We start from the raw sequence: 54964 nt of genomic DNA, 5'->3' as shown, positions 1-54964 counted from the left end.
TGTTTTTCCTATTAAAAAAAAAAAAAAAAAAAACTAAAAAACAACAGAGTCATGTTGTAGTCAGTTTAACAGAGATGTGAGTCTGATTTAAAACTGTCATCTTAATGACTGACCTTTCCATTTTCATCCAATATAATATATTCCATTATAATATAATATAGACAACAGGATTTTGGAATAAAAAAAAATAATTAAAATTAGCAATCTTGCAGTAACTTGGCAATCTGTCAAAGCAGAGATGTTAATAATGTCTGTAAGGAAAATTCTCCCCGTTGCTGCTTTTTACACAGCTTCATCCATATTATCTTTCTTCTTATATTTATGATTCATAAATTAGCATTTTCTGTAGCTAGAGAATTCTACCCAGTTCTTTTCCTTGAAAATTAAAAGCTTCCAAATTGGTCAAAACAGTCTAAAGTTAAACTTAAAGTTTTGAAGCAAATTCGATGTAGGGCTCGGCAATTTAACGTTTTCTCGGACGCTAAAAGTATCTGAAATGTGTTTTAAGTGATGTTCAGCGCGCCAACTCAAAAGGAAACATGAAGAAAATATGCAGAGTCTTATATGAGTATTTAGACGTGTTAGCGTCACATTTCCGTTTGTCTTAATCAGTGGGTCATTTACGTTGCAATGAAACAAAGACCAAAAAAAACTAAATTCAGCAAAGCTGTTTGTCTCAAAATTCAGCTTCAAAATATAGTATCTGTTAGCTTTGACTGCGTTGGGCTAATTTCTTTTGAACTGGCATGGATCGTCAACGTTAGTGCACTTAGAAGGAGGAACAGTATGACAATTTTTTTGCGCACATCAAAGAGTTCCTCCTAGACAACGGCCTTTCCTTTCTGTTGACAGAATTTATTTGCATTTCTTCTGCTGTAGTAACTCAGCAAGGGGTTGTCTGTGCTTTGACCCCGCAGCTCCCAAACCACATTGATTGTTAAACCATAATTGCTTGCATACCATACGACAGCATATTTTCTTGACTTTGCCTTCAATTCTTCCAGCTCCGTTTTTTTGTCTCCTCAATGTATTCCTCGCTAATCTCACCCAATCTTCACAGCCCGGTTTCATGCTGGAGAACCGTTCGGTGTGCGTGGACTCAAAGGTGGCGCTACGTCTTTTGCTGTTACGCAGGTTAGATACCTCTGACCCCCTGCTACCTCTATGTCTTTGTTTCACGGCTGACAGAGGGAGTGCCAGAGCTCCTCCGGCTCGGGTGATTTATGACCAGCAGCTGCTCTTGTAGCCCATGACCCACACAGCTGGGTGTCAGATGTGGTCTCCCCTGTAAGCAGAAACTTATCTGGCAACCCAACATCAGTTTAAAGCTGGACAGAGAGAGGGAGAGAGAGAGGAGGAGGAGGAGCAGGAAAGGATAAAGACCAACCAAGGAAAAGAGTCATAAGACTCATAAGATAAATTGTTTGAAAGATTGAAAGGATTGAAATTTGGTGAAATAATAACCGTAAAGGCTGTACTTGTTGACAGCATTAAAGCTAGAAGCCTGACAGAAAAAAAAAAAGAAAAGAATTTGAATGCAGCAGCTGGACTCTGCATTGATTTCTGCTCGTGCGGAGAAAGCAAAATGTTTGTATTATTTCATAAGCCAATTAGCTGCAAGGAGACTCATCTCCCTGTGTGCCTATTGACCCGCAGTCTGTGGCTGCAGCTTTATTGTCTAGGGGGGTGCTCTATAAAAGATCAATAAGAGGCGAGTGATTGGATTACGGGGGTAATCAATGGATTGTACTAATATATAACTAGAGTGATTACAGAGTACTGGCTAATAGGAGGCATCTGAAAGCTGTAAAAACATCACACTCCCACCGGTGGTGAGAAGACCGGAGCGAGTCCTAAACGTGTGTGTGTGTGTGTGTGTGCAGCTGAAAGTATGTGTCTGTGTGCAGGTGCATGTCACCAGTGTACGTTTGACCACATGTTTGTAGGGCAGTTAGGGGGTGGCGCTAGGGTAGATGATGGGTTGATTTCCCTGATAATTCAGCCATTGAATAATAGCACTAACAGATGGCGTGTGATAGCCGCTCCGAAGAGGTGATCATCGGATTCCTGCTGCAATACAGTGACGTGTCTTCTGGGTTCAGTGGAGCAACACATGGGGAGGCAATTAGACCCACTTTCAAATGAGTAGCAAGTGATGCTTTCATGGCAAACGGTTTGTATAAGGAAAATGATGTTTAGCAGTAAACATTAACTCCTTATACGATTAGAACTTTGCAATCTTCATATTTATATCCTTGCCTCCTCAAAGAGATAAAATAAAGATAACACAATGCTGGCATTAAATGTTGTTTTTCCCTTTTATACCACAGCAGATTGCTAAACGCTCCTGGTGTTGACTTACTTAGATATTTAAGATTTATCATAAAGTAGTGTTTGTCCGAGAAGGTCTATGGAGGACTTTAAGTATTCTCCCCATTGTGTCAAAAAACTACAAAAGTATAACTTGATTATTAGCATTTTGTTTTGAGAAAGCAAAATGTTTTCTCTATGCATAAAATTCAAGAAATTGAAAGGCAATTTCTACCAAATTCCTTCAGTATCTTTCTACACAGCTTCAAGTATCAAGTATCAGAGTAAAAACCAGGCTTGCGCACCGATTTGGAAGACCGTGTGTGATAATTTGCCAACAGGTCCCATTCCCTTGGGGAACAAGCAACAGATCATTACTTTTGTGAAGCAGGAAATTTTGTTTTAATCTCAGGATCGATAATTGTGAGATTATTCATGCTGGGGATGTCCTAATTAAGGCATTTTAAGAAAACCATAAACCGGATTGATACAATTGTGTTGACTTGATTTAGCAGGAACTCGGGCTGCTGCGTCCTGAATAGCTTGCAGATATAAAATTGACGAGCTGTCTGGTTTGCTAAAAGGAGCCTTACAGTAGTCTAGAGACACATGGCTTGCACAGCCAATTTTTAACGATCAGTGTTTGTCAAATGGATGGCCCTTGTACATGAGTCATGTTAAATAACTTAGATTTGCATCAAAGATAAAAAATAAAATCTCAAAAGGGCCATATGTAGATTAAACACAAACATCACTACTCCTTATAAATGTCAAATATATATAAAAGTCTAGGGGCTTTTGTAGAAAATCTAAATACAAATCTTAGCCAAATTGCTAATTGCTGCTCTCTCTTCAACAGCACCACTGCTGTTTGCGATGGTACAGATCCAGCTATGGATTCTTCATCATTATCAAAAAGCATATTCTTATTCCAACACCGGACAAACATCTTCCACCTGGAAACGTCTCATTGGTTGGGGAAACTAAATCAGTTTTCAGAGAGTTTCTGGTCCGTCTGGAGTGTTTCTTTGGTCGTAAAATGAATTACCTATGGGATTAATAAAGTTTTTACCTTACCTTACCTTACGATGGTTACTTACTACCAAGATACGTCCTACAGGACACAGCATTATGAGACTAAGCTTCTTGAGCAACATAAAAACTCTCTGCTAGGCGTAACTGGAGAAAACATAACCATATTATTTTTCTGCAAACCAAAAGATTCAGTGTACAAACACACAGTGTTTTGAATGTATATATTCGACAGCGTGTGCTCACTCTCTAAATTCTTCAGTTTTATATTATGTGCTCTTCAGCTTTGATAATGTGTTCAAATATTTGATTCAGATTTGTTTGTTAGGTTGAGGTTGCAGATGGTTCTCATGCATGCAATCCAACAAAAACTATTTTATTATGCATAGAAATAAAATGTAATAAAAAAAAGAAAACCATGCAAAAAAAAAAAATACCTGCCTTAGCATCCAAAATGTGCCCAGTTGGCAGGAACTAAGTCATGTAAACACTGCGTGGATCTGTTTGTAAAATTTTTATATTTTTTATGTTTATGTTTATTTATGTTCCATAATTGCTGCACCTTTAAGAGATTTTCGGAAATCCAAAGAGACAATATCTTTCCTTTGGGGTTAGCAAAGGTGAGGAGGTAAAATATGAAGAGTGAAACCAATACAGAGTTCAGAGTGGTGCAGAGCTGAATCAGAACCATGACAGATCCAGACCAGAACATCAACTTTTTTGGTATTGGTAAAGTGCAAAACGCACAAACAAATAGCAGAGAAATTGAACCTTCTGTATTACATTTTTAAACATTACTTTATCCTAATAACTTGCTGTTGTCATTGTAATATTCTTCTAAATACATTTGTTTCCATTTCTTTTAAACAATCTAATAATAAGTGTGCACTTGTGACTGATCTGCATAGCAGCAAATTTCCTTTTTTTTTTTTTTTTTTTTCTTTTTTTTATTATACCCCATATGCTACTACATTTCAGAGTTCATAATGGGCAGATGCAAGAGACAAGAAGACCACCAGCTGGTAAAGTTGTCCATTGTCTGCAGGGCTGAGAGCAGAAACGTGACCGGCAGACTAATCTTGTTAGACACTTCGCACCCGAAAGCCAGAAAGTAATGATGTAATGATAATGACAAACCTTTTAACAAGTAATTATCTGTGTTTATCAACACGTGCCAGGCCATTTAATATAATTGAGAGAGTAATAACCACCAATCTTGTCAGCGCCTTTAATAATTTCTTTGATTTGCCAAGCATTTAAAAGCTCAAACCACCATGATATCACTTTCTTCACAGAATGGCTCCAGCACACTGACAGAGACTAAGGTCTTTGTCTTGATTCTCTGTCCCACATCTTTCTTTTCTTTTCTTTTTCTTTTTTTTTTGCACCTCTGTTCAGAATAGCAGAATTAGTGAGATGTGGTTAAACACCTTAAATCCTATTTGAAGGTGTCTGTTTGATTTCTTCTTAGCTGCTTTGTCGCGTGTCTTTTTTGCTCAAATACGAGGCAGAGATCAGTTCCTGCAGACTGAGGAGCTTTGGGGAAGTTTGCTCAAGAGTTTAGTTGGCTTTTAAGTGACAAATGGCGGGTATAAGCCGTGGGTGTGTTGCTTATAGCCTGATTGAGGAGAATTAAGAAAAACTACATAATAATTCCACCCTTAGTGGATTTGTGTTTGCTGTTATTATGGTATTTGCGTTTTACTAAATTTGATAGTAAATAATTTCAATTGGAGTATAATTTTTTGTGAAGCACATATTCCATGCTCATGATATCTGCAGCCAGGTCTTCAGCCATTAGCCTTGACGCCTGTTCCCTCCTTCTTTCCGTTTTCTGGTTGTTTAAGTGTCCGTTTAAAAAGCTGCTCTGTCCCAGAGGACTCGTCTTTTACCTGTCATCCCTATCCAAAGCACTAATCACCGCACAAAGCTCAGAGGGAGCTCACCATGCACTTGTTAGCCCTCGTCCCAATCTTCCATCGCATCCCCTTTGACACCCACACAGCCTCCTAATTCCCCCTATTATGTTCTTATGTTTCTATAGCCTCCTAATGAGACAAGAAAGAGGAGTATCAGGTTGTGTCCATTGATGCGGCAGGGCCCGGCGTGTGTTGAATGTGTGTGAATGCGCGCACTGGTTCTGTGAGCCATCTGCCTGTCGCAGGAAACATGCCATGTAATAACGGAATCATGACCGTGGAGATCAGGGCCCCGGCAGGGAGCCTTGTATTCATGGAGCTTTTAAAGGCAGCCATCCCGTACTGATCAGACACGCCCAGTTGGGTCTCTCCCTTTTTCAATTCTTTTCTTTCTTTTTTTTTATTTTTTTTTATTCGCATCCCCAAAAGACTCGTGCACCCCTTAATTCCATGTTCCCAGCCACATAGGCTGCAAGACTTCTTGCTGCTAGGGGGTTGATGCGGTCGCCAGGGTCAGAGGTGCTTGTTGGAGGTGAGGTTCAGACAGCGAGCCCATCTGATAGGACCATCTGGACGAGTGACCTGACATAATTAGTTATTAATTCTCCTCAGAAAGGGGGGGAAAGAGGGGAGGCGGTTACACGCGGTTAATGCTCTTACTCGCGCTAATGCTGTCAGCTCCAGGATTATGGACATAAGCGGGATTCTTGTGCGATAGAGAACTGAGAGGAAATGGGAAGCAGATCAGGAGACTTCCACAAAGCCCAGTATACTTTTAACTTAAAGTTGACCGTGTTTTACAATTCGCTTCAGATTAATTGTTTTTACTTTGCAGAATGGTTTACTTGAAGTTAACAGAGATGCTCCATATCTCACTATGCCAGCCTAGACTGCCTAAAAAGGCAGCCCAGGATACCAAGTATGCGTTACACACTGCCTAAAAAAATGCTTGTTTTCGCATGCTTCAGTTTAGGAAAATTAAGTCAAAAAAAAAATAACCTTCCCTACTCAATCTCTACTTAATAAGCTTAAAAAAGCCTCTTAGCTTCTTGTCTTTAATAATGATTACATATCTCTGATTTATTGACCTTTGTTGAATGTTAACTTATTATTATACCTTGATATACATTTTTTAAATATATCCTCTCCTACTTTTCTTCTCATTTATTATATAATGAGTTTCACTCATTTTTTGCACAGAAACACTGAAATCAAACACTTATACCCATGTAGTTTTGCAATGCACTCCAAACAAATAATTTACCAAATAATAAATGGGATTTTTTTTTTTTTTTATTGATCCAAAGGCTACCAGAATCATAGTTTAAAACTTAAAGATCGCAAAACCGTCTTCAAAGGAAAGCGTGGAGAATCTGAAAGATTAGATCTGAGTGTTACTTATTTGGATTAAAGTTCAATTGTATGTTTCCGTGTTGCTTTATTTTGCTTTAAGACATTGCTGTTTTTTTGTCCCTTGCTCTGCTTAATTAACTTGCAATGTTTGAACAATTTCTACATAATTGTAAAATATGTAGCAATGCACTAGATAACTAGCTTTATCTTGGCAACAAAGCAAAGTTGTGCTCTGAGGTTTTACAGGATTGAATAATAAATAAATTAAAATATATATATTTAACAAGAATCAGCACACAGGTCCTATAAAGATAATATCAAATGTGTTCAAGAGAGAAAAAAAAGAAGAATGGGATGGCAAAAATATGTAAGCAGTTCCTCCAGTGTCCATAGGAAGTATGAGAAAAATTTGGGATGTGGTTCATTGATAATTATCCTGGGAGTGTTCAAAAGTTGATTTGGAATTCCCCTATCCCCCCCCCCCCCAACACACACACACACACACACACGCACACACACACACACACACACACACAAGAGAAAAGAAAAAAAAACATCTGGTGCTCAACTCCTTTTGGTGCAAAGTGTCTAATGCTGCCATGCAGGACTACACTAGTACAGTGTCAGCGAGCGGCCCCTCCTGCCGCTCTGCTGCTGCAAGGGAATCTCCTCATTGGCATGCAAGGCTGCGACTTGGTGCCGTGGAGCACCGGCACCTTCTCTCAGGAGACTCTCTCCCCGCTCTCTCCTCTCTCCTTCTTTCTCCTTGTCTTTCTCCTGCACTTCTCCCTCTCGTGCCTCGCACAGCTGTCACAATATCTGCTCAATGCGAACACTGGAGAAGTCGCAAGATTAGAAGAGCCTCGCTGATGTGACGCTCCTAGAGCAGGAGATTTCGAGTCAGAACGGGCTGAAAGGCCTCTTGTGAGACGCATTAAAGCAATCTTGAGATTTGTAAATGGGTTTGTATTGTGTATGTCGCGCAGCTGTGAGTGCACCTGGGGATCCTACTGAAATTCATTGTAAAAAAAAAAAAAAAAAAAGGTATGTGTAAATCACATAAAACGCTGTGACAGCATCAGAATGTATTCTGCTGTGTTTTTTTGTTTTTTTTTGGCAGACAGGCCGTGGGGTTTGTGGCACGGTGAGATGGACCCGGATCCAAGCACACAAAACAAACAAACAAACAAATAAGCAAACAAACAGACAACCAAAGTACTGGCATGTGTTGAGCATTTTGCGAAGGAGTTGGAACAAACAGTGACACGAGAGAGCGGAGAGAACTGGAGAGAGAGACGACACAGATCCTGTGTGGCTCTGTGGATTTGTAAAGAGTGAAAGCACAGGCAAGAGCGCTGATACCAGCCAGACTCAAGCTGTGGGCAAATCAAGCGTGAAATCGGGAACAAAGGGATTCACGGGATTGAAGGGCATTAGACTCATAGTGTCTGAGCCTCGGAGGTGTGTGTGTGGGTGTGTGTGTGCGTGTGTATGTGTGTGTGCGTGTGTGTGTGTGTGTGTGTGTGTGTGTGTGTGTGTGTGTGTGTGTGTGTGTGTGTGTGTGTGTGTGTGTGCGCTAAAGAGGCTCAGGATGTTGTGTTTGTAGTCTTTCTAATATCCTTATTGCAAAAGGATTAGGCACTTTTAAATTAAGGTGGCTTTGTTTCACCATTAGCAGGCAATCCACCCTTTTATTGCAATTTTAGTTTGAATTAAAATTCCAGTAGAAGGATTCTTCACCTGTTTCCTGAACATATATTGATTTATTCATTCATTTATTTGTTTGTTTGTAAAGCAAACAATGCAGATACTTTCAAATTCTCGCCCTCGGTTTACATGACAATTTAAATGCTGAAAATGAATACGGTTTCGTGCAAAAGTAAGTAAAGTTGAAGATAGCTGCTAAAAAGCTTGTTTTGTTCCATTTGTCTCATTTGTTGTCAGAAATGTAGATTAATATGTATCTGTTTCTTTAAATTGAGAAAAAAACATATGTTTAAATGTCATATATTATTATACAATATTAAATAATACATTTAATATTATGACTAAATGTCATATAATACTATATGACATTATATAGTGTCTTAAAGTATTATATGAAACTATATAATATTATATAGTGTCATATAATACACTATATTACAGTGTATTATAATATAGACTATATTGTCTAGTGTATTGAAATATTTACTATGTTTATTTACTGTAAATATTACAAGTTGTAAATATTACTACTTGGAATACTTACTACGGCAAGTAGTAAATATTGTGAGCAATATTTACTAATTGACTACTAGTAGTAAATACTTCTAATTTAATAGTATTTATCTAGTTTCGTATGAATAGTCATCATCTTATTGACACAATTTTCAGATTCCTTTCATAACGTCCTTTTAATTTAACACTGCCAACAGCAAAGTGTGTTGCCGTTGGCCTCCTTGCTTAATTGTGAAGCAGGAAAATCCACTTTTGTCTACCTACATGACAATTTCACATTAAAACTAACATTACATAGCTGGTTGCCACTTCAGCCTTTACCAGTAGCTCATCACGCAAAAACTAAAATGGTCAAAGGCCATTTGACCATTTTAGTCAAATACCTTTGGTTGTACTGGCCACTTGAAATGCTCTTTCACTTTAGCCACATTCACCCGGTGGCACTCAGAAACAAACGCCAGTTCGCTGAACAATGTGTAAGAAGGAGTTAAGTGCCTTGCCCAAGGGTCCATGAAGCAAGAATCAAAGCAGCTACATTCCAGTACAGTATCTTCTCAAAGCTATTCGTTTCTAAAACGGTTACCTGTAGTTTTCTAGATAATTTATTCCTTACATAAAGTGATAAATGTCTTGCCTTCAATACTGTTGAAAGTGCATTCTTGTGATTTTAAAACTTGTTTTGAATGCATAATCCACACTCAGTAGGGAGGTTAATAAATTATAGCCCTATTACCACCTTGCTGTTGCCACCAGATTTAGAGCTTGTGGTTGACTCTCAGAAGAATTTGGTCTTCCTGTTAGTGAAGGTCTCGCATTTATTCAAAGTTGCACCACTTTGTTGAAGAAACGTAAATTAAAACTGCTCTTTTAGGTTTGAAATAGGTGGCGTTTCTCTTTTGAAGCAATAGTGAGATTGATAGCTCCACTTTTTATGTCTGTGGTGGATTATGTGTACATGCATGCTTCTTTACCAGTGGCTGCACATGTTGGACTGCCTAGAATCAGCTGCGGAGCGTCTTAAATCTTAAGGAGCTGGTCTGTGAACATTTTTTTTAAATGGCTTTAAATGACCACACTTGCAGATGGTTTAAAAACGGGTGCTCACTTTTATTTGCACTTTTACATTTGAATCAAATTATGTCCAAACTCATTTCTGCAATGCTGGCTTCCCTCCTGCAATCTAATTGTGGCTAAATAAAGGTCAAATAAAAAAATGTCTGAAAATGACACAAAGAGAGATATAGAAAGAAAACTATAGAGACAGAACAGATTTTTTGAACATTTTGGAGAAAACTGTGAAACTGTTTTCCCACACTGAAATGTTTGACAAGTCTGTAATTATCCTCGTGAATTTGGGGCTGTTTGAATGCATTGGAATCCAAATGTATATATTTAAAGGTCTAAATTTGGATTTAAATCCGTGATAATTGTATATATAGAAACTCTTCTTCATTCTACTACCTATCCAAACTTATTACAGTTATTTGTAAGTTTTATTTTATTTTTTTCACAGATAAAAGTCTTTGGGACAGACATTAATTCTAAAAACTATGCAGCAAATTAAGCTTGAAGTGTTTTTTTGTTGGAGCAAGACATCTAACATTATATTTTTGCCATACTTCAAAATATCAGATATGCACTGAAGGGAAACGTTTCAACAATAAATATTATGTACAAATGAGTTTTCTTAAAAATGTCTTAATTTATATATATATATATATATATATATATATATATATATATATATATATATATATATATACATATATATATGTATATATATGTATATATATACATATATATATATACATATATATATGTATATATATATACATATATATATGTATATATATATACATATATATACATATATATATGTGTATATATATGTATATATATACATATATATATATATATATATATATATATATATATATATATATATATATATATATATATATATATATATATATATATATATATATATATATATATATATATATATATATATATATATATATATATATATATATATTGATACTTTCACAAGATAAGCTATTACACTACTGTAAAATTTGTTTCTTCTCTAAGTACTTTCCAGGCAGCATTCCTAATTAAGACAGAAAATAAACCTTATTTCCTCTCCTCTTTGCAACTTGACCTCAGTTTCCTGACTCAGCCAATCAGATCGACCAGATGACCTCAATATCCTAGTCCAGCCGATCAGAACATCTAAATGTCCTGTGGTCGGTTTGCTGTGGAGGTGTCGCTGGACGTTCTGCTCGAATGACTTTTCCCAGGTCTCTGCTGTCATGCCCTCTCTCAACTGCTGGTGCCTTTCGACATAAACCGTTTGTTTTGGTGCGGCGATTGCGAGGGTTAACACCTTACAATGTTTTTTCTTTTTTAAAGCTAAATTTGAACAACCCACTATTTCCACACTGATTTACGGGGCAGAGGATTTAAACAATTAACGTGTCTGTTCACACTGAAAAAAGGTCATAAAGTACGCAGACGAGCAGAAAACATGTTGAAACATTTTCCTGTCCGCTGCTCCGAAGCCGCTTCATGAGCATGACTCCTCACTAAGTGCCAGACTGAGTTATGGAGGCTCTGGTGGAGAAACACTTTAATTGTTGTATGAATATGCAATTGTGCCTCGTTCCTGGACCTGAAATCAATCACGTGGACATTCAGCAGCCCTTCTGAGCCTTGCCACCTGCCTTCTCAAATTCTGTGGTTATTTATGGAGGTAGGAACCATTTTTCCTTTTCTGGGGGTTTGAAACCTTGGAGGTGTATTCTGAAATTAGCATAATGTCCACAGATATTCATATTAATCACATCTTTATCATGTCTGCGCTAATGGACGGAGATAAAACTGGTTTACTCGTTCATTTTATGTGCAATGCCAACATGTGCTTTTAATGGTGTCATAAAATACAATGTTATATTTATTGGTTTAATTATATGTTAAATTAAACACTGAACCCTTCATCCCCACTATGATATATTACGGTGACAGCATCATGCCGTGGTGATTGTTTTCTTCAACAGTGACAGGAAAACTCTTCAGAGCCAACGGGAACATGAAAAATACAAAGTTATTTTGTGAGAAAATGTTTTACAGAAGCCAGTAAATGGACTGGATCAGGGATTGACCTTCAGCAGAACTCTGACCAAACCTAGTTAACACCTAGACTTTCATAAACCCACTTCACAATTTGAGCTAAATCTAAAATAACAGCTCTTAAGCTAGCTCGCAAGAAAGAAAAAAAAATGTTTTACTCTGGATGTGCATAGCTTGAGATTCACTCAAATTAGCTGTATGAGTTCAAAAGTGGTTTTATAAAGTGTTGATTCAAGTGAGGTGAATGCATGTCCATGTTACATCTTTGAGATTTTTACTTGATGAATAAAATGAAAATCTTATATTTGTAATATTTGCCTATCTTGATGATTTTTATTACAAAAATCGGATGGAAAACCGTGAATCTTTTTTTTTTTTTTTTTTTTTAACTGCAGCAGACTCTCTTTCTCATTCACTAATTAACAGCTCCTTTCTTTAGAGTAAGAAGGTTAAGAAGATCTGGAGTGAGGAGCCATGAAGTAGTTGGGGAGGTGAATGGTGGGGAGTAAAGTCTGGGCAAAGAGCCCAGTGTTTGGCCTAATTTGTAACTGGTTCTACACGTGAAAGCCTTCAGGGCACATCAGGCAAAAGCTTCGGTATTTGGGGTTGGGGGGAGAAAAACGGCTCTGATTTTTTGAGAATCTTAACAGTAGAGACACTTTCACATACGCAATCATTCACACACACGCTCTTCATGAACCTTGATGATGTCAGCAGCTGAGATTTGGAGCAGTTTTGCCTCCCGGAACGACAGCAGAAGGGGGAAATCTGGCAGACCATCACAAAGTTATGTCAATGGTGACTGATGGGAGGTCTGAATCCGGGCCAAAACTGTGTCCAGGTCCCGAGAACCTCTGACAGTCAGCCAGACAAGCTCTCCAGCAACATGTGAGTATGTTGCATACATTAAAAATAAACCATAGGAAAGTTGTCCTACAGTTAATGTGAAAGATCCGCCAGAAAAAAAAAAAATGTGTTGCTGCAACTGTTTGGAAAACTTAAAGTGGTGGTTTGTAATTGTCACAAATCACTAATGTTTTTCATTTCTAATAAACAAACTTACATTCTTGTTTTCTTTTTAAATACACGGCCTAATACAACAATTTTATTAAGTCCAAAATGCATTCTGGGGGCCAGCTGCGGCCCCCGGACCAATTTTGCTTGGCCTTGGACCCCAATTCATTAACTGTATATATCTGGCCTGCCAGCACAGGTTGTTGATGCAGATGAAGATTTTCTTTTTTATCTGTTGTTTGTTTTTTATTTTTTCAAAGATATTGAAATTTTTCTATAGATCAAAACTGTTATGTATAACACAAAATTTTCACCTTTTATCAAATATTCTGTTTTCTTTTTATTCTTCTTATTATTAATTTTATGCTAACCCCAAAGGGATTTTTATCAGGATTTTATTTGCCAGACCACCTCAATTGACTGCATAATCATTAATTTGAAGGAAACTGATGCATGTTTCCAAAATGTTTTGACAAATGATTCTGAAAAATGAGATGTTTATATGTATTCGGCCTCTTTCACTGCTAAAGCCCTAAATAAATCACAATACACTCCACCTGTGTGCAGTTTAATATCAGTATTAAACTGCACACAGTTTAATACTGATTTAGGAAGTCTTTTAGTTGGTAATGTGAACTTTAATTAAAAAAAATGAGGCCGAATAGTTTGTAGTAACTTGGGAGGTGCTGCAGAAATTCAAAACCTAGAAAAATCTGACGATGAATAGGGCCTTCATAGAAGACCTAGAATAGAAAAAAAAAAATAGTAGAAAATAAGCCATGACTGCTATTCATGATGGAAAATTAACACTGCACATCACGCTGAATGCACAATTCCCACATTGAAATGCAGTGCCGCCGTTGGGCTGGGATGCTTTTTATCAGCAAGGATGGCAAAGAGTTGATGGAATGATGGATGGAGCAAAATGAAGGGAAAACATCAACTAAAAGAGAGATGTGAAAGACTTGAGCCTGAGGTGGAGGTTCACTGTCCAGCAGGACGACAAGCCTAAACATTTGGTCTATCAAGTCAAACCTCTGTAAAATTTGCAGACCGAACTATGCATACTTTTGTGATTTGTGACAAGAATTCCTGCTCATCTTTTTTTTTTTTTATTAAAAAATAACAAAAATAAAAAACAAACAATAAAATATTTTTTTTCTCATTCTTTCTTTACTATGGTGTTTTACAAAAAGGTTAAAAATTAAATTAAATTGAACCAAACAAAAAAAATACACAACTAATTTAACTTAAATACTATACATACATCAATACTTCTATCAAATATCAGAGGTCTTGAGCAGTAGCATTGTGTGTATGTGAATGAAACAAAAGCAGCTGAGATAACTGATGTTTTGTTTTCAGCAGTTTTCAGATCTAGGTCACATTTTAGGCCAATTAATAAATACATTTTAAACCTTTTCTTTAATAAAAATGAATATATTATGTGATTATATTTTAAAATAAAAAAAATGAAATGAGAAACTAAACCTTTCATTAAGGTCTGTACTGATTATTTTATCCCTCGAGACGGCCATGCTTTGAGAAAACCAGCTGCTGAAGAATAGTCTTGTAATCTAACGCATACTTCGCAATTCGGTAAAATTAAGTCAACAAAAATTTTTAAAAAATACCTTCATTTGTTTCACATGTTTTAGATGTGACCAACTTCTCACTCTGTGCCACGCTCGCCTGCAGAGTTTACTCATTTGCACGTCAAAGGAAAATGTTTCCTTTTGTTTTCCATGTTGTTTATTCTTTTCATTCGTTATGGTAATGATGGTCTGATCCAATCACAGAAACTGTTTTATTTGCACCAGAAAATATTTCTATTTCGACTGAAAATAATGGAACATGCAGAAAAACAGTCCACCGACTAATAAATACAAGGAAACATTGACATCTTACAACAGTGAAATGCAGATCTTTCCGTTGTTGCACTTTAATGCGTTTGAGGAGATTTTCAGGTAAAGGGGCAAATGGAACAGCACATTTTCCTACAGTCTGTGGAAATCACGTCCTGGACAGATTAACTCAGATGTCCAACGATGCGTGAGGGGAGTGAGACAGAAACATTTGCTTGATGATTAACCAGCCTTCTGGTGGGAGAGTGCGCAGTTCACCACCGTTAAAATAACAGCAACTTCCTGTTGTGGAGCAAACTTTTTCCCAGTGCCACGCAGTGTATAAATATTATTTCCTTTGAGCTTTGGAATAACATCCTCTGACAACAAAGAAAAGAAAATGGCGCAACGCAAGGGCCTGACATTTACAAGCAGTGATCAATGGACCACCAAGAGGACATCAGTCCAACAACAAGGTGTCTTGCATCCTTCTGTCAACATTTTGTCTCTTGCACCAGGCATCTGGTCGCTGATGCTCACACATACGTGGCCATCGGCTGCAACGTCCTCATTTAGACGACATAATCAACCTGCACCAGAAACTGTCAGCTGCCGTTGGTAATGATAACTGAGGTGGCCTTGTGTCCTTGCATCTGCTCCGCCTGCATCCTCACATGAGACGCCACGTCATACTGGACTCCTCCACATGCCAGGCTAGAATAACTCCGCAAGTTCTCTGGGTCGTACAGGTGCTCCAGGGAGTACCCGGTCAAAGCATAAGCCGCCTGCCTTTCCATCTGCTGCCTCTCCTGGGCCGGATAGAGCAGCGGACTACTGTGGGCTTGTGCAGGGTGTGGTGACAAATCTGTCGGCATGTAGTCTTTGGTTAGAGGGAGGCCAGGCCTGGGGACGCCGTCCGAGCCGGGGCTGCTGAGGCGAGACACCGACACGGGGCTGGTTGTGTTTTCGTCATTGTCGTGGGAGCCGAGCGCTTTGACGCTGTCCCGGTGATGCAGGCGCTCTGACGGGAGGTCGATGCTGGGAGCCCCAGGACCACGACACACCACGCTAGGCATGGTGAGCTGAGAATGATGGGGTATGGAGGCGGCGAAGCACGGACTGTGAGTTTTGGTGAGACCTGAAACGTCCAGCAGCACCTTCTGCTGCTGCAAGCGATTCTCTTCCTCTTTAATCATCTGCTGTGTGGCTCGGATCAGGGTCTCCATCTTGCTTGGTTCTCGAGGACTTGATTGGAACTGGTCACCGTGATAACGCTCACCCGAGTCGCTGGTGGACCCGCCTCCATCAGGCGAACTCACAACACTGTCTTCATCCCAGTGGCCCCGTCCTGCAACGGAGAAATAAAGTCAGTCTTAGTAAAGATAAACAAATAGCTAATGTGTAAAATCCTGCTTTCAGTGCATTAAGGAGTCATGATCTGATGTCTTGGTAGAGGCACAGTGGGGGGGTTGTTACGCTGTTTAAGGATGTGAAATGTGAAATAACTTGGATGTCGATTGCAGGCAATTTTTTGAACAGATGGTAGCAATCGCCACACTGGCAAGAGACAGCGTAAACAACTTAGCATGTCCCATAATAGCATTTGGAAGCTACCAGGAGAAACAAGGCCAGAGCTATTTTCAGAGACAGATGGTTGTGGTCTCAACCCTAACACCTCACCATGAATGGCGCCATGGTAGGATGTGATTTCATAGCCCTCACTGTTGTCCACAGAGAATTTTGGAAGCGACAGCACAGAACGCGTGGTGTCCCACCACATCTCTCGACCCGACTGAGGGGTTCCCAGGAAATAACGGCCTCCTTGGCATCGGACACGGTCGCAGGTGGTGGTGTGAGGGTGAGCTTGGGTGTGGGCGAGATCATCTTCAGATAAACCCAGACCGTAGCACAGGGATCCGGAGTCTGGATACAGTCTGTAGGCGCACGATGCCTCGGCAGCCTCACTTGGATCCAGCAACTGAGGCGAGGCCGAGTCTGTCAGGGGGCTCCCCCCCCACTGGCTGTCTTGGTCAGATTCTGAGCGCTCTGGATTAAAAGCTGCAAATTGCTGGAAAGACACAACATCACAGTTTGAATGGCGTCCCTAACAAGTTTTTGGCAAGCAAGAACAAAAAACTTTCTTTGATTTTTAGCTCCATAAGGCAAGTTTTTACCTGTGGATAGGGCGATACTCTAGATTTTGCCTTCGACTGGGTCAGACGGGACTTGGACGTTTTTCTGTCCTCGCTGTGACTGTCAGCATAAGGGAAGGCCGGTTTAGTAGGGCTCATTTGGTCCAAGGAAAGCTGCATTCCTTTATACTCGGTGTCCCTTTAAACAAAGATTACAAACATGTTAGATATTAACAGAAAACTACAGTTTCGAAAGAATTACACACTATGATTTATTTTGTGGTCTCCCAGTGTTGAAAACATAACTAAGAAGCAAGTTGTAAAACTTGCAACCTTCCAGCCTTGGATAAGAAAATTGTTCCATGTTTTATATTGTTTCATTCATTTGCCTTTTTAAAACACCTCTAATTATCACAATACTCACATATAACATAATGCACTGATTAGCATCCAAAATGTGTATGAAAAGTTAGAGAATTTAAACATGTATTTGGAAAGTTTGAATCTTTCTTGTGTTAAAGCATCTTTACTCAAGACAAGTCCTAGTACTTTGTTGCTTAAAATGGGTTATTCAGCAGAAACATTCAGCAGATAAATGATTACTAAAGATACAAAGAAAGAAGGACAGCTTTTTTTGATTAATGAGATGAAAAATATATTAAGGAAATTTACATTTTATATATATAAAAAAAGTGTGCTACTGAATTGCTTTTGCTTTTTACAGTAAATTGAGATTTTGAACTCTGACTTAACTTTTGGTTCCAGGCTATATTTAGCTAATTACTACTTTTCCATGTTGATAACTCTGGAACGTTTCAACAAACTACATTTAATTGACTTGTGGGGAGCGTCTATCTTCTGTTGGTAAAGTAATGATTTGCATCTAACAGCGCACAGCAGACATTCCAACAGAATCGTTCACGTGCACAATTATCCAATTGCTTTTGTCTGTGACGCTGTTAGTCGCAGACTTAATGGAAGGTTTAGTTTAGAAGGTTTAGTTCAGTCCCCTGCAACTGCCACGGAATCTTGTGAGATTCTCCAAAAATAAATTAGAAACATGTCTGTGGAATGGCAGGCCTTTGCTGCAAGAGCCTCTAAGCAGACTTTAATCTGCGGCCTCAATTCCACTCAAGTGTGAAACTGATGCTTTTTTTAAACCAGTACAGTGTGGATTTAACTACTATTTGGCTCATCAGTCAACACTGGGTCCTACACAGCCACAAAGATCAAAGCCATTTAGTTTTTAGCATAAATAAATGTATTCCGAAACTTTGTCTAAAATGTAAATAAAGTTCAAATTTATTGAGCAGCAAGTGTTTCATAGAGACTTCTTTTTAAAACACCCGTGTGTGTTCTAGCCTTCCTCTAGCTAACATGTTTTTAAATCTCTGGTAGCTACTTACACACATCGCAACTTGAGAGGTGTCAAAACATTTGCAGTTATTATAATATCGTCTACTAACTTTTTGCACAACTGTGCTGTAGCCAGTGATGTCATCAGTGGTTAATCAGCAGTAAATATTATAGACAGCATACAAAAAAATCATGGTATGGTACGATAACATCCGTAGGACAAGACGTCAAACTGAGGACAGCTAATTATTCATTTCTGCAGTTCACCTTTTACTTCAACGCTGCTAAAGATATTGTGACTAAAGATGCACTCGAAGACCTTTGTTGCAAAACGCTGCCTTTACTTACTGAAGCAACTGATACAAAATTTATTTGCCCATTAAAGGCTTTTCTTCACATGCATGCACCCATTTAGCTTGTGAGCCCTATAAGTAACTGTCCCGCAGCTGCACACTCCAAGTGTTGCTGTCGAGGGAGAGAAAAGGCTTCCTGTGTCAAGTGTTCAGCAAACATGAGCCTATTCTTAACTTATCGCATCAACAGTATGAAATACCAGCTGCCTGGCATTTTAAACCTTGTGACCCATCCCTGACCCTCTGGAGCCAGCCTCTTTAATACAACTCTAAATATGACCCAATTCTCCTTTATGACGCCTTGGGGGGGAAAGGCTATGTTTGGACAGCCAGTGCACAACATGAACACTATTTGTTCTTGCAGGTACAGTTGCAGTGGCCGGTTCTGAATCCTATCTGGAGTCGGGGCCGACTTGTTGCCTGAGCCAATAATGTCGGACCTTTGTTCAAACTCAGTTGTGTTAGCCAAATTCCACTTTGTGGTCCAAAAAGCAGGACACCTTGTGTGTGGAAAAATAGCTTTCAGCCAACCAGGAAGAATGATTTATTTATGGATTCTTGTGGGGTTACAATGCTGTCTGAGTTAGGTGATTGAGTAGTTGTTTCTTTAAAAAAAAAATTAAAAAGGAAACATCAGTTTTTTTGGCACCTTTAGCAGCGTGCAGTGTCCTGACACTGTCATGTTATACCTAATTATCTCCAAGGAAATTCCCTGTCATTTTAATATAGTTCCTTTGTTTTCTCCTTACTGCATTGAGAAAATCAATACCTAGACCTCAGCCATGTGCACGCATGCACGTACACACTCAGACGGCTTTACATCGCATGCGCTCTCACACGAGCACACAAAGATCAACCAAACTTAACAAGTAAAATCCAACATGTGCTACATCTATGAGATAGCCATTGATTTCCAGGTTACCGTTTGATTGATTTTGCTTTCCCCGAGACTGCCCGATCGATTGTGACAGTAGAGGGTTTTTGATGGGGTTGAACCCTGATGTTTGTTCTTGCTGTCTCGAAGGGGCCTGGGTGTGCTTTGTGCTTTCATAACAGAGAACTGCCTCAACCTTGCAGTGGCAGCATTTGGTTGAGTTTTGCATAAAGGCTACAGATGAATAAGGACAACGTTTTGCTTCAGGAGACAAAGAGCCTCATGAGTGATAATAAGAGTGTATGACATTGTTATTTTTTTTCTTTGATCTTGCTAAATATTTTCAATTAAAATTCCAACCTTTTTTGTTGTTGTTGTTGTTGTTCAGCTTAAGAGCCTGACTTGTGTCGCATTTTACTTCTGTCATTTCAACAACAGCATCCTACCAAAGGCTAACTTTTATTAAATAAATTGAACAAATGCTTTAAACAAGCAAATGCTAATTAAATTACCCAAATGAGACTCACGTGAGAACGTAGTTGACACTGACGATGCAATGAGGCCTCGAAGAGCGGCTGTTGTGGACGATGGTGGCATAACTCTGGACCCAGACCCAGCCACCGTGCTTGGCAAGGAAACGGTAATACTTAGTCGTGACCTGGCCTTTTACCAGCACTGAAAGAGATGTTAAAAATAAAAAATGAAAATACTCTCACCAAGGAGATGAACTATTTATCGGCTTGCATTCTCCGAGTTCTTGTGTGGGTGGTGTGACTGTCAGGACAAATTAACGGCTGAGAAGAGCCTGAACTGCCCATGGTAAACCCAAAAGTGTAACTCACAGAGGTGATGAGCACAGCGGAGGTGAAAAATATCGCAGCTGTGGACATGATGGTATAATGTTTTCTCTATAAGGTCCTGGGGCTCATAACCCGTCAGCTCAGCTACCCTGAATACAAAGTGCACAGAAAGGGATAAAAATAAAAGTCACGTTTGTCCTGATGCACAATTACTATTTTATGCAATAGTAATTGTGAAAAAGACTTTTGTTATTGTTTTAAAACACCCAACAACAACAACAACAACAACAATGCACAATTACTACATGCATATATTGCAATAAAAAAAATAAAATAAAATAAAAAATCTAAGTCCAGAACTATAAAACAATTGCATAAAATTCGTTCTCCCACCGTACCTTGAGTCCAGAAAAATGAGCTTCATGTCCAGACTGGCCCTGAACATAAACATGTTGCTGTGCAGTTTTATTTCCGTCACAGCGCTGGGCGGCAGAGAGTGACCCACAGCCACCAGTCCCACATTCTGGTAGCAGCCCTCAAACGGCGACATGTCCAGACTGTACTGACGGATCTTCAGGTAGCCACTGCAGTGGATGACCTGTTGTGTGGCAGCAAGATTAATAGCAAGTAGGGAGGTGAAATTATTTTTCCTGCTATTCCAGCATGAATAGCAGGATTTTAAGCCAAAGGTGTTCTGCATAAATTATGTGGTCTTATGAAAAAATACTAAATGCATGACTGTTAAACTACAACTACTTTTGCAAAAATTCTGGGTTACATAACGGCACAACAAAACACAGAGAAGGCTAAGAAAAACATGTGTGAAGGACATTCGTTTGAATTAATATTTTACAGACATTCTAACCCAGTAATATTACGTCTTACCAATTCTTAATGTTATCAGCTAATTATAATAATAACGATGATGAAAATGTGCTACCTTGTATCCTCCACTGGTTAGTCCTGCATTTCTTTTTGCCAGCACACATTTCATCCTCAAAAAAAAAGAACGTTCCACTTCATATTCTAGAGAAAAAGAGAAAACAACTTTTGTTATTGTTTTAAAACACCCAAGGTACTCATTTGTACAACAACAACAACAATAATAATAATAATAATAATAATAATAATAACTAGAAAATTCCACAGAAATTTTAAGGGGCATGCCAAAGTGTGCCCGTCGGTTTTTAATCAAGCGTTCTGATGCAAAAAATTAGCATTAATGCTAAAGAAAGCTTCAATGTAGTCAATAACCTGTGGAGAGTCAGAAGCATGTGGACTAAGCTGTACTTGTACCATTCAGTATGTTGCATACGGTAAAATTAGCCAAAATGCTAATAATAGCATGAATGGTATCAGTAGAATGTGGGGTATCACCACCATGATGTCACCCATTGACTCAGTCCAATCAGTATTCTAAACATGGCTAATAAGTAAATAAATTGGCTAAAAGCTTATTTTAGTTAAAATGCTAATGCGTGCAAGGAAGTGCACTAGTGGGTGGCAGTGAAATGCTAATGTTTGTGCTGATGTTAATGAACTGCCTTGCTGCAAACATAAAAGAAGAAGAATATTTTTGCACCGCCTGCGTCGGTGCACTGACGTGAGGGGAGTATGCAGGCTTTTATTTTGAAACTTTCAGTAAGCTTCATTTGAAATGGCAACACTAATCCCATGTGTAACAGTGGTTTGGTTAAAACGGTTTTCTAACACAAAAAAGAGCAATTACATGATGTAAAAATTGTCAAGGCTTTTATTTTGAAAATTTTCAATAAGCTTCATTTGAAATGGTCACACTAATTTCATGTGTAATAGTGATCAGGTTAAATCAGTTATATGATGCTCAAAGCACAAGTAGTTCAGAATACCAGCCAACTCCTCCTCTGTAATAATTGAGTGTTCCGCCATGTTGTAGTTCTGACATGCTGCTCAGGCCTCTGTTTTAACTGAGTCTTTGCCATAGATAGAACTACAGTTATGGCAGTTCCTTTCTCTGGATTCTGTTGCTATAGCGATTGGCCCTCAGCCAACTGCTGTGGGTGTGAGACAGAAAGCTGGGGAAGGATTTCTATCTTTGAGACAACCATGAAATGCTAATGTTAATGAACTGCCTTGCTGCGCAAGGCAGTTCACTATCCTGAGAAAAAAAAACATTAAAAAAAAGATTTTCATTTTTGCATCGCCTACGGCGATGCACTTTTGTCAGTGCAATTTTCAGAGTTTTATTTTGAAACTTTCAGTAAACTTAATTTTCATAACCACACTAATCCAATGTGTAACAGTGGTTTGGTTAATCTACCTGTATAATGCCCAAAACAGGAAGTAGTTCGAACTGCCAGCTGAGGCCTCCTCTGTAATAATTGAGTGTTCCGCCATGTTGTAGTTCTGACCTTCTGCTCTGCCCTCTGTATTAAAGTGTTCCGCCATATTTAGAACTACAGAGTCTTTGTAGTCCAACCAGCAGTTCTCCCTATCTCTGCATTCTGTTGCTATGGTGATGAAACTGCCCTGCGTGTGTGTCAGAGACTTTATCTATCTTTATGAGACACCCAGTCAGTTTTAATGAAAAAAGCAGTCCGAACAACTGCTTCCCGTTCGGGATCCGTAAGCCCGATCCAAAAACCGTTTGAAGCATATGAGAGGGCTATTTGTCGTCTCATTTAGTACCGCGATTCATATCTGTAGCTCAATCACAGTAATTGCAGTGATGAGAGAAAAATGGTGTGCGTTGAGCTCAGAGATTTTTCAGAAATATATGTAAAACACTGGGGAGGAACGTCAGTTACCCTGTCCCAAAACTTTGCTCTGAAGCACCTGGACCGAAAACCGTAAGCCCTAGGGAAATTTTGAAAACATTTTACCGGAGCAGGCATACGTATCAATGTCATGACCAACTTTCATACCAATAGAGCAATTTTTGCACCCATGAGAGAAATTTCAAAATTATTTTGGGGTCAAAATTCCACTCTTTTTCTCACTCTAAAAAGCGGCAGTTGGTTTCAGTTACACTCTAAGGTTTCGGCAGTTGGAAATTTCGCTCGTTTTTCGCTTTTTACGTCGCCGTCGTAACTCCGATCCCCAATAAAAATAATAGCTCCAATGCCGGGATCGAGACACACGTTTTGATACCACTTTTGTGGGTGGGCACGCAGCGGTACGAGCCGCATTAACGGTAATGGAAGAAGTTGTTATAATAATAATAATATCCAGGCGTTCTATTGGGTGTAGATTAATAGGTGCCTGCCATGCAATGCATGGAGGCAGTGACTGACCTGCTTCGCAGGTCAGTCACTGCTCTCCCTATGCATTGCTATGGCATGCCCCAATAATAATAATAGTGCAAGTCCAATGCACACATCCGCTGTTTGTTATTGAGACTCATCAAATTGTAATGTAAGTCCTATCAAACAGCGTGAGGGGCTCTTATTATGAAACGCGGCTGTATACCTTGTACAAAATGTGAGTGATAGGGCTGATGCGGCGTCAGCACGGCAGTCATTTCATCATGGTCGGCAGGATGGACGTATTCATAAATGCTGTTCCCGGTCAACTCTACCTGTTGAGAACAACTCAAGTAATCAACGGAGAAGTACCGAGGAGAGCAGCCACTCCAAGAAAACAATGGCAATTCAATAATAATAATAATAATAATAATAATAATAATAATATCTGAAAGTAAAAATGTGAGAAAAATGACCTGAGACAGTCCTAAATGGACCGACGCTGTCTCTGAGATGTACATAATCTTCCCATCCGGAGCCACCACGAATATGAATCCATCTAACGTCTGCAATAAATAATCACACAAGCACAAAATATAGAAAGACATGAATTTAAATATATATATATATATATATATATATATATATATATATATATATATATATATATATATATATATATATATATATATATATATATATATATATATATATGTTGGTTATCATTTTAGTTTGAGTTTAACCCATGTTCTTTGGCTCCATATTACCGCGGTCAGACATTGTGATAAACCTACCTGCAATAAATGAGATCCGAGCTCCCGTCCGAGATTGTCCAAAGATCTTGTTCGACTCGTGTGTCCCCACGCCTCACCAAGACCTTCAAAAGTACGTCACATATTATTATTATTGTTATTATTATTATTATTATTATTATTATTACTATTTGAAGTATATAAATGCAAAATATATTAATATGAATATAACATTTAGGAAAGTACAGCACACACACAGACCCACAGACACGTGCGCAATGAGGAAGCTTCCGTTTAAATTATCAATTTACAGTAAAACTATTTTTTTTCTCCTTTACTATTTAGAAATGTATATCTCCCTATTTGTACGGAGACTGAAAGGACGCATAAAATCTAACACAGTAGCCACGACGATTGTTTTTTTTTTTCTTTTTTTTTCCCATCTCAAAATTTCTGCTTCGTGTCCAAATGGATCATTTTAGAACATTCTTAACGCATAAAGTCAGCAGCGAAAACAATCAATTCAGTTACATAAAAAAAATAAAAAATAATCAAGTGGAGTCTCGTAATCCTGGATACGTTTCCACTGCTGGAAATAAAACTAATTTCTCTGTGTGAACAGGTTGAGCAATATGCCCTCAATTTATATAAAATATGGCTAGTTTTCCTTTTTATTTTGGCTTCGTTTTATTCCCCCTACACAGCATTTATTTCTTCCTCCCTCTCTTGCGTTCAATGTTGCGACATAAAAAAAAAAGAAAGTAAAAAATAAATGAGCCTGTTGTAGATTTCATGGAAGATCAATTGCTGTATTTGTCTTCTAGAAGACAGGCAATGAGGGGAGGGGGGGGGGGAATCGTACTCAGTTCCTGCGTTCACGGCCTTATAGGAGACTAGACGCCTCGCTGCGCCTCCTTCCTAATTGCTGATTGGTATTCTCAGTCACACATGAGAAGAAACCTGCAGAGACCCGTGTAAAAAGATGGTGGCAGATCGCCTCATTTGAAAGCACTGAATTACAAACAAACTATAATGCATTTGTAAAGACTCCCTGTAGATCAATGACAGAATCGCTTCGCTTCAGAACTCCTGCGATTTTTCTCCCCTTATAGCCTAAAGACTGCTTTGATAAATGTATGTTCGTTTTATTAGAATACAGATTACCCTGCGCTTTATTCTTAAATCAGTTGATTCCATGGCTGCATAATTAAAAGAGTGATATTAGTTTTTAACAGTTCTCTCTTTAGAATTAATGGCGGTTTAAATGCCAATTTAGCTTTTTTTTGTCCGTTTTTTACTGCATTATTTTTAATTTGTGTACCTTGTTTTTTTGCTGTTCTGTTAGATTTACGGTCGCACGAACAGTTTCCTCAAGTAAAAGTTGTGTATGTGTGCAATCAATCGTTAGTTTTACTTAAGAAAGCGGCGCGTAATTGTCTTCAGATGGCTCACCCTGCGGGAAAACAATCCTCATCTTTAGGTAGCTTGTTGTTAGCCGTATTATGGAGGCTTTGTCGAGCTGGGAGGTAATGGCCGACGGAAGAGGGAGCATTTTAGCCAGTTCATAAAATTCGCTGTTCTCTTTTTCTCGTCTAGTCCTTGCGGCCGTCTTGGATTTCTCCTTCATTTTCGGCGCCTCTGTCCTCACGCGTCTCAACTAACGGCGGTTTAGAGCAGCAGCAATCGGCTTTGCTTCGTTTTCATCGTCTGTCTGTTTTATTCAGATCAAGTTTAAAAAAAAAAGAAAAAAAAGAAAAAAGACAGCCAAAGAACCGATGTAAACATGTGGATCCAACGTGCGTAAACATCCCTGGAAATCCCGAGTTCAGCCTCCTCGCTTCAGCCGCTGGCCTTTATCCATGTCCTGAGAAACAGAGAAGCAGACAAACATTTTTGTGGATAGCTGTCCAGGAGAAAACATATACTTTACTCAGCTGGATATTTGGTGAATACCTAATTTTAGGCTTTGACTTGTAGAATTTCAAGAAGCTCCAAGCTGCTGTAATCTTGCACATTATTAAAAAACAAAAATAAAATAATACATCCTGACTACAGTGAATAATGGACTATCTGACAAAATAAATATATAAGAGCAGAATTGCATGCAATAAAAATCGTTGACTCATTTTAATGTTTAGGAAATAGTAAAAAATCAATCTGACGATCGTAGATTTGACAATTCTCGCTTTAATGAAAGGACCGCCACAGGCCCGTCCGTCTTAAGACTTTCTATAACCTTTATTTTCAATTTAACATACAAATAATCTGTCGATAGGTGACATTTGCTAACATGTTTTTTTTTTTTAAGAGGAAACACAACATGCTACAGATCGCTGATGTAGCGTCAGGGAAGTGACACTTGACCCGACACAGATCCTCAAACGCGCACAGCAGCGTGCAGACCACTCCGATCGGCTGTGCATTTCTTTTATAAAGCTGAATCGCAACGAAACAAGAAACATACAGCTGCATCGAAATGTAGCGAACGCGTTCATTCCTACCCGAGCGGATAGTTTGCGTCCGCTGATCCCCCCCGCACTTGAAGAACAATCGATCCCGTGGCCCTTCAACTGCAGCCTGCTGGGAATTTCACCTGTCCTGAACCGGGTTCAGTAGCAGTGGTCCCGGTTCAAAATTGCTCTCGGCTCCTCCTGGATTTCCACCTGGAAAGGCGAACGGGCCGTGCGTTGCATACGCCTCTCCAAATTACAAGACGCGCAACGAGTGGCATCGGGTGCCCACCAAACCAGCTCTCCTCAACTAACTCTGCGTCAGCTCTCTGAGCGGCCGAACGCCCGCCCACCGCGTCCCTCTACTCTGCTCTGATTGGGCGGAAGAGTTTGGAGTCGCTATGCGATTGGACACGCACCGTGCGTGTCAGGTTTTTATCTCGCAAGGTATGTGCAGCCTTTTTTTTTTTTTTTTTTTTCTTTCTTTCTCTGTAGCCGTGCACCGTTGAAGCTTAAATGTGATCTTGTTGTGTTTTAGTCATTAACGCGGAGATGATGGTTCCAGATGAAATAGATAAATCCGTGCTATAGCAGAGGGATTTCTGACAGGTGAGAGGCTAAACACGAGCAGGGGTGCCTCTAGAAAATTATGCAAGGGTTTGTGAGATGGGGGACCACTAATAATCTTGATGTGGCACACTATTAGTTTGATGGAGGGATGTCACTTGAATTTTGAAACGTATGTTTTATATAAAAAAAATAAATACAATAAACATTCAATGACTATAATATTAAATAAAAATCTGGATCGTTATATTTTTTTTTTTAACAACCTAAGTCTGTTCCTTTATGTGCTTTAATTAGAACATGTTCTATTTGGTCTCTGTTACATTTATGTGTTTATGGTTTTCAAAATATTACATTTTGAATTTTTGACTTAAATATATGATGTTGGTCAAAACTAAACTACAATGAAAATCGTAATTATTAAGATTTTTTTTCACTGAACAACATAAATTTATTTTATCAGTATATTTTAAGAATAAAGTGATTTATTCGAGTCAGAACATACTTTTTCTAGAACCCTTCGAAACCTGTAGGTAGTCCAAGTAAAACAAATAAATAACTAACTAACAGAATAAAGACATGACTAAATCTTGTTATTCTCTCTCTTAATTCCACGCACAAAAATTATGTGTGTAACTACCTCTTAGGTGTGGCCGTCCCCATTTGGCTGCGCCACTGTGAAACACACCAATGGGACAGGAAAATACAAACAGCAGTTGATGCGTTTAGATAACGCAGCATTTTTTTTTTCCCATTTTTAATGGAATAAATTCACACATTTCAAATTTATAATAATAATAATAATAATAATAATAATAATAATAATAATAATAATAATAATAATAATAATATCATCCTGGAACTAGTCCTAAGGTAATTATTTAATGTCAGCGAAAAAGTATTTGGCAGTTAGTTGATTAAGAATTTGGCTCCTCTTCGTATCACTTTGTACCCATGAGGTATCTCTCAGTTGCAGAGAGGTTGGTGACTCCTGGTGCAACGTAATCAGAAATACGAAGCCAGCGAAAATAAAGTACTGTAAGGGTTTTGAGTTTGAAGGAACCAGCGCATGCTCAGCGGTGCTGCTGGTGATTATCAGCAGCTTTCACAGCTTTTCGCTCTCCGTCTTTGAGTATCATTTCAGTGCTCTTTCCTATTCTCGATAAGACTCAGGTGCCCAGCCACTTGACCCAAAATGCACCTTCTGCTTAAGTTGCGTCCCTAAAGTTAATGTTTTGGTCGTGAATTTCCTCAGACCCTCTTTTGGTCTACTCCCTATTAAAAGGTGCACTAAACACACAGGCTTTATTTGCCATTTAGAGCGCCGGGTTCACGTGTGCCCTCGGGCTACAAAGCAGGCTCTATTCTCCTTTTTCTTTATTTAAATTCCAAATGGAAACACCGAGGTTGGATTTGCATGATGTTTTGCGCCTGGAAACAAATAACCTCTTTTAAATCTCTTTCTCCCACTTAAAAAAAAAAAAAGACATACACACACAATCTCATCAAGTCAAGTCAGTCCGCTTTGTCTAAAGTTATTTTGGAGCTGTACATTTCCAAAAAGACAAGTGCAACACCGTTTACACTACGCGTCAACGCTTCCAGAGCTCATGTAATGGTCCTGTGTTCGCCAAGAAACACGTTGGTGTGAGGATTAATTTCCATGTTGTGAATCAGATGAGAGCGCCGCGGCGCATGTAGTTTTTTAATTAGTTGCTGGGCGCTTGGATGGAAAAGGAAGAGGGGGTGTTGGGGGAGAGAGCCTGCGGAGGAGGAGGGAGGAACAGCGGGCTCGGAGTCGGGGGCGCGGACGCATGATGGTGAGCTCATTACGCACATAATTAGCGCTTAAATTGGTGCAGCATCCTGTCTTAATTGGAGACTCTCCCGCTGCCTGGGAGCAGATATCGCTTGTTTAATCTGAGCAGAGGCGTACACGAATGGTGCCCCTCCTGCTGCCACCTCCCACTGAATCAGACACGTGCAGAAAACCGTCGTTTTTCTTTAGCTTATCAGAAACGCCAACAACTGAAGATATAAAATTTGAAATCAATTAAGAATATAAAGTCTGACAGGTTTCAACAATATCCTTTTAGAAAAGTAAGAATCTAATCTAAGCCGCCAAAGGAGAGATGTGAGGGGGCCCCAGACGTTCTTACATGCTTAATATTTGTATATATTCATTTAAGAGAGAAAATGAGAAGGGTTAGGAATTAAAGAATAAAATTATTTCAGACATCGTTTTAAAATCCTGAGAAATGTGTAAGATTATAAGATAGATAAAAAAAAAAAAAACTGCTAATGTCAAGTTTTAAGTTGCAACTCAGAAACCAATTTGACGCCACATGAGGTCAGTCCGTCCATCCATCCGTTGTCTGTACCTGTTTATCTGTTCAGGTTTTCAGGGTGTTGAGGGACAACAGGGGGTAGCAGATTGGTCTGATCAGCCTGAATATGTAAGATTTTACATCTTCTGAACAAATGCAATCCATACTCCCTTGAAAAACACAGAAAGAGCCATTGAAGTCATCATGTTGTGGGTGGGGATGTTATGGTTATTAAGGTAGAGAAGGCCTCCAGCACTCATTAGGCAAGAGGCGTAATAGACCCTGGACAGGTTGCCAGTCCTTCACAAAGCAACACGGAGACACAAGAACAAACAACCATCCACATACATAGTTACGCCTGCTTTAAAGAGCACAATTGAATATGCATGTTTTTGGACTGTAACCAGACATCCCACACATGGAAAACATGCAAACTCCATGCAGACAGACCTTACGCCGGTAGTCCAACTCAAATCCTCCTTGCTGCAAGGAACCAAGTGCTGCTCCTTCAAGTCCACTAGGTTTGCTTACACTGCTGACTGCACTTACAAATAAAAGAATCAAAACTAATAACTTTCTTTCATGATTCAGCCACACTCCCACAACATATTTTAATTTTTCCAACGAGTTCAAAACCTTCACCCAAACTAAATGATCTCATAACAAGTGAAAGTTCAGAGTTTCAAGCCCAATTCGGCTTTCATTTCTGCGGCTTGTGCTCTGGAGTGACAGCCTGTCAGAGTTTCAGAATTTTTATTTATTTTTTATTTTTTTTTCAGATTATTGGCTGCAGACTCCTGGTGAATGATTTACTCCACCTGGACATCCTGCTAATGCCCCACCGCAGGCCCTCGCAACAGGGGGGCTCGCTTTGCTGTCCTTCCAACCCCTCCTTTGCCTCCACCCAAGTCTTCTTCGTCTTTCCATTTTTATTGTGCTTTTGCAAATCATGCTTCTCCCTGGGAGGCCATGTGGGGGGCGGGAATAGAAAATGGATGGAGCATGTTAGTGAAGGTTATAGGATGTGAGGGGAAGGTGTGAAGGGGATGAGAGAATAAATGTAAAGCATGCCAGTGGTGGTGAGTGACGGGTTGCTTTGACTCTTTTAATCATATATTAGGAGACCAGTAATAGGGTTTCATGATGATAGATGGAGCAGGGAGCTGAAATCCCAACTCTTTTAGGGCTGGCTTAGATACCGAGCATATTAGTCTTGAAACTGGATTTTTTTTAGATGGCATATGTTGGCTCCAACAGGCACTTTACTGTCCATGTCAACTTTATACTGACATGGACTGAAAAGCCATTCAGAGAAGAAGAAGTCGTTATTCCAAAAGAAACAGAAAAAGCCAGATGACAGCTTCTAAAGGCACTCAGTAAAATGTTTGACATTAATGACCATGATACAGTATATCCCAATTACTACGAATGGGCTTGGCAGTAATATGTTGTTTGAGTATTTTGCTTTGAAAGGTGCATTTCACAAAAAAAAAAAAAAAAAAAAAAAAAAAAAAAGAATCACATCATAAGGAAAGCAAAAATATGAGGAGGTAATTGATGGGAATTGTTCCAAAATTTCAGCAAAATTTGGGAACAGTTTTGCAAAGGCTGCGGAACATGTTTTACCAATCAAAAACAGGATTCTGCCAAAGAGCTAAACACATTTATGTCCGGTTTTGAAATCAGAAGCTTCAACCTACTGTCTGAAATAAATCTGCTCTTTATTATTGTATAATTCATAAAAAAAGTGATAATTTTCTGAATTCTAATTGACCTAAAGCATGGTCTATTAGAAAGGTTCAGTCTGATGTAATGTCACACTCTGAGAAAAATGGCTATGGGTCTTTGGGGGGCAGAGGGGGAGTAAAGGAAGTGCAAGTAAATATCTGATTTTAGCTGTATAGAGTATTTTGCAAAAATAAGGAGAAAACAGTGGAAAACATCCATAAGGTGTGTTCAGGAAAATATTCCGCAACGAAGCAGAGTAAACATGCATATTTTCATGTTTAAAAGGAGTGAGCTCATTTTAAACATTAGCCACAACCACAGCAGACACGTCTGCCACATACAGCTGTGTCATTTATGCACAGACCCAAATTACCATGGATATCCACCATTTTATTTATAGCAACTCCCCCACATAATTTTTTTTTTCTCCTCATTTCTTCTCCTGTACTCGTGATGACATCCTTATGAACTAATGTACCACCATGCAGATACAGATAACCTGATTAGGTGAAACATTGCGGATTATGTCTTAGGAGCTTTGAAAGATGATGGGGGGAGAGAGAAGTGTCTTTCAGAGGCACGGATGTAAAGAATGTATGGAAAGACAGGAGATGAAGTGATAACATAATGGTAAAATGGAGGGAAAAAAAAGGAAGATGAAAAAGCAATCCTAAATGTGTTAGCAGAAGATTTCACAGAATGAGTAAAAGGCAATGAGAAGCTGGCACCATGTTGAGTTTCACTCTGTGCTAAGAGATTGAAACGGCTGGACATATGTAAACTGGCTTCTTGTTTGACCAAGATTTGCCAGTTGTGTTTTCTGTAAGCTATTACAGACTCTTTGTGCTGTTTTCAGTAAAAAGATTGAAATGCTATTTAGTGCTCCCTGCTTCCTCAACTGGGGCATTTTTATTTGGAGAGTCGATTTCAAATTTTATTTTTGTATTCCTTCCCTCCCATTAGCAGTGGGTTTCTTTTCTGTACAAACTCGGTCTCTCTGCGTCTCTTACTGCCAGGCACTTCACCGAGCCCATCTGCTGTGTGCAAGCGTTAATTAACCACGCTGCCATTTCCTGTGCGCAGGCTGCATTTAAAAGGTGCTCAGAGTACGCGAGTCAGCCCCGCGAGTTCATCAAAATGCTAATTCAGCCCAAATTAAAGTTGTGATTAACATTATACAGTTTCTTATGCAGACACACTGATCCTTGCATGAACTCTCTGTCTTTTTCAGGGTGATGGGTATCTGGGGGAAAGACGCAAGTGGAAAGCAGGAGTAAAGAAAACAGGAAAAAGCCTGCAGACACGGTTTAAATTTCTGATTGCTATCTTTGTAACTTGCAAAATGCCTCAGTTTGTCCTAAAAGGAAACCTGCCCCCCCCGCCCCCCATCTGTCAGTTTTTGTATGTTTCTATCCACAGGTGTTTTACTATATGGACAATATGGCTCCCCACCAAGGGTGCCATCTCATCGGGAAGCAGCATGAGTACTTAAAAAATAAAAAGGTTGTCAGTTTTGCCAATATTTCTGTTGCTTACTTCCAAGTCCAGTCAATGAAGAGCATGTACACCCCTGTGCTTTTTGAACTCAGGACAAATAGATTTGCCATGCACCCTTTTACATTTTTAAAAACACACAAAAGATGAGTATTTCCAATTGTTTTTAGCACGTACAGAACCTTACACTGAGGCTTTCATAATGTATCAAACCTAGATTAAACTGTTTTATTCTTATTGCAGATTCAGTTAAAGCATGTGGCCTACGTCAAGCTTTAAACATTTAACCTAGATCCACTTGATAACCAAAAATTGGTTTAGGAGTGAGTCTTCTATTTCATACAAGGACTGCCTCTGTTTCTGTGTGTCCATCTGAGAGTGTTTTACTGCAAAAATGACACATTTGCAAATGAATTTATCCAACTGCAATGGAAACTGGCGACATGAAACACAAGGCGGTGCAAGGATTTACGTAAATCTCCAAAGCTGCTTTAAATCTTGACCGCTTTAGCTAAATTCACACCGAGGCTTTAATTTTTGCTGCACACAACATGGAGAGGACAGCTATGAAACTGGAGAAAAGTATTTTAATCCTGGGTCAAAGCCGAGAGGCAACATTTCTCTTCAAGAAGCAACATTGGTAAATTTATATTTGGGTCTTAAATTTTATACTAGCTTGATAACAATGGACTGGTTTCAGAATGCAAAAATGCTGATATACCAATTTTGAGCACCACAATAATTTTGCCACATGGAAAAGTGTCTTGCATAAAGAATGTGCACCATTTGCAGATATGCAAATATGTTTTCAGAACTCCAGTGTTCAGAATTACATTCTCTGTTTCTTCAAATCTAAAACTAACTGTTGAATGGATGAATGTGGTGAATCGATACAAATGGAACATATGTGAATATAATAAATGCAAATACGTCTTTTTTATACATGTGACGTATTTATTTTTAGATATTATATGATTTGGTCAAACCCTTAAAGGATATTATAAAATGTTTTATGAGGAAAATCAATATTAGGTGGTTCAAAAAAAGGTTAAATAAGTCTCTGGTGCTAAAGTTTATCTTCAAGTCTTCTGTGATTTCATCCAGTCAAATCTAAAGTCATAAAATTTGTGACTTCAGCTTGACTCGATTATGACTTTTATAACCTGAACACAAACCACTGTAAAATAAAAAAAATGCAACAAATGTTAGATGATATCAAAGTCAGCATCAAAATAACTCAATGCAAAATAAACATTCTGCTTTCCAAAGGTACTAACTCTCTACAGATTTCAGTTTTCTCAAAACAGAAAAAAAAAAAAAATATATTTGTTTATGTTGTAATCATGAGCAAATATGATTGATCAATTTTAAGGATGTTTTCAGTTTCACAGAAAATGGCAGACATAAATGTTAACACCGTAATGCTTTCTGCGCGGCTTAAAATGAATAACAGCAGTGAGAAAAACTGTCTGAAAAGAAAAACTTTCCCATATGTCATAAATTACAAAGAACAAACATATTTCAGATCAAAGCTTTACTTCCCTGTGGGTTGAGTATACTGTTAATTTTAATTGATTAAACAAATAAAAGATTATTCAGATTGAAATCTCTTCTCTGCAATCTGGCTGATCACGATCCTGATTACACAAATAAGCAGTTCATTACACACTATAAGAATACAGGTCATTTGAATAAATTCTGACCCTGCTCATATGTCTGTCACTGCTGTCTAAACCATAAGCCACATCCTGACAGTGGAGGTCCCTTACATATTCAGATATTTTTTTTCTCCTTGAGAAAATAACACCTTAACATTGCAATCAGTGTATGTCAGCAGAGGGCCTCTTTAATAATCTCTGTCTTAGTCTTTTGAGTTGACATGCACAACTTTACACAGTCGAGGAAAGAAAGAATGTAACTTCCCCACAAGGAAAGCCTCTGGCATTCATCACTCTCTCTTAAGTAGCCGTTATTGAGGCATTAAATATGTCCACACAGGAATCAGAGAAAGGCTGCCAGATCAGTGTTCTCATCCGAGAGGGGGGCTCTGTTTGCATACAGACAGGTTGGGGGATTGCGAACGTGCACCGAATGGATCCTGGGAGTCGTAACTGGGTGCCCACCACTCTTCCTGCTAGTGCCATTATGGGATGTCACTGTGGGAGAACTGCAGCTCTTCAGTGGGATTACTGAGATTCTTGCTGAAATTGAGCGGAATTGGAAGTAGGGCCAACGGGGATTCTCTCCCGAGCGATGCGCGCGCGCGGCGCCCCGCGCGTACGGAGACACGCATTGTGACATTCGCGCTCAAACAAATGTAAATGTGCGTTTACGCAAACATTTGACCACAAGTGGAGCTCTGATGTTAACACTTTTTATAAACAGGAGAATGTGCAGTCAGTTTGTATCAACCATGTTGTCCCCTCCCGCCCCACGTTTTCTTCTCGCAGCATGACGACAAAATGCAAAACAGCCCCAGTGTGTGCTTCTGCAGCCTCCACTGCTTTCGACACATATTTGGGCAGCGTACAATGAAGTGGTTTGATGTGTTTTTAAGCCTTGCTTGCTAACCAAATTCCTGTTTAGGAATCACGAGGATTTGAATTGTAGTAAAATCAACCGAACTGACTGTGCAACAAAAAGAAAACATGCTTATTTTTGCAGTACTTTGCAAAAATGTTTTCGTTTTGTCACAGTACCTCCTTGGACTTCAAATGGAGGTTCATTTTAAGGACTCGGGTTTCACTGAGCGATTCACTAAAGGAATTCAGTTCACATGAGCTCATCTGTCTGAAAAAACAAAAAAACAAACAAACAAAAAACAGCAGTCTCATAGATTCAAGGTGTGAATATGCAAATACCTTTCTCAGAAGAGAAAAATATCAAAGAAGCTGAAAAGGCAGAATATAGCAATTTCTTAGCAGAAAATCAATGTGTTTCAGGACATGAAGTATCTGGGTAAACCATAGATCTCACTCTGTTTCTCAAAAGAAAAAAATATATACATTTATACATACTTATTTTTTCTTCTGCTTCTGAATAATGGACTGTGTGAATGCCGTCTGTGAGCCAAATGATCTAAGTCACCCATGTTTTTTGTGAGTTGGCTCATTTGAGTCAATGAATCAATTGAATCAGATAATCTGAATCACCCAAAATGAACTTTTTTTTGTAAGCAAAATGCTATGATGGACAAATCACATTGAAAGTCACCTTGAACACCCCGTCCTCGTAGTGAAATGATTGTGTCATAATCACACTGTGGGGATGTTTTTTTTTTGTTTGTTTGTTTTGGGGTTTTTTTAGCCAAAGAGTTACTGAGAAGATAGATATAGGATAATTCTAGAAGAAAACAATTTAAAGGCTACAAAACACTTGAGACTGGGACAGAGGTTCACCCTTCAACAGGAAAACTACTTTAAACATAATAGAATTAATTAGACCACAGCCATGTAGGTTTCCAATGCACCAAAGTTACTTAGAATGAGCTTGAGCTATTTTGCAAGAAAAAGAAAAAACAAAAAAAACAAGTGCATGTTTTTATTTGTAGAAATATTTAAACCATGTATTCTTCTACAATATTTGATACACAATGTTGATCTTTTATACAAAATCCCATCAAAAACTGTTGCAAACAGGGATGTTGTCTGACAAAATGTAAACAAAAAGGAAAAGTTAAACAAGTATATACAATACTTTTGCAAGGAACTTTACAGAAGTTAGATACAATAACATTTATAACCATGTCTGTTGATTCTGCTGCAGCAAGACTGAACGAGGTCTTGGAAAATCTGTTGGGAACAAAAAAAAAAAAAAAAAAGAAAGAAAAGAGCCTTTTTTATAGCTCAGCAGCGTACTTTCTAATGTGCTTGGGGGTCAATGTGCTGAGGCCACTCTCCCCTCTGAGGTCCCTTCTACTGTGTCATAAAACAAACTTGCTGGGTCCGACCCTTGTAAGGGTGAACATTAACACCCCAGTCGCTGGCCCACAGGTCAGCCAGGGTTCAGCAGCCTGTGGTGGAGGGAAGGGTGGAAACGATTCCTCCACAATGACGGCGAGCTAAACACAGCATCAGACACTTTGCATCACACACACTCCAATCATCGGTTTTGCTTAAATTACGTTTGAAGTACATATAATTAAAGGTGGGCTCTCTGAACAATAATGCATTTAGGAAAAAGGCAATCTAAAAACACACATTTAGATCATTTCAGAAAAAAAAAAAATCTTAAATATATGTGCCTGGCTTTCAAGCACCCTGTTCTTAATGGGCCATGACTTAATTTGTCCAACAGTCAGATGGAGGCAGAGTATTGTGAAACGTCAATGAATAAATAACTTATAAAATCATTATTTAAATTTGTCATTAGTTTTGTCAGAACCAAAAATGAACACGGAAATAATTTATCAAATGCAGAATAAATTACACATGCCTCAATAAAATGCGCAGATTTCATTGTACGAACAAGATACAGTTATTTCACGATCATCACGAGTTAATTTAAACAGTCGATTAGAGGCGATTCTCTAACGTCTGATTGGCTATTTCAAACAGCGAGTTAAGACAACTTCCTTTTAAGTTTGCCATCATTCTGGATCAATATTCTTCCTGAAAGTGAATAACTTAAATAAATTGGTATAATTTATCTACTACAAACAACTCCAGCCTCTGTGTCTCTACTTCAGTTTGAAATACATCAAATATGTTTCCGAGCCTTCAGCCCTTCAGATAGGCTCAACGTTAGCTCCGCCCCCACCAACTAAGCCCTTGCTCAGTGGCCACAGCCAGTATTTTTTTCAAATTCATCCTTGCTGCAGATGTTCAGGTGCTTCCAGTGAATTGTTTGCAGCACTTCACAGGCCCTGCAGCCATCTGGAAATTGTGGGTAGCCTGTGCTCCTTCTGTCTCCATGGTTGTGTGTCTTTGGGTGAGACACTTCGCCCGCCTCGCCTGCTGGTGGTGGTCAGAGGCCCCTCGCTTCTGTCAGACTCCTCCAGGGCAGCTGTGGCTATAATCCAGTAGCTTTCCACCGTCAGCGTGTGAATGTGCTTGTGAATCGGTGAATGACTCAACGTAGCGTGAAGCGCTTTAGGGTCCTGTAGGCTTGATAAAATGCTATATACAGGCCATTTACCTTTAAATACCTCTATTTACCTCAGATGTGTTGAATTCATCTATCGGTATCTTAAAAAGCCATAAGTTGTTTGAAGGCAACCACTCTCATTATCGTCTCCAAACTACCTACTTGAAGCGGTCAGAAATTCTTTTTTTATCCAATGTATGTAGATATTCGTTTTCCAAAAGTCGCTACGATACGACACTTTACTGCAGGCAAGTGGACTCTGACTGATAACAACTTTACAGAACCTCACTATTAAAACAGTCCAAATGATCTCTTTAAGAACCGAGTTAGTGGCTGACGTGACAGTCATTTGATGACTTGATGACATATCAGACAAATAGACACTGATGTTGTCTCATGAGTCACCCTGCTCTTTGTCCGCTGTTGGTCACATGACTATTTTATGTCTGTTTAGACCTTAGTCAAGCAGACAAGCACTTTGTATTGCCTTGTTGCTGAAAATGTGCTATATAAATAAAATTACCTTACCTTATTTATAGTATTTTTTTAAACTATCTAGCCCATAGTTAGCTCTGTGGATGTCTTAATGTCTAATGTTAAGTAGAAATTGTACATTTTAAAATATGCTAAAATAAAGTAAACCTGTTTATTTCATGCATAGTTGAGCAAAAAAAAAAAAAAAAAAAAAAAAGGCTAAATGCAAGAATATAAGCAAATCAAAGAACAACTACAAATTGCGGTCTCAAAAATATCACAAGCTCTGATAATTTATTACACATTTTATTTTGCCCTTTCTCAGTGGCCACAGCCAGTATTTTATTTTATTTTTTTCAAATTCATTCTTGCTGCAGATGTTCAGGTGCTTCCAGTGAATTGTTTGCAGCACTTTACAGGCCCAGTAACAAGAAGAGGCAGAGCATGTAACACCCTGGTGCATTATGCAGCCTGGTATGCCCCCTGACTGCGGGGATCCGGTGATATCAGACAGTGCTAACCAGCAGCTGTGGAGGGAAGGCACGGACACCGGACCTACCAAGACTGGTCAAACTTGATATAGAGATCATTGATATACTGACATGACAGGAGCAAACACACAATTTCTGATGCAGTTTTTTTTTTTCTTTCATTCATTTATTCAAGTTTTCTTTAGCAACAAAACGCTTCTAAGACTTATTTCCGCAGCGCATAAGAATTGGAGACAGGAAACAAGACAAAATGGTAGGATTTATAAGAAAACTACAACTTGTAGGATTTATTTGTCCTTTTAGCCTATCCACAAAGTGCTTATAAAGCCTCCCCTTGCAACAATTAGGGGGCACATAGATCACATTCCTGCTTTTGCAGAGGCCAAATAACACCACACGGCTTTGGGACATCTCATTCACATTGGGAACGGTCTGGAAGATGCTTTACAAGATGGATTTATATGTGTCCCGCGCTGGTTTCCAGTGATTGAATGTCCATGTGCATGTGTTGCGCCGACTTTGTGCGAGTCCGTCTGGGGACTCATAAGCCAGGTTTGAATTAGGCATGAGATAGAAGGAAGATGTGCATGTGTGCTGGTGTGCGAGTTTGTCTGCGGGTTACATGTGTGACTTGGAGTGCGCTATGGTGAACGAGCGTGTAAATAGTGACCGGAGGCAGATGTGGTCGCATTCATGAAAGGCTGAAGATAAAAAATTATCAGGGCAAGACCTTAGGATCAGGCCAGAGTCGAGCATTTCTCAAGGAAGACATACTTTTACCGCGAAAGGAAATTTAACAAAGCACATGTCCTCAAACAACCGGACATATGGAAGCTTCTTGTTCAACAGCTCCTCTGGCTGATAATATTGAGTTACACAGGCTGAAATTAAACCTGCAAAAGGTTCAGGCGCTCCTTTTCATCCTCGCAGCTTACAGTTTTACCAAAGATGTTGGCCGTGGCTCTAAATACTGCTGAGACCATAAAACATGAGCTGGAGAGTTGTGAGAGACATAAAACACAGTTCCTTTTAATGTAATATTGATTTACAAACCAAGAGTTAAAACACCTCCTGGTCACGGCTCATTACTTCCAGCCCTTAACAAATTGAGCTCGGTGCTGAACTGGAGCCGGTGAACACAGGGCTGTGGAAGATTTTGGATCCAGATGCACAGGTTTCAGGTGTCTTTGTGTCTAGACAGTTACACTAGGATGACCAAAGAAAGAATTTAGGCAGACGTTTACTAGGAAGCTCGGTTAGACCGGCAAATTAACCACTGAAAGGATGAAACGGCAAAGTTTAGCCCGAAGCGAGTTTTTCATTTTGACGTTTTCTCTCATAATAAAAAGTGTTAAGCTGGCACTTAAAGATCCAAGGAGTGCACTCACCGATGCCATGTAACCATTTCCCAAGCTCATGTTGATTAGCTCAATTAGGCCACAATTACAGAAAATTATTGTCTAGGTTTTGACCTCACATTGCGGTGTTGCGGCAACTGGGACTATAACAGGGAGAAATCATAATAATTAACTTATTTCAGTCAGATAATGCTTTGGTAAGTACATAGCGGTGTGCTGCACCAAGAGACACTGCTTGGTTTATTTCTTTTAAATTTGATTATGTTTACAGACAACATATCACTGTATTTGTAAAAAAAACAAAAAAAAAACAGGACATTTCGAGAATAGATAACAGTGGAGACGAGAGTTTGGTACCTGATTTAGAGAATTTAATGAACAAATGTCTCATGAAGCCTAAAAAGAAAAATGAAGATAAGCAAAGTGAGTTAATTTGGACTAACCTCAAAATACAGATGACGCCAGATATTTTTAAACGCTGCTTAAAAAGACGCATTTTGTTCTCGCTGTCAAACATTAAGTCCAACATTTGCCAGCATTGCCTTTAAAGTGTTCACTTTTTTTTTTCTCTCCATGAACTGTTGTTGCATTTGGACAAATGGCCTTTCAGTCTACGTTAGACTCCTCTACCAAAATTGAATCAAAATATTCTTCGTCTTTTTCTCTTTTGTTCTCAAGCTGATGTGCACGTCTCGCATCAAAACACATGCATCTCTGGGACAACAAACCCGAGGCCTTCCTAAACAACTATGTATGATCGCTAACCTTCTCATGCTGTTTATATCATAAGAGTGTCACCGTCAGGCAACAGGAAATAGTGCCTAAGACTGGACGTGTGGAGGATATGGTTGTTTTCTTTTTGTTGATTTCTTTTGATTTACGGATAAAAATATAGTCATAGCTCTCAATCTAGTTATGTCTAATGTTATAAAGATTTCAGAATGCTTGAAATGGCATTAAATTATCATCTTTACGGTCCCAAATTGTGCAAAAGCAGAGTAATCCAAGTGCAGGTAAACTCCAGAATGTGTAAAAAAGTTCAAACTTATATTACCTTTTATTCTTATATTTAGCGAATAGACATAGTAGTGGAGTTGCTACGACCTGAACTTTAATTTTGGACATTCAGAAAAAACATATTGTATGTTCTGATACACTGTAAATTTTAAGCATTAATTTCTATTTATATTCAAACCATTCGTGATTAAATTGACTTTATTTCACTACAAATTAGATGATTATGATCATCTTTAAATTATACCAAAGTATCAGTTGGTAAAACAGAAATTGTCCCTACACTCAATACTCCTAAATGTCAGAGAGGGAGCTATAGTTGTTTAAAGACATGCTCATAAAAACGTACCGTATGTTTGCATAATTTGGTCCTTATATACTGATATATTTGGAGTAGAGTAGAATATTATTTCCTACTGTAATAATTTCAGAGAGCTGCTCCCTCTCTGAAATCATGTGGATAAAGAGGGGAGATTTTATTAGCACATCACTGAAAAAGGGAATCTTAAATATTTTTGTACTAATTTACTGGAAAATGAATCCAGAAAGTTTTGCTCGTTTTTAGTTTTAATGTGAATGACACAAAAAAGTAAAAAAAAAAAAAAGGATTGTTATTTTTTTTTAATACATTCATATGAGTTACATTTTCAACTATCTTAGACCAAGACCGGGCTTCTTGTGTTTCAGGATAATAACAAAAGACTTCTGGTTAAGAGAAACTGTAAAAGCTTGCAACTTGCTGTTTTTAAAAACAATTATCCTTAAAAAAAAAAAATAGCCCCTCTTAGAGTCCTATACCCCTCACCATGCGGGCAGACTGAACATATGGCTTGGACTGCAAGCATGGCTCCAATTTACATTTTAATTCATCTTAGGTAAATGCTTCCACATGAGAATATACTCTTCGGAGACGACTATTTTCTTAGTTATACACAATCACTATTTCTTTGCAGCTTTTGGCAAACTTGTACAGCATGTTTAAATTTAAACATAGCAATGTTCTCAACATTCACTTATGGGAGACAAAATACAAATAGGCAACGTGTAGCACTATTTTCATACCTAAGGCAAATCTCCAGCCTACAACACTTTTTGTGTTCCTTCTTTGTGCTAGCATAACATTTCCCTTTCATAAAGTCACTAGCCTTCTGTTCATCCCTCAGAAGTCACTTGTCACCCAGTTGATTTAGTGAAGCAGTCATTTTCCAAGCAGAGCAATAGTGCAAACGCGCTCCCTGCTGCAAATGAATATTTACATGGCCGTTAACAGGTGGCGAGCAGTTTGATGGTGGTAATTGCTCCATGATGCATGAAGGAAAGGAGATTTAAATGTTGTGCAGCCTGGATTTTTCCTACTTCCCATTAACCTTCCCATGGGATGTAGTTTTTGATGCTTGTGAACCATATTTTGTATATCTGGAGTAAAATGAGCTTTATAATGTAGTGCAACGTATTGTGCTTCATTCTTAACGTTTTGCTTTCATTATGGTAAGTGTTAACTGTGTGCATATTTGTTTTGATCAATAATTAATTGAGCAGTATTGCGTTTCAACAAAAATGATGTACTTCCGATAAGCAAATATGAAACGCCATTTTTGTTTTTGCTTGCTAAATCATCTCGCGGGAGAAAGCAAGTGTTTTTGCATCACAAATGGCTGCCAAGGGGGATTAAAGGATTACTTAAACATGCATGGCAGAACTAAAGCAAAACTCCAGGTATGTTTTTGAGGAGGTAATGATATTAAAACATGATGCAAACTCAATTTTACATAATATTCCTTTAAAAAAAACCCTACCAGAAGTTGTTTTGCCATACACCCAGGGTTCATGTGTGCGCAAGGCCTATATGCTAACGACAACAATTAACTTTTTTTTTTTTTTTTACTGAGCTCAATAAGAGTAGTTAACAAATTATTTATGTCTTAAATGCGAGACAGAGATTTGTTAAGCAGATAAATTTATTTCACAGCCAGCAGACTCATTTTCTCTTTGCTGGAAGAAAATTGAGTTTATTGCCCATCTGACAGCCATGCAAATGTTAAAACAGTGGAATGCTCTGAAGCAGATGGACACGGCGAGCTCCTCTCTTTCAGTCTCAAAGAAGATGACATCACCACATATGGTCGCGGTGATTGATCTGTCGTTGGAGAGTGATAGCTGGCTGAGCGTCGGGAACAGGAAAGAGAAATACACGGAGGAGAGGAAGAGAACCGCAATATTTTCCATAGCAAAGAAAACATGGCCAAGAAAATGAATGTATCCAAGATTGAGTAATTTGTGCTCCTTTGGTGTTCTTGTGTTTTGGCGCAAACTTCATTGTCCAAATAATGCAGGGAAAAATCAGAGCAGCAGAGTCTGTTAATCGGTTTGTGTTTGTTTTACACTTATCACACTAGATAATCATAAATAATAATAATAATAATGATAAAAAAAATGATGACTTCAGCACACAGTTTATAAATAGTTTATAGATAATGATTGTTTAAAAAAGCAGCATTCTGCAACTTGCAAGCTGTCATCAGTGGGGAGACAGAGAAAGATGATGATGATGTTGGGGAGAAAAGTAATAGCCTGGATGTGCAGCTCCAGAGACAGAACAGAAGCTGGGAGCTTGTCCTGTCCTGCTGTGAGTCTGGCAGATTGCTATGGAGCCTGTCATTGCTGCCAGCATGGTGTTCAGCCACTACATGGCGTTCAGCAGGGGAGCTGAATAAATCACTGGAACACACACAGTCCAGCTTACAGCTGACAAAGCTAACATTGGCTTCGATCACACCTATGCTCGGCGGTATCAGCATTATTTTGCCCCCTCAAGAACAAAATGGAATGTAAATGCGTTGCTTGCCTTACCAAACCTCGCCACTTCTGTAGTTTAGCCAGTTTATAGTTTTTTGTTTTTTTTAAATGGCTTTATTTAACTTTATCGATGAAACGATTTTCCTAAGTTAATTGCAGTGGTTTATTTTTTATTTATTTTTCCCCCATACTGCTCAGCTTGTTATAATTCCCTGGGGTTTTTCCTTCTACAAGACACGAAAATGCATTGGGAAGCGTATTATTTATGTCTCTGTGAAGGGACATAAAATGCGTTTTACAAGTGCATTAAAATCCTTAACCTGTGAAACAGCGTTATTACAGCCCATAAAATCTAAACTTTCCGACAGATCAAGTATCACATACTGTATGTCTTTCATTGTTAATACTTTGGTGACACTAACAATACGGGACTCCTTCTCTTTACCCTGCAATTCTTTAAAAAAATAAATAAATGATATGATTAGAACCATTTTTAATTGGTCAGCATATGCAGTGTAGATGACCTCCGTTCTTTCCGTTTATTAAAAATAAATAAATGTCTTCAATAGTCTCCTGAAAAATGTGTGATGGAGGATGTTTATTTTTCTCTTCATTTCTAATTGAATTGTCAAAATAAATTGAAAGAAGTGAGAAGATGTTCCTCATATCTCAGAATAAGATTCCTTTTGGAACAACTATAGAAAAATCACCAGAAACTAGTAATACTGAATGTATTCTTTAGGAATAAAATTAAAGTGCATTTAGTATTGGTTAAATTTGTTAAAAAGAAACAAATTAAAGATAGAAATTAAGCCAACACCACATAGAAATGGCAATAGAGAGAATTACATAAAGTGTCAAACCCATCTTTGATCCAGCAGTTTCCAACACCAGAAGTTCCACTAAAGAAAAAAAAAAAACAAAACTTGACAACAAGTTGGTCAGGAATCAAGCTGTTGTCTCACTCATGAAACTAGATGGGATTTCTGTTTGTGCTGCTTGCACCGACCCGTTTCCTGTCTTAGCTGGAGGATAAATCTCTGCACAGCAGCTGTGGTTCCTGGTAACAACTTTTTTGTGACTTTCTCAATTAGCGATTTTAGTAGACAGATTTAAAATGAGGCTGGAAAAACAAATTTAGCACAGAAAATTATTTTTAAAATTCGAAAGAATTTGCGAAACAAAGAAATTACATATCTTTTCTCAAAATCACGCAGAAACACCAACTTCAAGACGAATGAATATTTGCTAAATTGTTCAAACTGACATTTATAAAGCAGCATGTGTTTATGGAGCTATTATACCCATTTACAAAACTGCAAAAAATATAAGTCGTATAAACTCAACGTTACATTTAGATGCTAAAAACAACATGCAGATTAATACTTGGCATGCCTTTTTGTGGAGCAAACCGGAGCGATGTGGCTCCGATTTCATACAATTGCTTTCGTAGACAGACTTAGAAAACATTGGGATGTCAGTGTCACCTCGTTTCGATGCCACAAGGCAACACAGAAAAGCTTGAAAACCCTGCAATTGGCCAAGAAAATAGGAGACTGCGCTCCAGGAAAGAGTGGTTCATGGGTTTGGAAGCAGAAGCGGCTATGATGAGGAAAGAGGACAAGCATGTGTTTACATGAGACACCAACACAAGCCTCCGTAATCAATCTTGCAATCTCTCAGGGTGAAAACTCAGCCAAGAATCAGTGTGTGGGATGAAAGTCATGGTAAACAGCGTGAATCTCTGCCAGCTGTCTATTTAAAATCTCTGTTTATCCACAGAACTATGAATCTTTTTCCTGCAGTGTCATACTAAACATAAATGTTATTCACATGCTGGTATCATGGGAAATATGTTTGCATCTTACTAAAGGCCCCCATGGCATGATCTACATTTTATTTCAGTGTTCACAGAGGTAAAATAGATTGGCTGGGGAAATGTTCAGCTTTTCGACGCGAATACAAATGACCCAAAAATAAATAAAGAAATAACCTAACATCCACTTACAATTCATAACTTCTTGTGCTCATATTGGAGTTACCTTGTTTCAATAACACGTCAAACCACAGAGGACAACTTAACGCATTAGCTCATCCGATGTTGGTCAGATAAGTTTCATCTTCTGGCACAACCATTTCCAGACACCATGTGCGAAAATAAACACACTGAAAGAACAGATTTATAGTTGCTGTTTTGATCTTTGACAAATGATGTTGTATGATATTATAATCACAGCTTCCTAAAGGATGCTGAAGCGTCATGTGTGAGGAGGAGACAGATTAGTGCATCAAATTTTTTGTTTGTTTTCAGTGTCAGGCGGTAAAATATGGAAGTAAAACGTTTTCTCGTATTCTTTTCAGCTCAGCTGAACCGATCTGAGCTCACTCCCCTTCTTGTTTGCACTCTATTTCTGTCTCTCTCCCCACGATTTCTTACTTTCCATCCAAATATCAGACGGCCGACCAGACTGAATGCATGTTTTTTACATAATTTTTGTGGCTAAGCAACAGACACAGTTGTTCATATGGAGCACTGCATATCAAGAGGTTCCATAAAGATTTATAACTGTACAGCATCTACCGAGCTGAGAACCTTGAACTTGTTACCCAATGTACCCATTTCCTTTTTTCCTTAGCAGTATTGGCTAATGGAACACGTTTGTTTCCGCATGTATGTGCCAGGTATTCTACAACATGAGGTTTTTTGAATAACATGTCTAACATACATCTGAGCATACACTGAGTTTAGAGGCCAGGCGATGAAATAAAGGCAACAGTTGAAAGAGTATTGTTGGTTTCTCAAATTATGAGGAAACATTAGTGTAACAACACAGGAGACATTTTGTAAAGCCTTTGAGATGGATGCATTTCCCACTTGGCAATCCTGTCTGTGTTTTAGACCAATTTGGGAAAAAAAAAAAAAAAAAAAGAAAGAAAAAATGCCTTCTAGACTGAGAGGCGCAAACTATAGAAGCACACATTTTTTCAGAAAGCTTGGGAGTACAGCCAGAAGTGATCTACAGATACATACACTGAACAGAAAACATGCACACCTCTGGAAAACTGTTCCCAACAATGTTCTGCTGTATCACTGCAACAGACTCTAATGCTGTTTACAATTGAATATAACTGTGGCAGCTTCAGGCGTCTTTAAATTGTACCCAAAGATAAACCAGATGTGAAGGTCCACCCTTCTCTTCCTGATATCTTGACTTAATATTTTTGGTTTTTCCAAGAAAACTGCGTTTGAGGTGTTTCGCCAATTGTTCCTGGAGAACTTAAATGTTTTAAAAGAACAATAGTCAGAAGCTTAAAGCATAGCCTTTTCACAGATTATAATTAGCTTAAAGACATAGCAATTTTGGTATATATAAGCTTCTATTTTTGAAGAATGTAGAAGACTGCTCAATATTCTGGTCTTTGGTAAATAGACATAATTAGGAGGGGTATTTTTTATTTTTTTTTACAGTGTACGCAAATATCTGGTTTAGGCTGCAGGTCATCAGGACTCTCTACATGTATTGACACCCGTGGAAAAGGTTAATTCTCCCCAACCTCATTCTGAAAACTTTTACCTGAAGCACACCCACTACAGTCCATGGAGGGAAAAGCATACACTTAGAAATAATTGTGACTGGCCATGACAAAACAAGGAACATCTCTCCCCCAGAGTGCTTAGAGTTATCTACAGATTTAGAAAAGATTAATTCTAAGCTTTCCAGTGATGTTAAAAACAAAAATTATAATAATTTTTAAAAAAAAGTCCCTCTGGAAATGAGATTAGTGAGGAAATAAACCTCAAAGTTCCATAAGAACTGTCCCCATACCTGATGAGCCACAGGAGGTGTTAGGTAATTAGAAAGAAAATATAATTTAAATAATATATTTTATACATTTTGTCCTATTTTCCAGTAAGGCTGTGAACTTATGTCATTTGAGATATTTATTCATTCATTTCTTTAGGTGGTTTTGGTGTGTTTTCTTCTCAGCAACATTTTTCTGGTGGATGTTGTCATCTCTGAAGTAAGGATGTATGCCTTTTGGCTTCAAGATGTCCAGTTGCTCTCATGACCTGCCTCTCTCTCTCTTTCTCCTGCTACAGAATCCATTGGCACGTCGTACGTTGAGTTTACGGCTGAAATTGATGCGTTTTTATACCTCCGTTTCTGCTCTGGCAACTTGTTCCTAGTTTTGTGGTGCCGTGTCACAATTGTGCCTTGACAGCACACTCATTGGTACCAGTAACAATTTGACTTAATAATTAGGGCTAAAACTAAAAAGTTTTACACTTTAACATTACAAAATGCAGATTGATCGCATGACATGTTTTGACCTAAAAGCCTGTGTCCCACAGAGGGCCACCTTAGTTCACGGCAGAGCGGTCTTGTACTGCGGTCAGCAACGCAGTCAGAAACGTGAGTGAAAAGATGAGCGATGATACTTTAAAAAAAAAACAAAAAACACTTTGATAGACATTTGGATAAAACCAAGACAGTATGTAGCTGACTTACTGCAATGATAGATTACCCCTCTACCGAAGCACAACCAATTTATAGTTAATATTTCTAAATCATGTTTGAATCTACATTACTTCTTTTTAACATCCTGAGACAAAGGAACATATCATTCGAAAGAGATGAGTGGATGTTGATCTTTATGGGAAAGGGGGTTACTGCATACAGTCAGAGCAATAATAAGAGCCTGTGATCATAAACTATTTGCAGTAAAAGTCTAACAGCCTCTCAAATTCAGGGGCTACTTGTTATGTGTGTAGTTAAACTTTGTGTCCCAAATGTGTAGTTGGCAGTATAATTCTACATTTTTTGTCTGACATGTCTGCACGTTTTGTTGTGAACAATGTTAATATTGCAAATATGCATTATGTTTTTTCTTCGACTTTTATAAACAGTTGTGTGTGTTCTCACACTTCTGTTCAGGAGTTTGTGACCTTTGGAGTTATGGACCATTTAACATTGTTTACCCAAGCAAGTGGCTGTTGCTCTTTAGCTCATGCAGAAAGGAGCAGCTTATTAATATGACAAACAAAACATCTAATTTGTGAACTCTTGTGTTTATGAGCCTCTGAAGAAGTCTGAGATTTTGTAGAATTTCATAAATCCAAATTTAGAAATTATTAATCTAATTTAAAAAAAACAAAAAAAACGCTTTGGTAATCTTTTTTTTTGTTTTGTTTTGCTCTTTGACAGTTGAAGTGAAATAGCTAAATTCAGATTTTCTTTTTTTTTACTTTCCTAACCTTTGGGACAACAAAAATCCTAAAAAGAAAAAGAAAAAAGTACTTGTCCTGGCATATATTTGTTTGTCCAGGCTTCGTTTTTTTTTTTTTTTCACCTTGACAGAAATCAGTTCTCCTGTTCTGTTTCCAGATGGAGCACAGCCAGACAAGAAAGGTGTTCGCTACAAACCCAGCTGTGTAAATTGTTAATTTTCAATCAGTAAACAAAAACCTGAGTCATCGGCCGAAGCAAATATGATAATTGTTTGCGGATTACTGAGATCTGGCAGGCAACTCTGCGGAGGCTGTGAGTAAACGGCAAGAAAGCTCAGCTCAAACAAATGCAGTTACTCAGCCAGTCAGGCAGAATCCTCAGGGGGAAATAGAGCCTGTGGGCACAGGAGGGTCTCTGCTGTGAAGGTTGGTTTTATCATCAAAACATACCTCAGCAACTATTAAAGTACTTTTAGCTTGTGAATATAGACCATTAGGAAAATAAAATGTTGTCAGAAATGATCCACTGTGATGCCAAAATGCCAATAACTCAAATTTAAAGTATGATTTGATGTGTGGGGAACAAATTTGGACTTGGCTTTTATATAGAAGCTTTCAGACCAGCGACAGCTTCTCAACTGGAATGAAATTTAGCTATGAGATCCAAAGTCATGTGACAAAAACATGTTTGTTTTGACTGACAAACCAAAGAAAACAGAATGCTTCTTTTGTTTTTTGTTTTTGTTTGTTTTTTGTTTTTTTTTACTGGAAATAAAACTCCACTGCCAGCAGCTACTAAGAAGTTTAAATTTGCACATAATAGTTGCAATGTCAGAATAAAGTTCAAATCAAACATAAGCCATTTTCAGTTGTGAAAGGGCAATACAAAAGCTATTAGGGACAGCAAATCAGTGACGTGCGGTCATGGGAGGCAGGTGAGGCAGAGCCTCACCTGTCATCATGGAAAAATAATATATAATAATAAAACTATTTCTATTGCTATTTTCACCTTGTGCTTTGTACTATAAAGTATCTATTTTTTACTTAGCTTAACCAATTATGATGATTTTTGCTTCAAAATCGCAGGATTTTCGCATTTTCCTATTCAAATGCTCAGAAGCGAAGCCGGTGAGGCTGCAGGAAGCTGAGCCTCACCTGGGATTGCGCAACCTCTCGCTAACTACACTGGCTGCCATTCTATGGGAGCATGTTCGTCCTGTCTGTACGCCAGCAATAAAATGACTAAAAAACATTTAATATATGGACTGATTTCCCATAATTTAGCTTATGTATGTACAGTGTTGTTCTCTTGCCTCATGGCAGGGGGCGCTCATGATCCCAGATATTGTGACTCCACAACTGCAGAGTAAGACACAGTGAGCTAGCCATACAGTAAATAAGTAAAGTACAGCGATATATTTGTTTTCTTCTCTCTTCCGACGTAAACATGAAAGACATTTCTATACTTAAACAGTTTTCTAAAGTGGATTTTCATTTGAAGCAGGAGATGATAACTAAGGAAGACCAACACCGGAGCTGAAAGTTTTGCTTCGAGAGTTTGACGATTCTCAAACGGAGTAGAAAAGACATGCCGAGGATAGACTTGGCTTTGGATGAACGGATGTTTTTGTGCAGAATTAGCAGTGCATGCATTTCATTGATAGATAAAGGTAAGACAGCATTAAGATGATTTTTTTAATGAAATGTGCGTTTTTTGGGCTACAGTTTGTATGTCTAAATAATTCAGTAAAGTAGAAGCGGTAGCTAATCTACCACAGCATTATTTATTTATTAAACATTAAGCCTAAAACATACTACAACAACCGACTGAATGTTCTGTGTGCAAAATTCTTGAATGTTTTTTGGTGTTAAATCCTAAAACATGAAGTGGCATTGTTGTCAGTTGCTATAGCAACGAGTCTGCGTAGCTTAACGAATACAGATAACTTTGCTGTGGATCATAGCACGAAATCGATACCTACATTTCTAAGTTTCACTGAGTTAACGCGGCTATGGATGACGTGTAAATGATTAGTCTTTTTGCCCTCCAGCGTTGTATGCATGCGCGAAATTTCCGTACGTCCAATAATATGTGTGGTGTCTAAGTCATAAGTCAGTGCCTCACCAGCAATGAACCTCACCGCACGTCACTGCAGCAAATATATATAAAACCTGAAGACTTGGGTATAATAAGTACTAAATATGCAGTGCAAGAGATCAACAAGACCTGTTTTAAGAGAGCTGACACTGTTTCTAAAAAGACTTGAGCAAACTTTGACCATTCAAGGTCATGATGGACTGAAAAATCTGACCTACTAAGACTAAGAGAGAACTGCACCTCAAAACACCCGAGACTGAGGCAGAAGTGACTTATGTTTAATGTTCCAAGTAAAAAATCTGCAGGAGTTTGTTTAAAGCCTGCACAATGGTGCCTCTAATTCAAAATAGGCAACTTTCTGTAGGGTTTCACAATGCTTCTAATACCCATTTTACATTCATTTTCTTCTTTTTTATTGTTTTTGACTGTGTTTGCACATTTTGAAACATCAACTGTAAAGCTAACTTTGCGAATGTCCGTTCTCCTCTTTTATGCTAAAAGCAGCAAATGAGGAAGCCATTTCCATCGACTTCCCAACATCAGTCACCGCTAAATATTAAATATAAGCTGGGGAATAAATTGCTAAAAGAAAGGAAAGGAAAAGAGGAGACAATTGTTTTGGAAGATATTTTCATATTTTAAATTTATATTGACAAACCCTTCTTTCTTTCTTTTTTTTTTACTAGTTCTTTTATCATGTACAAAATATCTTAAAAATTCTATGTCCTATGTCCTTTAATAAAATTTTGTTTCAGCAATCATTGCCACACACACACACAAAAAAAAACATTGCTCTTTAATGCTATTTATATTTATAATTTTCCCAAGAATGGCAATAGTTCCGTTTTGTGGCAAGGTAAACTGATCCCCTCACCACCAAGAGCAACATGTTCCAGTCACCCCTCAGATCAAAGCCTGCCAGGGAGCCCTGAGGATGATGTGCCATGAAACCAAAACTCCAAATGCAACAAAGGGTGTGTGAACTAGCCACTCTGTGGAAAACGTAAAAGAGAATTTAATTCCTGGAACGGCATGAGGAGGGCAACAAGACAATCTTGTCATTAACTGCTCCTGCTCTGTCTACTGTGTGTAAGGCAATGGTCTTCAAGGATGGGTGGTCTGTCTGGGGCTGGAATCGGACGTATGTGTAGGGGTGTGTGAGTTCCCTTTGTGTCAGGGGAGAGGAGCCTTTGTTCTCTTAACCAGGGAGGTGGGTCCAACAGATTAAGCCTTTAGAAGTGCAACTGACCACCATGAGGGCACGCCACAAGGGAGAATGTGTTTGTTGATGTGCGCGCGCGCGTGTGTGTGTGTGAGTGTTGATTAGCTTCACATACATGCTATATTCTTGTGTAGATTATTGCTTTAGAGCTTGAATTACAAACTATTCTGAAATTACTAAGAGGGAAGAAACTAGTAAAGGGCTTGAGGAAAAATATATAGTTAGAGAGAACATTTGTAGCCATTTGCATGCGAATTAGCATGAGTTAGTGAGAAGCTGATGCAGGTCAGCAGGTCAATAGTTCTCATCCATCTGTCCTTCTGATGGCATGCCTCCCAGGTCAGTTTGATTTCTCTGTGAGAGCTAATCTCACCCCAGTGCTCAGTGAGCCTCTACAGCATCCTCTGATCTGCTCCTCCAAACCCCTCTTCTCACCATGCACAACAAAAACCGCTTGAGCCGAGGGGAGGAGGAAAGTCGCGCACATTCACACTCAAACTCACACTCACACTTCTTTTTAGGTGTATGGTACTATATTTTGAAACCATAATATTAATTTGAACAAGAGCTGGTCCAAGACTGAGAGGCGTACCAAAGAGTGCTTGTTTTGTTCAATTAATGTTCTGTTTTTATTTTGAATATTTGTACATTTATGCTTTAAACATGTAAAATAACGAAAATTGTAGCATTTTCTCAACCCTAAAAGAGTCTTATTTCATTTTTATTATGTGTAGCATTATGAATCTGACGATTCTAGATCTCTTGGGGGGTGCTCTGTTGATTTTGAGGCTATGATCCATCCGATTTTAACCAGTGTGGAATGAAATATGCCTGGAAAAATAAAAGGTATTTAGATGTTATAAGTGGTTGGTTTTAAAGTTGGAGTTGCTAATATTAAAAATGCCCTTTTCTGAAACAAAAACATCATTCTGACCCATGACTAATACCTTTGAGACAAAGATAATTTCTGCAAGAAACATGGGTGAGCTCTTTGCAAGTAAACACAGAAGGGAAGCATGGATTTTTTTTTCTTACCTAATTAACCAATCTTTTGGTTTATAACACTTTTTGCCACAAGTTTATTAATTAAACAATCAGCTAGAGAGGGGAATCAAAAGCCAGAACAGTGATGTGACTGCAGCAGTTGTTTATGAGTAAAAGGTTTAGCAAGTAAGTTATTCTTCTGGTGTTTATTAGGTGCATCGTAGCTGTTTTTCCTCTGGGTCCATTCCAAGTGAAGGACAAAAACTTAAAAGTTCAGTTGTGATTGTATATTTTAACTTTTCCTACAACCATTGTGTAGCATTAGTTTTCAGATGATTTTCAAGGCAAACAGCATCTTCTTGTGACAATGCTAACCATGAGCTTAAGTAGTGAGTGGCTAAAGAGATAGTGTCCTTGGACTAACATTTTGAAAGCTAGATTACTGTAATGTAGTTAGATCCTCACAAGTAAAAGACAGTTATTATGTGCAGAAAAGTGACAGTTGTAGAGTCACTCTTTGCAAGAACAGGACAGGACTGTTGGCATCAGGTTAAAAACAGAGTATCGTCTACCTGCACGCTGTTTTGAGTTGCAGTGTTTGTCATTAACAGTCATTTAGTCTTGTGTTAATTATAGGCAGGCTTGGTTACGGCAGCCGTTTTAAATCTCTCTGTAGGGTGCTGGTCTGATAGGTCTCCAACCTGATACACTCAGACAACATGTGTATCAGGTTGTCTGCCATTTAAATTTTCAGATTACTCAAAGTCAAGCTGGAGGCTTTTCCTGTCACTACTTTTTCTTGCGTAGCCATTGTGCTATCAATTAATGTCCGAGTTTGGCTATTTTTGTTGGTTAAAGAACTGAATACATAATATAGCATGGACACAATTGAAATGGAAAGTTGATTATAGTTACTATTTATTATTTACCAATGGCCTTAAATGGACTTCTAAAATAGTTAAGTTGACTGAAACAGTGAATTATTTCTTAACTTTATTTTTGAACTCCCCTATGCCCTTTGTCTGTACAAATGATGGACGTGCTTCGGTTTTCAACATATGCCTGAATTATTTTTAAGATCTATCAGGGCCATATTTGCATAGAGCGACACTTTTGGGAATTTTAGACAAGCACACCATCTGTGAGGGAGACCTCCATAAGTCTTGACCTCCTCCTCCTCCTCCTATCATTTCTTCGCTTTTCTTTTTCAGTTTTCTTCCCTACCAGTGTTCCTCCGTCTGTCATGGCGACTGTCTGAGCAAACAAACAGACGACGGTCCGTGGCGAGACAGACGGCGCGATGTGGAACTGTTTGCTTTTGTTACTCCCGTGCGGAT

At 38.5% G+C, this 54964-nt stretch overlaps 1 protein-coding gene across 1 annotated transcript; it reads right to left on the bottom strand.

Annotated features, from left to right (window-relative positions):
* Positions 1 to 14130: 14130 nt before the first annotated feature.
* On the bottom strand, positions 14131 to 27619 carry LOC106920674 (single-minded homolog 1-like). The gene is made up of 12 exons (XM_014991828.2): positions 26811 to 27619; positions 25762 to 26173; positions 24352 to 24434; positions 24034 to 24123; positions 23784 to 23892; positions 21277 to 21362; positions 20735 to 20934; positions 20379 to 20485; positions 20064 to 20211; positions 16996 to 17152; positions 16502 to 16889; positions 14131 to 16169 (listed from the first exon to the last, which is right to left on the bottom strand). The coding sequence occupies exons 2-12, from the start codon at positions 25934 to 25936 to the stop codon at positions 15427 to 15429; spliced, it is 2286 nt and encodes a 761-aa protein (XP_014847314.1). The 5' UTR covers positions 25937 to 26173; positions 26811 to 27619; the 3' UTR covers positions 14131 to 15426.
* Positions 27620 to 54964: the final 27345 nt, after the last annotated feature.

This window comes from Poecilia mexicana, unplaced genomic scaffold (genome assembly GCF_051168715.1).
Source record: "Poecilia mexicana isolate PSO_F unplaced genomic scaffold, ASM5116871v1 scaffold_21, whole genome shotgun sequence".
NCBI lineage: Eukaryota > Metazoa > Chordata > Actinopteri > Cyprinodontiformes > Poeciliidae > Poecilia > Poecilia mexicana.
The sequence above is the reverse complement of the archived record's forward strand: the minus strand, read 5'-3'. Positions and strand labels throughout refer to the sequence as shown.

What these genes read in the sequence shown, in the direction of transcription:
- LOC106920674 (XM_014991828.2), bottom strand. Translation starts at nt 25,936, where the DNA reads ATGAAGGAGAAATCCAAGACGGCCGCAAGGACTAGACGAGAAAAAGAG. An exon ending in TCACTCACATTTTGTACAAG is followed by an intron (nt 21,363 to 23,783) that starts GTATACAGCCGC and finishes CTTTTTCTCTAG; the next exon opens with AATATGAAGTGGAACGTTCT. An exon ending in TAACCAGTGGAGGATACAAG is followed by an intron (nt 20,935 to 21,276) that starts GTAGCACATTTT and finishes GCCACACAACAG; the next exon opens with GTCATCCACTGCAGTGGCTA.